The sequence below is a fragment of the Gasterosteus aculeatus genome, chromosome 9 (assembly GCF_964276395.1).
Source record: "Gasterosteus aculeatus chromosome 9, fGasAcu3.hap1.1, whole genome shotgun sequence".
Taxonomy (NCBI): domain Eukaryota; kingdom Metazoa; phylum Chordata; class Actinopteri; order Perciformes; family Gasterosteidae; genus Gasterosteus; species Gasterosteus aculeatus.
Genome location: NC_135696.1, coordinates 9,047,135 through 9,116,943, shown reverse-complemented (window position 1 = coordinate 9,116,943; position 69,809 = coordinate 9,047,135). Strand labels below are relative to the sequence as shown.

Sequence of the window (69,809 nt, the reverse complement as noted above, 5' to 3'; positions counted from 1 at the left end):
TCCTGTATTTGTGGCTGTAAAACAAAAGGAACTGTTTTCACTTACTAAAACAGGATTTCCCATTACTAATATATAAGGTTTCTAATCAGACTTAAGGTTTGCCTCATCCATGTGTTTTGGATTTCCTCTGCGTTATAGTGGATCACCGACATGAAGGGGGTCCGTGATTGGCGGGGGGGTGAAACAGCAGCTATGTGCAACACTGCAGAGCTCAGCAAAGTATCATCCCCCTTTCTAACTTTCTAGAAACCAAACCGCTCTTTATTCATATTTCCGTTTGGTTTTGACAAGTGCTCAGTGTAAATACACTTTATTAGACCCTTGTATGGTGTTCGGGTTTGTGGGACCCGTTTTTATTTTTTATTAAAACAAAGATATCACGGTTCATTATTTTTTCAAACTCAAAGCCTTGGCTCATTTTCTGCCAAGAACACATATCAGACCACATTTTTATCAAACCCACACTGTCCCATTCATATTACATATTGTACATGCTGGACCCGGGGCAAATAAAAGTGTGGAAATTATAGGTCCTGCTTAGCTTTAGTTTTACAAGTACACTGGGAGACCTGATGGAGGAAACCCTGATATAAATCAAGGGATGAGCCTTGTCCTGGACATGGCTCAGGGACTTAGAGGACACGCGGACAGGAGCTCCTAAAGAGGAAGCTGACCACGGGCAGGAACTACGAGGAAAAACAGGTCTACGCTTGCCAATAAAATTATAATGTCACTCATTAACTTGAGTTACAGTTTTTTCTGATTGCGAAACACAGTGGGCACAACTGGAGTCACATGTGCAAAACTCTAACTACAGTCTGCACAGCAGCAGTTCATGAGGACCAAACTCTAGTTCATTTTTCATTGCTTGAACACAGTTTTCAAAACTCTACACACTTATCCCATGACTTATCCACAACCTGCACAACACTGATTTACAGCACTTTGTTCAAATGCTAAAACAATGCTAAAAAACTGTGAACCACACATTCAAAACTAAATAGATTTCAAACTTGTGCCTTTCAATCACTGCTGATTTCAGGTGTCTCATTTTAGACTTATTAGTGAACACACACACACACACACACGTATATAATATATATATTATATATGTATATATGTATATGTGTATATATATATAAGTATATATATATAAAAGTATATATATATATATATTTCAATAAGGCATGTGAAAGAATGTCACTCTTTTCTCTGAAGAAAATCTTACTTTGTATGAATTCACTGAAATGGTTCAAAGTGTAAAGATGAACAGTTAGTATTTAGTGTATTGGTGTTTGATGCTGGTGTTTTTACTCTCAGTGTGTTCTGGGTGACAGTGTGTGTTCTCTCACTGAGGCTTGTGCACAGTGTTTGCTGCACTGAGCCTGTTTTGAGTCGTGTGTTGCTTGGAGCGAGTTTTGCAGGTGATGTGAACTGTTTAGCTCAGGTGACTGTTGGTAGTGCAGACTGGAGTTAGAGTTTTGCACATGTGACTCCAGTTGTGCCCACTGTCGTTTAGCAATCGGAAAAAACTGTAACCATATTTGCAGTTTACGTTGCTTCTAATTGGAATGAAGTAAACATCGGTTGAGTATTTTAACATAGGATTGTTTGATTGTGTTGAATTAAAATACCCCAAAATACAGCAGGTCCAACAGACCTACAACGCCGGCTGAGTAACAAAAAAATGAACACCACACAAGGGTTAAAGAGTGATTGAATTGTTGTCCCATTCTGTCACAGAGAATGGTAGTGCGTGCCAGCACTGAATCCCATTGCTTTGTATGAGTCAACCTGCAGAGCTCGTTCTCCAGTGTCACCCCATAGTTCAGTGATGTCCGATTGAAACGTACAATAAAAGTATGACTGTTCATTTCCTTTGCCTCATTACCTTGTCTTATACATTCCCTCCATCCTGCCCTCCCATCCACCTGCACATTCTAACGAGGTGATCGCAGCGCTCAAATACCCGACTGTGATCACATCGCATGCCTGCCCCATGCGTCCACTTTCCTCTCTTTGTTAGTCCTGAGCCGAGCACACACATGGAGGCCCGGGCTGCTTCCTGCAGGCGAACGCAGGGAGGTGTGTTTCTAATTATAAACCTGATGCAGGGTTCAGCGCACCCTCCGCAGGCCACCGCGGTCACCAGGATTTATGGTACCACGTCCAGGCTCCCACCCCTGAGACCCGCTAGGGATGCAAAGCTGTTCGCTTTCTTGGGCTGCAAATCAGAACAGTGTGGCCGGTACCTGCCAGTCTCTCTCCGACCCACAGCGCTGGATTCCGTAGGAGGTGAGAAAACAAGTCTGCTCCTTGCACTCTTGTTAGATAAATGTGTCACTTGAATGACTTTAGGCCTGTGGGCTGACCTTGACCCTAACCCAAATGTTAAATGTTATCTTTAGTGATTAATCTCACAAGCGATTACTTTTGGCTACTCGTGTCCCTGCACAAAAAAAGTTTCAATTTAATTCATTTGGTGTAGCTCAAAATCACAAATACCAGAGTAATCCCCGGGTGCAGAGAGCCCAGTATCACTCAGTAGCTTCATGACAAGCTGATCAGCTGTCGATGTATGCTATGCGAGTCAAGGTGTTTAAAAGGTGTGCTGTGCTGTTACAACCCAAACTGTCTGATAACACACAGCTTGATAAATAAAAAACACAAATGCCCATAATGAAAAGATGTCTTATTTTCAGCACATTCCTGTTTAATCAAATAAAAATCTCAATTTGAGAGGCTTGATACCATTCATGGGTCTGGGCGCTAAAAAATTAGCTTAGCTTAGCATAAGTCTAGAAGATACAGGTAACCAGCTCTCTCCATTCAAAAACACACCAATTAGCATCCACACATTACTAACATGCGTTGTGTCCTGTTATAAATGTAACAATATTGTATTTTTGTTTTTAAGAGTTACGCGTACCTGTAACTATGTTTATTGCACTTTATCATAGTTGATGCAGTAGGCCAAGCAAATCACCTACAATCAATGTGAGTTTCACCTCAATTATAAACCGAGCTGGTTTTGATCGGAGAGAATGGGCCTCCGCCTCCAAAGCTGTTTCCATTCCTCCAAATCCTGTGCCAATGACACCTCATTAAGGAAAACGTTGCTAATTGTGTATTGTTTTGATGTTGTATGATTATTGTTTTATGTTAAGCAGTGATTTTGGATAATTGGTCAAGGTCAAACACGAGTAAAAGTTCAAAGAACAAGAAGGAAATCAGCCCCACACTGTTTCTACTATTATCAAATAATGGTCTAGCAAATCTAAAATGAACCACGGCATAAAGAGTCAAACTGTATTATTTTAGCCTTCTGCTTATTGAAAAGAAGAGGAAATCCTTCACAGACAGGAAGGTTTCCCTTTTGTGTAATAATGATCCAAAATATTGTGCCAAAGGCAATCTGGAATGTGGTAAACAATGTTAGGGAACAAACTGCCTGCGTGATAGATGTGCGATTACCAAGATGTAGCATGGCTGGACAATTGATCCTTTCAGTGGCGTGTAAACCCCAGGGAGTAATAGCCATAGTTAAGCACTACAGGGGAGTGATGCAAACACGGCGGTATGCAGGTTGCACTGTGATAATTCCCTCTTTGGGAAAACACCAGTAGTCCGGCATACTTAAAGAGTGTCACACATCATTTCTAAAAACACTGCATGTGCTTTCCTATTTATTGTTGATGACTAATCGGTCAGAGAAAAGCGGACAAAACCTTCATAAACACAGGAAATTGTATTGAATATGAAAGCAGAATCAATCCAGCGGGGATGGAGTCGAGGTCAATGCAATATTGTTGATCATAGGAAGCTCGTCTCTGTTATTAACAATGACAAAAACAAACAGAGGTGGGTCTGTAGTTGCACGTTTTGCAGCAGGACAGCAACAACTAAGTGGGGTTTTCCTTCAGTGGGGCAGGACTCTCCAGGGCCCTTCAAGACATGAAAGAAGTCCGTTGGGCTGCCAGAATCCCTTTCAATGCACAGAGATCTTTGTAGAGGAAAAAACTCCATTCCCGGACCTTTGTTCCTTTGTTCGTGTTCTCAAGTAATCTTCTGGAAGCCCACAGGTGGACTGGGTGTTTTTTTGTTATGTTTTTTATCTGGAGTGTGACGGCAACCGCACAACAACATCCAGTTCAATCTGTCGCACATTTCAGACTGACGTTTAGATTTTAAACAGCTGTTATCTAAACAGCGAGAATACAAACCATTCGTGTTTATTTATTTGTATTCGAGCCATTGCGAAGAATGTTGGGATATAACTGAATAGTTAACCATCATGAGGTTTAACGTTTCCGATGGATGATGGTGGTGCTCGCTGTGCATAATCACGTTTATATACATATTCATATGTCAGGCTAGAGAAGAAATACAGAACATAGTCACCATTTCATGAAGTGACACTCGGCCCAGCTGATAGATACAATGCAACAATGAATATGTGTAGGTAACACAAGCAGAAAACATTTAAACATCTTGTTCTAGGGCCTGTGGCCCATGATCGCATGGACCACGATGCATTTGGATTGAATTTTACCAAATTTGTCCAAATGCATCGTGGTCCATGCGATCATTCCACAACAGATAGTACTTAAGAGAGGGACAATAAGAGTGGCTGGGTTTGCTACACAGGAGCCTTTTGCTGCATGCTGCTGCCACATTGTGGTCGGGGTCGAAACATGAAGATCGGCCGAGTGTGCTGCTCATTTCAAACAGATGTTGGAATGAGGCGCCCCAGAAAATCCTTTAACGCTAGTTTGGTGTACAGCATCATTTCAGACTGCAGCGTCTGTGGGAACGAAGCTGTGCATCAAACGCGGATTTAAAAGCTGTTTAGGATACTTTAACAGCTGGGTCCAGCTAGTATACATAACCAAGTGTGTTTCAAGAACTTTGTGTTGAGGGAACTGCCGGTTGACTGAACGGTATCTAAGTAGGTCTCTTAAATGACCCTTCTGGAAATGTTTCATCCTTTACGTGTCTTTCAAGAGTCGGCTGCTAACAAGTGACTAAATCAGACAACCAAAGCCTGTTTACAGCCTTAAGCTTTTAAAGCTTTTGATTTCTGACAATCGGCTTTTTGTTTCAAAATGAAATCGTGTTTTATATTTGTGAAGATTATCTTAAGTGTCATGGATTAAGTGTCATGGATGTGTGTTTTTGCAAAACATCAAAATCCTAAACTAGACAGCAGAACATATGGGATTTGCAATTAGCTCCTTAAAAAATAAGTTACTTTCCACACACAAACACAGTTTCTAGTGGGTTTCTTTTACTTTTGTCACAGTTTTTTTCCTTCATGCGTTAAGTCCCTGGTTGAAAACCAAATGAATCTGTACTCTTACGGTAGTGGTCACTCAGTAGTCCTACAAATATCTATATTTACAATCCAGCCACGAGCTTTATTCATAAATTAGCTAATTATTCACTGTGGACTCATAAGACAAAAGACCGCTAACTTATTTCAATGTTTATACTAGCGACAGTCTTACAAGAGAACACATCCTCCTCATCATAACAAGTTACACCGTATTATTATGACAATTCATTGTTGACTATTCGTACATTTTGAGCAAACTATCATTTGTAAGTTCCAAACACCTTCTCAAAAGCCTGTTTGTCCACCACACGTCCAAAACGAGTGGAGAAATACAGCGTCTGTGGACTGCTGAATCTCTTGAGTTTCACTATTGTCTCGTTGACAGAGTCGCCCGTATCCCCGATGGTCATAACATCTGACACGGGGAGGTAGAGGTCATGGCGCCTGCCCCAAAAGGTGAGGTGGGACACTTTGAGCGTGGTCTGAGGAGGGTCTAGGTACATCATCCCCACAACCCTCCTGAAGAAGTGACTGGCAGTGAAGAGCATGACACCAGCAAGCAACGCTATACCAGTTGTGTAGCTGACAAGAGCGAACGGGACGGCTCCCTGGAAGTAGAAGAGGTACACGGGGGGCAAGATGACCACGGTGATTGCAGTTTGCAGCAGTTTCAGCCTGGACACGGCTCTGAGGAGCCGAATGTGCGGCAGGGTGTAAATCAAGGAGTATCTGTTTGCGGAAGCGTCCGAGCACCTGACCAGGGCTGTGATTTTAGGTAGGTGGGGTCCCGGGAAGCTGTGCTGAGAGGGTGTGCGGCCTGGTGAATGAGGCTGCACCCCATAAGTTGTCCGACCTGTAAGTAGACATGGTCCTCTGGAGCAGGATGTCTGAAGGAGGATATTTGAAGTAAATCTGCACAGCAGCACTGACCTGATCTGTAGAAAAATAGCAGATGCGTTTGATACTCAAGAGAAAATGATATTTGCACATTGGCTGATCAGAAAAGGTATTAGAAAAAAATGTAATAAAGCATTTAATATAACTTCTAAAGCCAAAATGCAATACATCACTGGTTTCAGCGTTACATATATGAACATCTGAGGTGCAGCTGAATTACCCGGGACACTAAACCGAGAGCTACTGTTGGTCAGAAAAAACAATGCCATTGTTTTTCAAACTATACTCCGGTATATTCTACAATACAAACTATTAAGCAAGATAATATTCAGGAGATTAATTGATAGTGAAAATAAGCGTAATTTCACAATGACATGCAATCCATCAACACAAACATATCTCACAAGCTAAAACTCAAGAGGTCCCAATTAAATGTAAACATTGGTAACTGGGCTATTTGATTGCATAACGTTGTGCATTTTTTTGTGACTTTGAGTGACTTCTTTTAATTTCCGGTTCAGTCCTCAAGGAGACATGCAGCCAGTAAGACTAAAGACATCAACACACTAACATAAGCGACCGAGCACATGCACCCGTTTGGTTTGCATTAGCTTCATTATGAGAAGTAACGTAACACGGAGAAGCGAGGTTGGGAAACATTTAAGGTAATGAATAAACAAGTTAGAGATAGATCATCCTAATCAGGCTGGAATACAGTAGCGAACGGAAAGCCGGGTGGTTAATTAACTATGCGGCTCAATTCAACCTTCATATTATTTTACATATCTCTTGCAAAACAGTGAAAGCAATACACGATTATATGGGAGAAAGGGGCTCACCATGATCGATGACAGGCTTAATGGAAGAAGAAACGAAAAAAGTCGAAGTCAGAGACATGCGAGCTGTTCGGCTAACGTTAGCTAACACGACTGAAACCCTCTGACCCGGATGTACTCAGCAGCCGGTTGGTGCTTTATTCGCCCTCTTAAGAGCCAGTTGTAAACTACCCTTAGAATAAAATGCATTTCATGTGTAAGAATCCCAACATGTAACATCTTGCTTTAAAAGTATTCAGCTCGCGGAAGAGACGCATAGCTTGCGGCAGAGTTGTCACATCCGCCGTAACGTGAAAACGGAGTTCCTGTTTCTCGTATATCGTTACTGAATGACCACTGGCAGGGTTTCTCTCTGCTCGGAGGCGTCTCATCGATCTGCCCGAGTAACCATTGTTTTACCTGCTGTCCACGCTGAGCGTGCCCTTATATCACAGAAAATATACCTAGCAGGACGGGTAGCTGACGTTAGCTAGCTGAACTAGCTGTCGCTTGCAAACGTCCAGAATAAAAGACATTTTTCCCGCACCTCTGCATCTGGGTCCTCTGTTCACCTCCTAACACATTCATCCTCCCACCATTTCAACCATTTACTTTGTTTCTCAATGTTCTCCAAGTCTTTGCCTTTTATCACCCTCTGAGTTTTTACACCCTTCTCTTTTCCCTCTAAGCATGTTCAGTTTTATTCTACTGAAAGAACCATTTGCAGGGAACCCAAAATCTTTTGACCACTCGGGCAAAAACTCTAGAGATTAATCTCCATATTTCCTTCTCATCAGATCCACAATGGGTCAAGGGTCACAATTATGCGTTTTCAGAGTGTTAGTCTGAATACAATCGTAATACGCACATTGCTCCCTGTCTTCCTCAGTAAAAAGTTAGATGCTGATGAACCAGAAATACTGTATAATTACTCTTATAATTTTATACACATTTTTCAAATAACCGGATAAAAAGACAAGTTGTCATCATTAGAAGCCCAATCAAATAACCGAAATTTGGATTTTCTAAGAGAGAAAAAATAATTTTAAAAAAAGGACTAAATACCCGTCTTTGTAATCTGTTATCACCCGTTATAATTCAGAAAACCCCGTTTGAAAATCAGAATATCAACTTACCCGATTCGTGTGAAAATCTTCCTCATCGGATCATGTTGAAACCAATCAGGTCTCTTTTGGTCGCCGGTCCCCTCTCTCTGAGTGTGATGAGGTATAGGGCAGAATCACGTTTTGGTGGATCCTGAAGGGGTCCCTTCCCGGACGTCCTCGGAGTCCCGACGGAGCTTCAAACGATCCCACTTCTGATAACAAATTGTGGTGGAAGATTTTGCACAGACAATCGTTAAGTAAGAAAGGCTCTGAGTCAAGTATGTCTTTTCTCCGTTTATTTCCTTGCAAGGGAAAAAGGGTCACAACAGCTACGTGGTCAGTAGACTGTCAAGAACCTCCTTTTTGCCCCCAACACATCGAGGCAGTTCTTATACCTAAGTTTAGATATCGGTGGCGTCAACAGAAACCTTTGACCATCTTGTTGAGTCTCTACAGCCAGGGTACTGGGAACATCTTGTCCATGTGAGACACGTCAGTTCTTTGACCGTGTCCTTGCGCTCCTAACATGCTAAAACAAAGGTGGTCATAGACATAACAAACACTTTGTTCCATCTCTACAGCTATGATTTGGAACCATCTAATCGAAGTGGGAGACATCAGTGCTTATGTCAGGGCCTTTGTGATCTAAGCACTTGCAACTAATAAACTGGTTATACAAATGAAGCATTTAAAAGGGTCACATATTATTTTCCTATTACAATATACATATATATATATATATGCCTCAGAGATCTTATATATACATACATACATATATATGTACATATATATATATATGTACATATATATATATATATATATGTATATGTATATATACATACATATATATGTATACATATATATGTATATACATATATATGTATATATGCACATACACATATGCATATATGCATATACATATATATCTGTATATATATATATATATATATATATATATATATGTATCTCGGCCCCGAGACTCCTTCCCCCAACCCCTCCAGTCCCGGCCCAGAGACTCCTTCCCCCGATCCCGCCTCCAGTCCCCGCTCCCCGACTCAGGCTCCCTCCCTCCCATCCCGTGGTCCTCTCCCACCCTCCCGTTGGTGATTTGAGGGCTGTATGGGATAATCATTAATATTTTAACATGGTTTTTCAACGTTTTTCAAATCCTCTTAAACTCTTCAACTTTCAGACTTTTCAGCTTCGCGAAACTTTCAGCTACAGACCCCATTTCAACTTTCAAATGTTGACACAAGTCTCAACTATTTTATGAAGCTTTCTGTAATTTCAGCTATTTTTTAAAATTCTTTTCAGCTTTAGCTTTTTGCATTCCAACGCATCTTCAGCAGGAAAATGCATTTTCACACAATTTAACATTTGCACACTACCATAAAATCAAATATACATTAAAAAAGTGCACAATAACTAAATCCAACATGCTTAAAAACACACACACACACATTAACATTCTTCAGTTCCGACAAACATGTGCAACTTCCTTTTTCTTCTTTCCCAATAACGGTGTCATGGCACTTTACTGCATTGACTATCAAAGGGGCGCTCACACAGTTTATTGTTGCATTTGACTCTTAACAAGTCGTTGTCATGGGGACACTGGTCAGCTCGGGGCCCCAAGCAATTGCTTGGTTTGCCTGTCCTGTCGCGACGGGCCTGATACCACCACCCCGGTCTGCCACTCTTTTGGCACTGTCCCAAACTTCCACGCAATGTTGAAGAGGCGGGTCATCCAAGACAACCCCCCAACACCCATTGCTTTCAGCATCTCCGGACGGATCTCATCAATCCCCGGGAATTTGCCACTGCAGAGTTGTTTGACTACCTCAGTGACCTCCACCAGGCAAATTGACGATGATCCCTCCTCTGCCTTCAGCTCTGCCTCTACCAAAGAGGGCGTAGTAGTTGGATTCAGGACTTCCTCAAAGTGTTCCTTCCACCGGCCGATAACCTCCTCAATTGCGGTCAACAGTAAACAGTTACTGTTAACAGCTTGGATGGTTCCCCGTTTCCCCATCCTGAAGTGCCACTGGGTTAAACTCCAATGTAGCAGCACTCAGCCGGGGACTTGTGAGTATCCCCACACTGGCCTCTCACCTCACACTATGGGCCACTCCAGAGTAGAATAGAGTTCGTCCCCTATCCAGGAGTGTGGTTCCAGAGCCGAGGCTGTGCGACGAGGTAAGCCCCACCAGATCCAACTGATAATGCTCCACCTCCCGCACATGGGAACGTATGTATATAGGCACTACAGGCAGTTATTCAGGCTCCACCTACACTAAGACACTGTGCATTTCTTACCTTATCTCTCTTCTTCAGTTGTTGTCAATCAGAGGAAGAAGCAGTACCAGGCTCTCACACTCTCTCCTGGTTTATTAAGGTAAGCAGCATTATATTCATCCTCAAAATGAATTATACACACATACGAGTCAAAAGAAATATTACTCGATAGCTGAACCTGAAGGCTTCTTGTTTGTCTCATTTTGTTCATTGTTATCTTGGAAACATTTTTTGTTATCTCCACATTACCACATTATTACACTCACTATTTCTTGTTTGGGCTTTCCGTCACAAGAAAACAAAGAAACTACTAGAAAGCTCAAGAAAGAAAAAGCAGACTTTCAAATATTAACTTTAAAACATTCCTATTGTGGAAGATTGTCAGATTCACAAACAGATGTTATTGGATATATTAAATAACACAGCATTAGCCGTTTACTAATAAATAGCATGTTACTGTAGTGAGATTTTAGTGTCCTATGGAATAAAAAGGTACATGAGTGGCATCCAGTCACCTTCTATAACGTGGTCTATTTTAAAGGAAAGGTGCAATGTCACCAAACCAGCTTTACCAGCACATTCCTGAGATTACAGAGAGAGAGAGAGAAAGAGAAAGAGAGAGAGAGAGAGAGGGAGAGTTTCTTCACTTCCCTGAAATGGTCCTGAACTTTAATTAGCAAGTGATGATGCTTTCCGAAAGCATTTTGTTCTTTCTCTTTTCTTTCTTGTTCTTTTCTCCTAGCTGGGAGTAAAAGTGGGCAGGCTGTGTTGGATCGATTTATTCTTTATTTATAAATGTTAACAAAAAGCTGAAAAACAAAGGAAATGTTAGATAAAGCACATGTTTAATGCATTCTGTCTCAGAAATTTCAGATAATACATTTTTAGATTACAAGGATCATTTTGGTTCCCATTTTTAAAATATTTTTTCCTGCTTGCAGGCTTTTTCTCAGGCTCCTTCAGCAGATATCATGGCGATGGCTCAGGGACCTTTTCTTGTAGGAACAGCACCACCGTTCGCTCCAGTCCCCAACCCGGGAGTCACTCAACCGCAGCAGCCCAGTGTAAATATCGCCGTCTCATCGCAACAAACCGTTCAACAACCCCTTCAACAACAAGTTCAACAACCTGCTTACATCCAACAGCAACCTCAATTCGTGCAGCCAGGTGAGTATTTCCAAAATGTAACTTTGCGAATGCCGAATATATAATACAAAGTGAGAAAGCTTTGCAGGTTCAAAAAGATCATTCCTCAATATTTGCGCTGCATTATTAGCTGCAATTTATTTCTTTTACTTTCTCAATAATTCCAAACAATGACTAACATAAATGTGTTGAGGAATACTGAATACTATGATACAGCAAATGAAACATTTTTACTGTACAAATTTAGAGATTCTCCAAATTAAAAGTCCCATATTTGCATATTCTCAATATATATAGTCTCTCAACCTCAACCGACCACCCAACCCGATGTAAATATCGCTGTCTCATCGCAACAAACCACTCAACAAGTTCAACCACCTGCTTACCAGTACATCCAACAGCAACCTCAAGTTGTGCAGCCCGGTGAGTATTTGAAATCTATAGGACGAAGGAGAGAGGGCTAGCGCAAATTGTGGCACCGGCAACTTGCTGAGGCACTTCCTGTTGCAGGTTGCGGTGCCGCGGCGAATCGTGGCAGCTGCCTCGAGTTTACGGCAACTGCCTCGCCTGTTGCCTCGGCTGAGTGAGGTACCTCGAGCGGTACCACGAATTCAGGGGCCGGTTCATCGGTTGAGAGAGGTACCTCCAGCGGTACCTCGAGTTAAGGGAGTCTTGCCACGACCTAACGGAGGCATGCAACGACAAAAGGGAGCGGTGGATCGGCTGATAGAGGTACCGGGAGTTTAAGGGAGAGATGCCACGGCTGTTAAGGGAGAGGTGCCACGGCTGTTAAGGGAGCTGCGCCTCGGCTGGTAGACGTACTGGGAATTCAAAGGAGAGATGTCACGGCTGTTAAGGGAGCGGGAGTTTAAGGGAGAGGTGCCACGGCTGTTAACGTAGCGGGAGTTTAAGGGAGAGGTGCCACGGCTGTTAAGGGAGCAGGAGTTTAAGGGAGAGGTGCCACGGCTGTTAACGTAGCGGGAGTTTAAGGGAGAGGTGCCACGGCTGTTAACGTAGCGGGAGTTTAAGGGAGAGGTGCCACGGCTGTTAACGTAGCGGGAGTTTAAGGGAGAGGTGCCACGGCTGTTAAGGGAGCAGGAGTTTAAGGGAGAGGTGCCACGGCTGTTAAGGGAGCAGGAGTTTAAGGGAGAGGTGCCACGGCTGTTAAGGGAGCGGGAGTTTAAGGGAGAGGTGCCACGGCTGTTAACGTAGCGGGAGTTTAAGGGAGAGGTGCCACGGCTGTTAAGGGAGCGGGAGTTTAATTTTAGTATTCCTATGTATGCAACATGTGACAGTATAATACAGTTTAAGTACGACTGTTATCTGCGGGTTGAGTTGCCGTGGCGAGTCGTGGCAGCGGCCACAACTTCACGACAGCTGCCTTGACTTTGCGGCAATGATGCCTCGACTGTTGCAGTTTTCTTTTCATATTTTGACAAAATGTGACAATACTATCCTGCACTATCCTGTACTATCCTGTACTCTGTGCTTAAGAGTACGAGTTTTGTTGGTTGTAATTGGTTTAGTCATAAAACGCCGATAAGTGATGCAATAGCTTCCCGTTTAAGTTCAGCTAAGCTAATATGGGCTAAGACCACTCGTAGCCTTGGTTACGATAACCACTTTCCGGCAGCGCCCCAAATTAATGCAAATTGTAAATATTGATGCATTGTAACGTTGAAACTAACTGAAAAGCACTGAAAAGTGGTGAAAGCTATTTGGATATATATGTATGGTATGTATATATATATATATATTATATATAGGTGTGTGTGTATATATGTATGATACAGTAATAAAGGATATTGATTTGTATATTATATCTGTTCATCATCGTATATATTAATTTTATGTGTCTGTGTTTATATGTATGTATGTTTATATATTTTATCTCACCTTTTTAATAAAAAATTTTCTGTTCATCTCAACAGGACTCTTGTTTGGGGAGGCAGTAAGAACAATGTGACCGCATGAGGCCTAAACAGCATCATTCCAGCTATTGTAAACATGACGTGATCAATCAGTTTGCCACAGTTCCTGTCTTGCAGGTCCTCTGGCGAGCGCAACTGCCACGACTTGCCGCGGCAGTCACCATGACATGCTGCAGCAGCTGCCACGGCTTGCAAAGCAGTTATCTCGACATGCAGCTATACCAGGGGTGGGCAAACTATGAGTATTATGAATTAGAAATTATAGTAACGACCGCTGTAACACTTCTCTGTTCCCGACTTGAGTTTCCTAAAGCACGATGGATGCCAAAGACCAGCATAGATGTTTCTTGAATGGATGAACACCTCAGATCTGTCCTGAGAATTGCCAGAACAAAGCTGACACCAAACTATCTGCACTGGCAAAAAAGGGGGACCAACAACACTGTACCCACTGAAATGCAATGTAATGTAAAAATGTATGTTCACTTTACTTTTTAAGTTAAGTTTTAGATTTTACTTATAATTTATATTGGTTGACAATATAACTCTCTATCCATCTGACACCGGCCGGCCCGTCTGTCAAATTTTAAAAGTCAATGTGGCCCCTGAGCCAAAAGGTTTGCCCACCCCTGAGCTATACAATAAGAAAATAATGTCTTTGAGGGTCAGTTTGTCGCTGTAATTTTTTGCTGTCTATATTTGTAATAGTATGGCTACTTTTAAGTCATATGTGTTTGTGGGTTTTTAAATGTTTTTTGTTTATTTATTTGTTATTTTATTTTATTATATTTAATATATATATATATATATATCACACACACTTTTTGAAGACAAGAGTTATTGACCCATTTAGCCACAAGAGGGACCCATTTAGCCACGAGAGGGAGTATACCTTTAGGTGAGCATCACCTGTTTACCAGGAGTAAACAAATGCAGCTCACATTCACTAGGCTTTTGAGCACTTTTTTGAGCACTAACCTGTTACTCTTTGCATTTGTATTCATCGCAACAAATATTTGCAAAATAACAAGAGACCCAGTAGTGCTGCCTCTTTATTACAACAATGCTACAATACAATACAGATTCTGCAGGGGTAATACACCATCTAGATTATTTTCCAAGGTGATAAAAGAAAAATTTGACCAGTTGTGGTTAATACTTTTTTTCATTAATTCTAAATGGAGTGTAATATCTTAGTCATTTCTTGATAATTGGATGCTATTACTTTTAAAACATTATCACACTATGAAACCACATTTAGGCCATGCTTTTAAGTTTAAGTTGAACCTTGATCAGAAGAACACTCAACATGCAACACCATGTACAGGATAACTGCAGCGTGCAATGGGGCAAGGTTTAAGGCCTTGAAGCTAAGAGGAGTATGATCAGTTTGGTTAAAACAGTAGCTTTATTGCGTGTTATAAGAAAGTCTAATCCATAATATCCCAATGCAAGATAACTTGTTACAAACTGATGGGTTGTCTGACAATATGTTATTCTTTTTAATTGGCGTCTAAATCATTACTACCAATAGACTTGTAATGTTGCTCAGTGTCTTCCTCCAACGCTTCCTCAAGGACACTTGAGGACTGCAGAAAATAATTATGAAATTACCAACCCTCTAAGAAGCACACTGTTGTGCCAAAGTCTGTAGTTGACTTTTGGAAAGACATCATAAAATACCCATCTCCACATTATGAATACATTTTATAGTCTCTGAAATGCAATTGTATTTATATAATTTATTTTAATACATGTCCCTGGGCTACGTTTGACAAACAAAAAGTAAAGAATTTTTATTTAAGTGGTTGCCAGATTGGTATTTTCCTGGAATTATTGAAATAAGAAGGGTATATATTTTGGTTGATTATCTTATCCATTAAAGTCTGTCCAATCAAGTTCATTAAACGTGTGTGTGTGAACCATTCAGTTAGAATTTAATTAAAGTTAGGTGATTTTCAAGTTCACACTTTAAATACGGAAAGTCATATTTACATTAGTATGTAGATTTGATTGGCTCAAATTAGACAATATTTTCACTTTTTGGTTGAGTAGAAATGATGTTCTTTAAGCACTTAATAATAATAAAGAGGTGTAAAAATGAGATTTAAATTTGATTCTATTGAAGTGATACAAAGTTGACTTTGGAGACGCAAGATCAAGTCAATGATACAGAGCCTACTAAAAGATTATTTTTGTCAAAATCACAAGCTGTGAAATTGCTGTAATTGTTCCAAGTTTTAAGAAACGATCGTTTCTAACGTAATCGTGATTGCGGGTCCCTAGGGGTGATTTGAGGCTGCAATATTTAAATCAACTTCCATACCTGGCAACCCGGCAAGGCGTCAACAGGGTCGTAAGAAATCACGGCCGACTGTAGCCCGACAGACAATGCAAGGTAATCGCTAAGTCAAACGATAATAATGTATATGTTAACTTTGTTTATAAAAGCCTTTTTTAGAGTCAACAACTCCTCGTTTGTTTATGTCAGGCTCTCTTAACAATAATGGCCGCTACCCTCCCCTAACGGATCAATCCGTCGTACTTTTGACAATAAGAAAAAAAAATTCATATGAAAAACACATTTATCTTATATGTTCAACAAGTAGTTACTTCAATATGGTTATGTTGAAACTGTGACAAGTTGTATTATATGAAGCTTAGGCGAAAATTCAGTCAGGAAGACTGGACAGGCTGTGCCGTTCCCTGGTGGCCTCCTCTCTCCCAGGGGGCGCAAGGCCAGCTGATTAGGGGCGGGGTCGGGTAGTATCAGACGTGGGTGTCGTTACCGTAAACCAATCGCATTGGGGCAGGCAAACGTTAAAAACTGTTCTCCTCTCTTGTGCTGTCAGTTGTCATTTCAGCACGCTCCAAAGGTGACCCGCCACCACCCCTGACACCTCCAATCTACAGCAGAACCTGGCATAGCAGGAGAGTTATGCAACTTGGGCTCTACCACCACCACCAGTGTCTGGACTCCCAAGGGGGGGATATGCCTCGTCTCGGCTCGAATTCCCGGCCCCGGGTCTATCCTGCGGCAGGATGGAGTCCAAGCCCCAAACAACTTGCAATATCATATTATACCTGTTATAATAAAGCATTGTTCAAATTTCAACAAGTCTCTCCGGATTGAAATTCATTTGTCAACCTTTCTATTTGACCGTCCCCTTCACTGTATCCAGTGACTCTTGAGTTGATGACTTTGCATCTAAAACGATTGAAAAATGTAAGGTGAGAAAAAAGAGATGCCTAAGCATAATTTGTGAAAGCAGACAACATGAAAGAACAAAAGTAAAACAAAATATATATCATGTGAAAATAGGCAGGCAGATATTTCAATAAAGGCTATCCAATTGAAGCCCCAGATATTACAACGTGGGGGAGGGGTGTTGATGAAGCAACCTACAGCGTTTGTTTTTTTTACAGGTTCACATCAGGCCTTTTCTGACGTTGCATCATTTTTTGATTGTGCTGCTTCTGAGTGTGTGTTCTGCCAACAAAAGAACCTCGCAAATAAGAACCACCTTCAGAAAACACATCTCAAGGATGCATTTTTTTTGGGGACAATGATCAAGGTATGTTATACAGTTATAATAGAATTTATTTAATTTAGAGATTGTAATGCATTTTAGCAATTCATGTTATTTGTCTTTCAGAGAAATTTGTGGTGGCCTGCTTCCGCAAAGATGGGAAACAAGCATCCAGAAGCCATTACCATTGTCCATTTTGTAAATGTATCATTTTTACACGTTCAGGGACCTTCATGAGGCATTTAAAAGGCAGACATGGTAAGTGTATTGATGTGGCACTTAGATACATTTTAAATTTTAATTAATCCGTAATGTGATCCCCTCGCATGTGTGTCCGTGTGTTTGGGATAGGTGGGGCGATTGTTTTTACTGTTTAGGTAAAAATACGTACCGGATAAGTAGTAGGCACAAACATATCACAATTAAAGTTATATAACAAAAATCATCTGGCAATTGAAACAATCATTTTTTTCTCTATGCTATACAATATACACACAAATCCTTTTTGCACCGACACCCATTCATTTATTGTCAGTGAGCCACAGAGACCCCACATACATGCGTTAAATAGTAGTGGTTATTAATTAGGATGGTAGTGATTTGCACTGGTATGGGTCACCCTATAATACTCTCTTTAGGGTGCATGACCATTATAATTATCTAATGCCAGTGTTGTATTTTAACAATTTCTATCTCCTGTAGGTATTGAATCAGCCAAAAAGCAAGGTAATATGTTTTTTTTATTACTTTATACCTACATTCATTTATGATCAACAATCTTATAATAGTTCTTTAGTTAGTCTTCCAGGAGAATATGTACTGTGGTGTCTTTCAGATGTGTATGACATATTAATAATATAAAAATAAACAGTTTGCCATAATATTGCTGTTGAGGTAAATAACCTCACAGTGGTTTTGGTTCTGCATATCTCGTGCTTTGGGACATCAAACAATCTAATAAATTATTGCCGTCCTATAAACGCACTGTCGGCTGCATGTCTTGGCAGGTGGCACAAACAGACTAAGCATCATATTTTGGCAGCATGTACTGCTAGGATATGCTATCCCTATTTGTTATTACACATTAGAGCCAAAACTACATACTGACGAAGTTTGTGAAAACATAGTTGTATAGAAAACCTTCACATTTAAAGGCATTAGTCAAGGATTATGTTTATATTGACAGCTGTGATAATATATCTTGTTTTTGTTTTTGCAGAGAAGCCAACACAGATGATTCCATAAATGATACAAATCCCAACAGTTCTGCTTGTCCACATTGCACGGCTGTGCTAAGTGCCCCCAAAAACTTAAAAAGGCATATAAGAGATGTACATAATCTTGATACATCTCCCATGATGTGTATTGACATAAGAAACGGAATCTACGTCACTGCAAAGTACGACCATAGTCCGTTTTTTTCCAATTCATGTGATCAAATCCACACAGCCACCACAACTCGATTGTGAGGGGGAGAAGTGCCGCACGTTCATGAAAATTGCCTGGTCATCAGGCAGTCCTGGAAAGGAATGTGTTCACTTGGAAAGGACAAAGACTGCTAGGCCGTATGTCAAACCAGCAGTCCTGCAAACTACTTCACTGCAGGACATGGTTAGCAAAGGCCTAATGTCATCTGAGTGGGGGGGGAATGTGAACAACACAACATTGCTGCCACCAATGACGGAGTCAATAGTGTTTTTCCTATCTTCTTTGAAGATGAGAGATACTCGAAACGGTGGTATTTCTTTTCGGTGTTCACAAATGAAACGGACAACTGGTGTCACTTTGGGAGGACAAGGGTGACGTTTGATTCAGTGGGAGGACAGTGGAACTGTCAGTGTCGGGGAAGTGGTCGATCGCACCGCTGCATCCATCGTATGATGGGAATGTGGTGGATTTTCCGGCAGTCCCCAGGCACACTGGCATCCTCGGACATCCAAATGAAGGACATTGCTGACTTGGAAACTCACATGGTGGAAAGCAGCATCACATTTGAGCCACACAACCTCAACACGCAAAACATCTGTGTAATGACTGAGTACCTGGCAACAAAAAAGCGGATCCCATGTCTGCAAGACTTGCCAGTTAAGCTGAGGACTCAGGAGGAACAGCCACCAGAATGTTTTGTGCCTTCGGAAAGTACCTGCCCCTACTGTCCGGGCCCCACACCTCCAGCACTGAATCCTTTAAAGATTATCACCACTCAGGCAATGGTGTACGGGATAAGCTATGTCCATAAAGGTAAATCAACAATTATTTCTTACATGGATGTTCCCCTGATGAGATCACATTATATCTGGCCTCAACAGCCAGACTGCTAAAGAAGGCTTTGTGTATGCATGATTCAACTTTTAATTTTCTTTATAGGTGTTTCAGTTGCGGAAAAACATTGCCCGACGTGTGCTAACGTTGTGAGATTCCAGGATTATTCTTCCGGATTTCACAACTTTAACAACCGTGTGATCTTAACACTGCCATTGTGTGAGCTTCTCCTGTCGGGTTTGTCGGTAAGACATCTGTTAATGTTTTTTTGCACTTTAGTCAAAGACAACAGTGTCTTTCATGAAAAGGTTAAGCATATTAAAGCATGTACAAAATTATGTAAAAATGGATATTTGTTTATCATGTTTTTCAATAACAGAACAAGACAACCAGTGGACGGATGCTTGACACTCTGTCATTTTTCAATGACAACCGGTACCACCATCAAATAGTGAGGAGAGCATTCCATCACTTCCTTTCACTGTCAGACTTCAAGTTTGACTTCTTCTGTTACCAGTGTGGATACCACCCAGCCGTCATTGTAGCAGATGCAAATTGGAAACTGGCCTTCGATGTCCCTCGTAAGAATATTTTAGCTTTCTGTTATATCTCCCTACTAAAATTAAAATTATAATGAAGATTTCAACAGATGCAAATATGTGCCTGTATTAAGGGTGTTAGATTTACAAGGGCTCTATAATAAATGACTTGCTTGTACATCCGGTTTTGTATAATGGTCAATCTTGTTTAATTTAAACAAAGTTAGAGGTTATGTTTTTCTATGAGAGTTCTATGTTCAGCACGGTTTTGTAATTATGTAAACAAATTCATTTGCAGTTGGGACATTTAAAAGGCCTGATCCAGACACCATAGCGGACAAGGACCTACAGGTGGACATTGTCAAGGTGTGGTCGGATCTGGACCGGTCACAAATTGCTGAGGGCCTCATATCAGGTTTGGACCAAATTGTTAAAGTGATATATATTATAATTATGTAATTATGTATATGCTCCACTAACTAAACCTTTGAACAAATGAATGTTCAATATGATATGTTTTACAAATAGGGTCTTCGGTGGCGAATCCATATTGCTTATCTGTTGGCCACTCCACTTTGGCACCTTGGATGGGAGAGCACACCAGAGTTGGAAACGTTCTCCCTAAAACAGAAGTTAAAAAGGCAATGAAAAGGAAAACTGGGGATTTCAAACATCCTCCCAAAAAAATAAATGAGGACATAATACTCAAACTGATTGAGTCAAAGAAGGTACACACATTGACAATCTTACTATTTTGATGTATGCAAGTTATTTAATCTCCATACGATAGATATTTCTACTATTGATAAAAGATGTGACATAATTATATTTGTGTTTGAAAGTACTGAAATGGGCCTCTGGAATTTTTCAGCCACAGAAAAAGGATCTCCAGGAAGCTTGTGACACCCTGGGTGTCTCCTCAGAGGGGTCAATAGCCGACATGCTGAACAGGCTACAGGAATTATTAAACTTCAAAGATGTTTACCCAAAGCTGTTTGTGAAACTGCAGAAAGCTGGTGGTGTGATATTATTTGTGAAAATTCTTCTTCTTTTTACATTCTATAAACTTTAGTTATATGATTGCCATTTAAAATCTTGTTTTTTATTCTGAAGGTGGAGTACTTCACTTCAGCTGTCCGCATGGCGTTGTGTATTACGTCAACATTCTCTTCTGGACAGAGTCCGCTAGAGATCACACGGACGGGCTGCTGAGTTTTAAACACTTCCCTACCTGTTACATTTCGGACGTTGCAGGACAGGTTGCTCGTCACACAAACAACCGCACAAAACAGCAATATTTCCAGCCATTTGACGGAAGACTCTGTGGCACAACATCAAACAACAGGAAACTGGCGGCTGATAAACAATTAAAGGTTGACCTGCAGTGGGTGAAGAACCTGCGATCAACATTACCACTGCAGGAAATGCCAGATAGTGTTAGGATGGCAGCAAGGCATCCTATCACAAAGACATCAGACAGGTACTCCCTGTACGACAGATTCCACCAGAAAAACCAAAGAAGGCCAGAAGAGAAGTTGAGAAGCCTCAACATCTGCCCTAGTTTACGGAGAGAGGTGAACTCATCTGTTGCAGAGCAGTTCAATCGTGAACTTTCTTTGGTAAAATATTCATTGTGCCAAATGAACGAGCCACACTTCAAACAAACCTTAAGGGTGCTCATCGACCTGCATAATGAAAGAATAAACACAACCTTCAAAGCACAAATGGAAACATGTGCAACACACAGTTGTACATTGGACTTCATGGGATGCTGGGACTGCAGTCTGCCGGTAAGTTTGATTAGTATATACTATGCTATAGTAATTCTTCTAAATAATACTTGATAAAATATACAGCTTAACCTATATTTTTAATTGTTGAGGATCATAATTATCAATCTTTGTTTTTCTTTGTTATTTTGTTCGAAGCAAAGGAAAATCCACTTCTTCCTTCGGTGGGCCAAAACATTGAACATAAACGAATGAAGTCGTCATTTGTTGCACGATCCTATGCAATCACTGTAAAGGACCAGGTAATCTGTAAATATTTGTGTTATTTCTTGTTTGTCCAAAATGAAGCGATAAATTAAACACTCATTTTGTTATCATATGTGTGTGTTAAGGAAAAACTCAAAGAACTATTCACAGGATGCCGTGCCGAAACGGCAACTATAGTTGAAATATCGAGGCGATAAGCAGTGTCTTTAAAAGACATTCGGAGTGTTTGCCCACCAGAACTGTTGGGGCAAACTTCAATGCTCATGCCGTGGCTGACTGATGATGTAAGTGTACCATAATGACAACCATAATGTCAGTTATAATGTCAGTTAGCAGAATTTAAAGACAGAAAGGTTTTTATCAGAAACTCAGAAATGTACTTAATCTTCCTATTGAATTCCAGGCAGTCAACTATCGAGTAGCACAGCTGGCTCAAGAAAACCAGGTAACCGTTTAAAATTTCATCCATTTATTATTATTTTATATTGATGCTTTTATATGTTCACACACACATTAATTACATGTTCTGTGTTGTAGTGTGGTGCTTTGGGTACCTTTGATTTCATTTTGTGGCACCGACAATGGAACAACAGTGGAGCAGTCAGTGACCGTGTTGTTAAATGCATTCCTGTAGGTACTTTTAATAATGCTTTATGCATAATGAAACAAATTGTACACATAAACAAAACACATCTGCCCTGATCATGGATGTTGTAATACATTATATTATTGTTGTGCTATAGGTTGCAGACAAAGAATTTCTGCCGAGAATTGTGGGCCATGCCACTCCAGAGACAGGGAACCATTTCATACTTTGGGTGAGCTATCATTGATTTAAAGGTTTTTATATATATTTTGTCTTATACAACTTGAAAGGTAGACATGTTGGTTTTAAATTTTTGGTGACTGTGGGTCTGTTCATCTACATTGTCAGTCAACAAAACTTCACTGCCAGAAACGTAGTTTTGGTATTTTATTCTAACTTAAGCTTTAAACCAAAATCACACAGTCCAGTGTCCTTTAATTTAAAATCGCTTTCAAAGTAAACCCAATTATCTCGCACCCTTACCCTGGAAAAAGTAAGTCATGCATCCATCATAACTATTTTAAAACTCATTTACTGTAACTCCCTCCTTTCAAAATGTTTACCCCACACCCCCACCTGCTGATCACTTCTTATAACAATATTTTGCAGACTGGCTTTGGATGTTGATGATGTTTTGATTATTATTTAAGAAAATAATGTCATTTTTTAGAATGTAGTTTTGACTGAATTACTTCCTCGTAGGTGTTTGACTTCAAAGCCAAACAGATTCGAGTGTATGATTCATTGAGGATCTTCCCCAGAATCACTGACACCGACATGGATCTCCTCAGGTAAAGGGAGAGACACATAACGTGTATGTATTTATCAATTCTCGGCATGGCAATATAACAATATGATGACTAAAAAATGATTGTTACTTGTTTCTTTTGTAGAAATGCCTTCAGATGTTCGGGCAGCCTTCAAGATTGGACTGTTACATGTCCTACACAGTGGAAGCAGAACGACTGTGTTAATTGTGGAGTGTTTGTCTGTTCTGTGAGTTGCTTGTTGTCTGAGCTGCTTGTCCAACTGTTCAGTGCATGTGTGTTTTGTGGGAATGATCTAAGCAAATTGTTTCCATAGGCCGCAGAAAATGAAGTGGGAAATCTAGAGGTCACTGGGGAGGCTCTCACTTTGAACCAATGCAGGACCCTTCGATTGCACCACGCAGCCCACATGATAAAACATGTCGATGCTGAGGTAAGACTAACTCATTTTAAGTCTCTTAAAATGTATAATGTTAAGAGAAATACTGTGACTACAACAAAGGTCATGATTACACAGGACTTCCCACCAACGGCAGAAGAAAGGATGAAGAAGAAAGTCTGTGAAACAAGACTTCAGGAAGCTGAAGCAAAAAATACAGACTCCAGCAGCCATTGCCTGGCCTGGAAAAAAAAGGCATGTTTGTTCCAGCGAGAAACTGGGACAACTAGGTATGTGCAATATTGGTGACAACTCAAACATACTTAATTTATTTCACACACAGAAAAGTTGAAAAGTTCGGTTTTATGTAAGTAACTTATCTTTTAAGGGAAAATGCTCTACATGTGGGAACATTTGCTATTGACGAACCTGATAGTATTTTAAAATGATTGTGGAATAAGTTGTCCCACTTCTGTTTTTTCGTAGGCTTTTCCACAGCCACATCAAGCAAAACAAATGGGTTCAGTGCTCATCTTGCAAAAAATGGCTGCATTTTGAGTGCGCCGGGGTGGAAGGTTACTGCGCATCAAAGGATTTCTTTTGTGGATACAACATTGTCACAGATGTGTAAGAATAATCTCATGGCTCCTTACATATATGATATAAACATTGTGATATTGGAGTATGTTGTGAAAGTACCACATGAAAAGATTGTGGTCAAATTCAGCCTATGCTTTTCTCTTAAACAGAGACAACATCTTGGAGTCTGTTAAAGCAGAAGAAATACTGAAGGATGAAGAGATAAAGGTAGAGACATACATTGTACATTTTCTCAAGTGAGCTGTAAAACGTTTTTTCATATAAAATGGTAGTTAACAATCATACACACTGTTCAGACTGGTTAAAAACTAAATTTAAAAAACATTCATCTTATGTTGCAGGACTTGGAGAGAAAACTGCAGAGTGGGCATCTTCTCTCAAACAGTTCTATTTTTGGGATGGTATATGAAATGCTTTTTGACGTTTTTCCTATTTACTTGTTTCCACAGACAGAACAGATTGTCCAGCGTCTGGACAGCATACTGTCGGTAACTGGAACTGTAGCTGAGAAGCAGCTATTTATTACAGAGGTCATTTTGCCAGAGGTGAGATATAGAGGAAATTAACCAAATCAGCCACTACTGCAACTATTATGTTTACAGCGGAAAATAATCACATTTATTTGTGACTTAAGTAGTTGAGAGATCAAGTATCAATGGACAATTGAAAACACCATTCAGAGAATATAACCCAAACTTACAACTGCAGGATGACTGAGCATCAATGTCTAGCTGTAAGAAGCCTAACTTAACTGGGTACATAGGTAATGGAAAGCATCCATTTCAGTGAAATAAACATGTATGATAAGATTCTGAATATTTTTATTGTTTTTGTAGGTCTTGATTGAGTGGTTGCAAAGGACCAGCAACATGTGTCGATACCAGGCAGAATCTCTGCTGCTGGAGAACACATCAAAAAAAAGGTAGACACAACTTTCATTTTAATTGTGGGCGAGCATGAATATGTGCAACATCCCTAAATTGACTGTGACAATGCTGGCTAACAGCGTTTTGCACGTCAAGTTGACATCATTGTAATCACAGAATGTGGTAGCAGTTCATTCAAAGACCTAATTTTTTTCTCAGTGCTGAAGACACGTCAGGGAGTGACCGAGAAAGCAGTGGTAAGAAGTGTTCAAATTGTTGCAGTACATAACCAAGACATAATTACAGAGATGATTTTGAGCACATTTATTTCTGCATTAAAAAACAAAGCAGAGATTATTTTATTTCACCCACTAGTAATATTATATATTTTTGTCAAGATTACTAGGCTTAAAACAAAACTGTTTTACGGACTTATCTGCTCAAACGCAACACTTGATGGCAGATATCATTCAGCGCATTCACAAAACATCAGAACTTGATTTATGCATTGCATTCATGCACAGTAAAAACAATGGACGTGAAAAAACACCATATAAATGAATCTAGTGATTCTTTAATAAAATACTTTTTAAGAAATACACGTTTGTCTCCCTAGTAAACAATGAAAAACTGTTTATAGCATGATATTGTCATAAACCGGGTACCTTCCTCTTTTTCCTTTCCACCCCTTTCTTGTCATTTACACACACTCGCACCCCCCCTTCACTTAATTACACCTGCTCATTCATTCCAAGCTGCTTCTCATTCTTTCATCTCATCGTCCTCTCTTCCTGCTTCCTCTAATTAGACACTATTTCTAGCCTCCCTCTTCCCCTTGTTCTCCGCCAGAGCATTACCTGTGCACCCGACGTACCTGAGCTCGTTGTCCCGTATCGCCTGCCTTGTTGTGTCCTGACGGTTCTTGCTGAACTATTATTGTCCCGTTGCTAACCTCTGCTTTACACAGCTTCCTGTTTGACGTGAGCTGACTGCTGTCTGGTGCGTCTCCCTCGGCCTGGACCTCGTTCTCTGCTCACTGGGCTTCACCATTGCCGGCCAAACGTCCGTATTCTTCTGTTTGTGTTTGTGTTCATTAAAACACTTTACGTTCCCTTGCATTTGGGTGGTCGCTTCTTCACAAGCACAACAGATATAGTCAAAAGGAAATAAATGTCATTTAAAGAATGTCATTTTTCTTTTTACGGAACATCCATCATGAAGGTACTGTCTGTTGCCTGATCATGAAACAATATAGAATAAGGTTAATACTTTAATCCAGCAGCTTTTGTGCAATCACTGGATATCTAAAAACAGTCATGCACACAATCTAGCTCAGGCAAATTCTTTTGTCAACAATTGTAGTCAACATTAATTTAAATGAAAATACTGGTAACTCCTATTATATACCGACATTCAATTTTAGACACGTCTTGATGGCACCCACCCAGTGTTATTGTTTGTTCATATAAATCACATACCCATTGATTAGTTCCCAAAGTAGAGATTGTAACCAGGGCGGCAAGTGATCTTAGTCCATATTCGCTTAGCTGCACTAAAATGGGAAGCCGTTGTATCACTTACTGGCTTTTTATTACTAAAACAATAGATAGATAGATACTTTATTGATCCCTCAAGAGGGAAATGTTGGTATCACAGCACCATGTACAGGGAAGAAAATAGAATATAAAGATAAACATAATGTCACATTATATACAATATAATAAGATAGAAATATTCAATTATTAAATTAAATTAAATAAACTCAAACAAAAGAATAACCTTCCAAAAGTCACAATAATAATAATTTGTAGAAGAGGAAAGAGCAGCAACATCACAGCAGTACAGGGTTATTATTGTCATTATTTAGCATGGGATGATTTATTGTGTTATTGCACTGGGCAGGAATAATAATACTAGTTAATAATAGTTAATAGGTAATAATAACTACCAACACTACTTTTAAAGGCAGTATTGTATTATCACATATTGGCAAATTATAAAACAAACATATAACATATTTGGGAAATAAAACGGCAACTGTCGTGGCGCAAATTCGCGGTAGCTGTCGTGAAGCCGCGTCAATTGCCTCGAAGTTGTGGCAAGTGTCTCGACTTCGTGGCAACTGCCTCGTGAAATCGCGGCAAGTGCCTCGAAGTCGTGGCAAGTGTCTCGACTTCGTGGCAAGTGCCTCGAATTCGTGGAACTGCCTCGTGAAATCGTGGCAAGTGCCTCGAAGTCGTGGCAACTACCTCGTGAAATCGTGGCAAGTGCCGCAGTGTCGAGGCAGTTGCCACGATTCACCGCGGCACCGCAACCTGCAACAGGAAGTGCCTCGGCGGGTTGCCAGTGCCACGAATTGCGCTAGCTCCTACTGGGACGAAGTGAGAGAGCTTGAGTTTTTGTGACAGGTTGGGAAGTAGGTGTGGATTGCCGTTAAATAGTGGTGGATGTCTCTCTCACAGTGAACCAGGTGGTGGTGGTGCAGCCAAATCTCACCAACACTTGACTAGACAAAAGATGTGTCCCAACTGCCGAAACACTGGTATGACTCAGCTCAGGTACATCAATGGAATGCTCACCTGGCTGATCTGTGGCGTGGTGGGAATTTTCGGGTAAGTAAAGTAGCCTTACACACACACACACACACACACACAAACACACTTTGTAAAGAACCATAATGACCAAATGACAGTTTATGCAACGGAGTCTCTCAAGTGCGTTGAATTTGTGCTTATACTTAATTCAACTTTTCTCTGTGGGTTTTTAGCTATTTAAAAACTCACATGACAATTTAGAACCTCTTATACCAGATTTCAGTTTACTTTAATTTTAAGATGGAGGAAATGTTGTTATAAGTATTATTTTAACATTATTCTTGATTCAGGTTCTTGCCTTGCATGTGCATTCCCTTCTGTGTGAATTCATGCAAGGATGTGGAGCATTCCTGGCCCAGCTGTGGCCACGTCCTGTACGTTCATAGACGCACTTGAAACAACTCTGCTGAAGCAACAACAAATAAAAATCTGTTTTGTGTTGTTTTGTTCTTTTTTTGTCTGGGAAAATATGTACTGGACATGAATACTGAAGAGAACAGACAAAAAACACCTGAATCTGCTACAGTTCTTTAAAAAAAAAAGAAAAAAATCTTGCTTTGTTCTAATTATACACAGCTCTTTCACATCTTTCTGTTTTCCCGTAAGTCTTCACTTATTGTATATGTGTGTTCTTTGTTTTACACTCGACTTTTCAGTAATAAGGGTTTAACTCCCATTTTATCTGCTGGAGTTCTACTCAGAAGAACCTGATCAAGGGCTCTTCCTATAAAGCACATACAGCTTTGCCTTCTGGCTCAGCTCCCTTTTCGTCACACCGGTGCGGTAAAGCGAGTGGAATACCGCCCCTGCTGCTCCGATTCTCCGTCTAAACTCACACTCCATCTTCCCCTCACTTGTAAACAAGACCCAGACGTACTTGAACTTCTTCACTTGGGGTAAGGACACATTCCCTACCCGGATGAAGCAATCTATCGGTTTCCTGCTGAGAACCATTTCCTCAGATCTAGAGGGGCTAATCATCATCCCAACCGCTTCACACTCGGCTGCAAACCGGTCTAGTGAGAGTTGGAGGTTGTGGTGGATCTACAAGGCGCAGGGAACTTGCGTAAACGCGTAAACGCCACTTAGAGGTGCGTAAACGCTATTTATAGGTGCGTAAACGCTATTTCCAAAATTCTAGAGGTGCGTAAACGGCGTTTACGTGCGTTTACCCTCCACTACAGCCCTGCGTGTAGTTGAGGAACACCCAATCCTTCGACTTGAAGTCCGGCTCCGTGGCGTTGGCTGTAGAACACATGACAAGAGGAGGTGTTAATATTCTGCCACCTGAAGGGCAGTGCATCGTGTGAATGAAAAGGCTGCACCCTCACCCTGCTCTTGATTGCGATGGAGATGGCTGCAGGACGCTCCCTGTGGGGACGAGATGCAGAAATCACAAGCATTAACCTCGTGCTTTTGAGTTGAGCTAAATAATGGCATTTTCCTTGAATTACATTACATGTCATTTAGCTGACGCTTTTATCCAAAGCGACTTACAGTAAGTGCATTCGACCATAACGATACAAACTCAGAAGAACAAGAAACAAGAAAGTGCAATTTCCTCTAATAAGCCAATTTACAATTTGCTATAGATAAGTGACGTTACAAGTACAATTTAAGTGCTACAATTTGTTAGTCTTTTAGTCGAGGTAGAGTCTGAAGAGCTTGTGTGTCTTTAGTCTGAAGATGTGAAGGCTCTCTGTGGTCCTGGTGTCTTCAGAAATTGCTTTGACTAAATTGTCGGCTGATCTTCAAATCATGTTTTCAAGCATCGTTATTTTTCTTTCTTTGCTCATTGATGGACTGTTTGTTGTGTGCAGAGATACATCGCTATCAACAGTACTGAGCACAAATTCTAGGCCTGCTGTCTTTTTGTGGTTGGAAATAAAATGTCAAATTTGGCTCGACAGAAACAAGACCAACAAGCAGCAGATTCTGTTTCTATACATTTATTCCTTGATTTGTAAACAGTAGCCATATGTTGTTGTTATTTTGCAGCCTTTCAGAGGCTACATATTGAAAACGTTATGTTGTATGTGATGCTGTGGAAACAATATATCCTACCCTGTTGTCCTCCTGTGTGCCGCACTCCGGACTGAAGACGTGGAAAGAATGGCTCCCTTGGGTGCTGTTGGAAAACTGGAAGAGGCTGGAGAAGGTGGGCCTGTTGTCGGACGTCGGCGAAGATGGCGTCCTGAAAGTTGACGCCGTGGGGGGGGGTGTTGTAGTTCTCATCCATCCTGCAGAAGAGATTGTCCAGAAGAAACTGTGAGGAGGGAGCTGAAGTGGCTGAGGGAATTATTGGTGTTTTGGCTGACATTGTAGCAAATGAAGTATGTTTTTGCAAATGGCATAGGCCGATGCATTTATATTTAAATGAGCCTTTTTGCTTTGCAGGTAAAATGTTACTTTGCAAAACAACTCGCACCGCGATCAAAGATGTAGAAGATAAAAATCTCAAGTCTCCCCTGCTGGAAATACTCTTGGCATACCAAATATTTATATTTAACCATTGCTTATAGAACTGATCAGTGCTCCAAAACAAACGGACAAATGAAAATAACTTTTAGTTGCTATTCAGCGTAATGGACTTGATTGTGACCACAATTAAACGTCTATAAACTGTTAAAATAATGTTTAGAGTCCAAAAGAGTGTTGGTACTTGAATTAGGTTCTGCACTTACACACCTAAGGAAGAAGAAGTAGGAGTAGTTCTCCATCACGGTGTGGGACTGGCAGGACAGGAACCCCAGTCCGGTCAGGTTGAGCCTCGATGCAGAAGGCACCTCCAGCACGCTGCCCCAGGCCTGATCGCACAGCAACTCCACCTCCGCTGTGTACAGCAGCCCTTCCTCCGCGCCCTCGTACCCGAACCCGAACCCGAAGATGCGAAGTTCCTCGTTGAAACGAGTTGAATCTGCGTGTAGTCAACCACTGTTGCTGACGCACTCCCATTGGCCACAAATGATTTATTTATATTCATAAAATACCTTTTCTTCAAATGTTACGCTTGCATCACAGACGATTTTTTTTCTATCATATTAGCGTTCTGTTGCGTCTGCTTTTACTTTGAAAATCTAACGTGCGTACTTCCGATTTAACTGCTGCGCTTCATATTTTGTTTTATGACGTTAGGTAAAGAATGCATGAATTGATTTAACACAGACCTCATACAGCTACTTAACAATTCAACGTCACGTTTGATTGCTATGTTTTGGTCTAGTTTTGTTTTTTAATTAGGCCGCTGGCGGTGATGCTAACGTTAGCTGACGTCCTCCAGTCCATTGGAACACACACAAAGTAAATCGTCAGCGACGAATAGCGATGTCCAGATTGCACCTTCGTTCACAGCTGAGAAAAAGTCCGATCCATCTAACTTCTTTAGTTGTGACGCATTTTGTAATGACGATAATCGCTCTGACAGTATATCAGCTGTCAGTCGGTGACGCAGTCGTCGCCTAGCAACCGTTGCACGTCATCGCATTTATCCTTTGATGTGTAACATCTGGTCATAACTTGAAGCTAGAAATATAGGTAAGAGGAGGTCGAGAAGTGCTTTAGTAAATAGTTTGACAACGTCACCAGTTGTCGACCACCAGAGCAGCAATCCTCTAGAGACTCCTGCAGGACCTGCACAGGACAACCTAGTGCATATGCAAAGAAACAGGAATCGAGTAGAACCATCACAGACAGGGAAGATGGAGGACTCAGAATACAGCGTGAAGCCATTTATTGAGTCCACCACTTTCAGAGACAGGCTGGTGCCTGACCTGAATGGAACAGATGATGAGTCTCCAGAAACCTCACACACAGTTGACAACCACAAGAATGTCCCATCAGGCGGCCAGACTGATACCGGAAGCATTCAATCTCCGGAAGCAGTAATTGTCCCCGAGCTGCTAAGATTGGATGATGACGAAGCACAATTTGGAAAACAGAAGCGCATGCCTCCAATGTTAAAGGGAATTCCAAGAAGCCAATCCCTGGTCATTACACGGAAGCTGACCAACATGCTCTTCCAACGGATGATGCGCAGTTTACCGTCCCCCCATAGCGCATCCTCATCAAGTGCTACCATGTACCATGAAATATGGTACAGCGTGTGGAACTTCACAGGGCTTTTGCGGTGGTGGCAGAAAACTCAGGTCGCCCCACTGGCTCAGACGATGAGAAGTGCTATGGTAAACAGTTTGACACCGTCACCGGTTGTCGACCACCAAAGCAGCATTCCTCTAGAGACGCCCGCAGGACCTGCACAGGACAACCTAGTGAGTGAAAGAGTAAAGGCGGAGATAATCATGGAGAAGCTCTTTACAAAGTTATTAGAGAACTGCGATTGGTGCATCAGTGGAAGTGAAATCCTGGTCCTCGTACAGGGCCTTGTTGAAAAAACTGTGAAAAGAGTCAACCTGCACTTTGATTTCACAGAAAATAACGTCAATGACCTCAACAAGACTATTCTCAAGAAGCTGTCGAAGATGATTGGCAATGAAGAAATGGTGCTGTTCTCCTTGAAATCAGGGGACGTCGCAGTAGAAGACTGCATCATCTCTGCTATCAAAGAGTACAGGACGCCAACAGAGAGAAGAAGAAGCTGCATTCGCCGGTTAGTCAGCTGCATGCGCGCAAACTAAGGTAAGCGCTTGTATATATATATATATATATATATATATATATATATACATATATGTATATATATATATATATATATATATGTATATATATGTATATATATGTATATATGTATATATATGTATATATATGTATATATGTATATATATATGTATATATATATGTATATATATATATGTGTGTGTGTGTGTGTGTGTGTGTGTGTGTACATATATATATGTATATATGTATATATATATATATATGTGTGTGTCACGGTGTGGTTCACTTCCTGTCTTATTTTGTAGTTTTCTGCCACTCGTGTCCCTGGGTAACTTCACTTCCTGCCTTGTCTCGTCATCCCCTGTGTTCCTCTAATAGTTTCCACCTGTGTCCAATCACCTGCACCTCCCTTGTGTATTTAAGCAGTGTGTCTCCTGTGTCACTTGTCGCGTCATTGTCTTTCGTCTCACATGTTGCCTGCTGGTTTTCCTCCCGGTTCCTGCGTTTTGACTATTAAAGTCTTTTGTTTCCCGCAAGTCTGCGTCTGAGTCCTGCCTTCCACCCCGCAACCCTGACAGAATGACGCGACCAAAGAAGGGCTCAGCAGACCCACTGCCAGACTACGGTCCGGACTACCTGGACGTAAGGAGTCCCTTCTGGCAGCGGAAAACAAACTGTGTTTTTGGTCCCAGGAGCTATCAGCTCGCCTGCCTCGAGCTCAGGGACCTCCTTAACCCTAGGAGGAGCAAGCGGAAGCAGCGATCTCCCGTTCCCGCTGGGCCGCCGCAGCGATCTCCCGTTCCCGCTGGGCCGCCGCAGCGATCTCCCGTTCCCGCTGGGCCGCCGCAGCGATCTCCCGTTCCCGCTGGGCCGCCGCAGCGATCTCCCGTTCCCGCTGGGCCGCCCCGACTCTCACCCATGCCCCCGACCCGACCAGTTCCGGCCCCACGCTCCATGCCCCCGACCCGACCAGTTCCGGCCCCACGCTCCATGCCCCCGACCCGACCAGTACCGGCCCCACGCTCCATGCCCCCGACCCGACCAGTACCGGCCCCACGCTCCATGCCCCCGACCCGACCAGTACCGGCTCCACGCTCCATGCCCCCGACCCGACCAGTACCGGCCCCACGCTCCATGCCCCCGACCCGACCAGTACCGGCCCCACGCTCCATGCCCCCGACCCGACCAGTACCGGCCCCACGCTCCATGCCCCCGACCCGACCAGTACCGGCCCCACGCTCCATGCCCCCGACGCCCCCAGTCCCCGCTCCGAGACTCAGGCTCCCTCCCTCCCATCCCATGGTCCTCTCCCACCCTCCCGTTGGTGATTTGAGGGCCGTCTGGGATCCGGCCCTTGAGGGGGGGGCTACGGGGTGGGTTATGGGGGGGGCTGAGCCGCCGCAGACTACGGAGTTGTTCCATGTCCCCGAGCTGGAGCAGACTGGGGAGTTGTTCCGTGTCCCCGAGCTGGAGCAGACTGGGGAGTTGTTCCGTGTCCCCGAGCTGGAGCAGACTGGGGAGTTGTTCCGTGTCCCCGAGCTGGAGCAGACTGGGGAGTTGTTCCGTGTCCCCGAGCTGGAGCAGACTGCGGAGGTGTTCCGTGTCCCCGAGCTGGAGCAGACTGCGGAGGTGTTCCGTGTCCCCGAGCTGGAGCAGACTGCGGAGGTGTTCCGTGTCCCCGAGCTGGAGCAGACTGCGGAGGTGTTCCGTGTCCCCGAGCTGGAGCAGACTGCGGAGGTGTTCCGTGTCCCCGAGCTGGAGCAGACTGCGGAGGTGTTCCGTGTCCCCGAGCTGGAGCAGACTGCGGAGGTGTTCCGTGTCCCCGAGCTGGACCTCACTACGGAGGTTTCCCGTGTCCCCGAGCTGGACCTCACTACGGAGGTTTCCCGTGTCCCCGAGCTGGACCTCACTACGGAGGTTTCCCGTGTCCCCGAGCTGGACCTCACTACGGAGGTTTCCCGTGTCCCCGAGCTGGACCTCACTACGGAGGTTTCCCGTGTCCCCGAGCTGGACCTCACTACGGAGGTTTCCCGTGTCCCCGAGCTGGACCTCACTACGGAGGTTTCCCGTGTCCCCGAGCTGGACCTCACTACGGAGGTTTCCCGTGTCCCCGAGCTGGACCTCACTACGGAGGTTTCCCGTGTCCCCGAGCTGGACCTCACTACGGAGGTTTCCCGTGTCCCCGAGCTGGACCTCACTACGGAGGTTTCCCGTGTCCCCGAGCTGCCGACGACGACTACTAACCCGGACGTTTCCCGTGTCTCCGAGTCTGCCATTCTAGAGACGTTCCGTGCCCTGCAGTCGCCGCTCCGGAGCCGGATTGGTGACCGCCCGCCGGGCCGACCCCCCGAGGCTCCCCGCTCGTCTGGCCGCCCGCCGGGCCGACCCCCCGAGGCTCCCCGCTCGTCTGGCCGCCCGCCAGGCCGCCCGCCAGAGTTTCCAGGGTGGTCCGACCAACGTCTCTGGTTTCCCTCCCCACCCACCCCTTGTTCGCTCTAGTGTTGGCCGTCTGGAATTCGGCCCTTAAGGGGGGGGTACTGTCACGGTGTGGTTCACTTCCTGTCTTATTTTGTAGTTTTCTGCCACTCGTGTCCCTGGGTAACTTCACTTCCTGCCTTGTCTCGTCATCCCCTGTGTTCCTCTAATAGTTTCCACCTGTGTCCAATCACCTGCACCTCCCTTGTGTATTTAAGCAGTGTGTCTCCTGTGTCACTTGTCGCGTCATTGTCTTTCGTCTCACATGTTGCCTGCTGGTTTTCCTCCCGGTTCCTGCGTTTTGACTATTAAAGTCTTTTGTTTCCCGCAAGTCTGCGTCTGAGTCCTGCCTTCCACCCCGCAACACTGACTGACTGACTGACTGTGTGTGTGTGTGTGTGTGTGTGTGTGTGTGTGTGTGTGTATATAACTACACTAACTATAGCAACTAATAAACTGGTTATACAAATGAAGCATTTAAAAGGGTCACATATCATTTTCCTATTACATTCCACTCTTTTGATTACATAATAATCACAAACTATGCAATCAATTTAGAATGCCTACTCAAAAAATGTACCATCTGATATTTACCTCATCAATTATCACAAAACATGAACTTCTGAACATCGCTCACAAAACCTTTCCTGCCACAGAACAAAAACTCCCTAAAAAACCCCTCCGAAATGGGAAAATAGGAAGAAATCTGTTAGGAGAAGATAAAGACTGGAAACCTTCTCACAGGATTTGAGCGTTACACCCCAGATGTCATGTTTACAGTATTGAAATAAAAAAGAAATGAAAACATGTTTAAATCACAATACCGGAACTTGACTCCCTTTCACACAATACAGATATAGAATATTGTGGAAAGGTCATTATATCAATCCTATTTACGTTACATACTAATAAATGCAGGGATAAAAGCTGTTTTTGTGAGAATGTTATTTCTCATTGTTTTAGCAAGCTACTGTGAAACAAAAAACATTTAGAACACCAGGAATGCACACAGACAGTGTGTCACCATGTCACTATGCGTATGTGTCGAGGTCGTAAGTGTTCAGCTCGTCAAGGGAGTCCGAGTCACTGTTGGGGTTATCGTCAGAGTCACGTCTAGGGAACAAGTTTGGTGGTGAGTCATCAGGTGACCCCAGGCTGTACATAGCTATTTGTTTCGCCAAGAGTTGGGCAATCGTTTGACAGATCAATGGGATACCGCAAATTACGAATGCGAAGAGAACACAGAGGATAGTAGCTGCTTGTATTAGTGTTCCTTTCCATGAATACCACAACCGTGTGAGCCAATCTGGGGAGGGAGATTTGTCTCTTGTCATAGATTCCTGAAGTTTTGTCATGTTTTGTATCGCCTGATAGATAATGCCTGGCCCGTTTGTTACATGTTGTTTTCTCATCTGAACACGTGTGCAATGATCTGCATCACAGTGGCTGTAGATTTCTGATGCCGTCTCTACAGCCAATTGTTGCTGTGGCCCTGCAGGTGCTGTGTGTGAGGAGTGTGAGGTGCAAGACCAACGGTGTGAATGACGGCGACCCCAGCGCTCCGCGTACTGAGAAAAGCACAGCTCACGACTGCGTGGTTCTCTCCCCTCGAAACCAGGCCTACCGCGACCCCCAGAGCAGCCAGGTACTGCGTCTATATGTGTGTGTGTGTGTCTGTGGGAAAGCAAGCGGCAAAAGAAGAAAACAGAGGGATGTTGTAATAAAAAAATGTTTATGTTGAGTGTAGCGCTGACGGATTAAGATCCTTAGCCAATCCCACAGAGAACATCCTTTAATCATGCAAACACACCAGCATGATTAGATATTTTTCAAATGTAATCCAGGCTGGATGTAGTTAATTTATATTTCTGATCTAATTGCGTAACCCAATCCATCAACCACTGCACGAACACACACAGACACACAGAGAGCCACTCTTTGCATGCCCAATGAGTGTGATGCGTTAGGTTTGACATGAAGAGTGCAACAACTCAATGAATCAACCGGCCAGTGTGGGCAGCTAATTGAAGGGTGTAGAATGAACGGCGCTCTGGAATCTGAAGGCGGTAGTGAAAGATTATTTGATTACAGGAGTTTATGTGCGTGGGTCAGAAAGAGATCAAGGGTAAAGGAAGAAGCTCGAATTCAAGTTGCTGTTGTCTCTGGAGACTCGTACGGGAGCAGTGAGTCCGAGGATACTCTGCTAAAGCTCCTTTGTGTGCTTCAACGTGGTCAAAACTGCAAACATCTCCATAAATCACAGTGTTTAATGGTGTGTTAGTGATGTACGGATCGCTGTTTTTTGAGTGTAACTTCCTGTTACGCCTCTTTGTTCTATTGTGACAAAAACACTAAGAAAGAAACGGCAAAGCGACACTGAGAAACACACGCACACACAAACTGCACCAAACGGACCGGCAGACCCCCACAGAGTAAGATTCACATTTATGGTCACAATCATGCATGTTATGTCTCAGCTGGTCTCTGTTTATTCTCCCAACCAACCAAGGCTTCTTTCACATTCACCACCAGGTCCGGACTTCACGGCGGGATTTATCCAGCTGCTGCTCAAGGCAGATGTCCATCAATTACAAATCTCCCTGTAGAATTGGAGCGCAAAAGACTTTATCTTATTTCAATTACCAATCATGAACAATCGGCCTTATTTATCTTGTCTCTTCTGATTGAAATATCTTAGTGGAATTAACTTTAATCTCCCCATTACGTGTAAGACCTTTTTACTTTGGTTTATCTTCCTCCTCCCTGGCCCTCTTCTTCCTCTTTCTGAAGGTCTCTCCTCATCCTCCAGGCTCACCCATCTCGCACGCAGCAGCAGACCTGCACCGCCCCGCCCCTACAGGCCAACCTCCCGCCACTCGCCCAGGTGGACTGACCTCTGCCACGGTGGCCTCCACAGCAGCCCCCACCCTAATCTCCGTGGTTACTCTGGCATAACGCCACTTTTCTGAACACTCATTCCAAATGCATTGCAGCATTTATGATCAATTTTGGTGAAACAACCTCAAAATAGATATTTTGTCAATTCTTAATGTGTACTTCTAACTGCCCAAATCCCCCAGCTGTTGTGTGTCCATCTGAAGTGCCTTCTCAGCTGGAAAGAGGGACATTCAAACCCTGCTTCTCCCATCTTATGTTCATCTGTTGCACAAGATATTAGAAGGAATATACTTTTCAGGAACAAAACAGCTAGAGAATATTTTTGTCAGAAGTTTAAAACATGCATTATTAGGAACTATTTTGCAAGCATACGTTGTGATTGCTGTTTACCAGTAACGGTAAATGTGACTGTGCCCCCGCTCAGTGTTCTCCTGTCAATGTTTAGCCGGCTTTGAACACAGAACCTCTGACCTCGGTTTATTTGAGGCTCCTTGTTTACCGTTTGATGGAATCGATGTAAAGTGGCTCAAATGCTCTGTATTATAATGAAAATGTGTCCACCTTCAAGCTTTTATTATGAAAGGTCAGGTGTTGTTTCTGCAATTTGCCTGATGAAGACACATTATTGCTGAATTTGATAGGAGGCAAGTGGGTTCAACCACACCCACGTCTTTCATACTCAACTCACCAAAGCTGAACTCCACGGCGATGTAAATTTTCTTTGAATAAAAATGAGTTAATTGGACAGTAACAGACTTTTAAAATATAAGGGCAACATAAGCGTATCTCTTTGCCACTGTACAAGCACACAAACACACTCACCTATCATTGTATGCAAGGATAATTCAAGTATTAACGCTTATTTACTTATTAACAACTTCTATTTTTTACATCAACACACAACTAGTGTGTTTATAATAGCAGTCATTATGTTATTGAGTACAGTTGTGGTCAAAAGTTTACATACACTTGTAAAGAACATAATGTCGTGGCTCTCTTGAGTTTCCCGTTATCAGATCAAGTCAGATTTTTCTCTGATAGAGTGATTGGAACAGATACTTCTTTGTCACAAAAAACATTCATGAAGTTTGGTTCTTTTATGACTTTATTATGGGTTAACAGAAAAAGTGATCAAATCTGCTGGGTCAAAAATATACATACAGCAACATGAATTAGCCATTTTGATGACTTAGAAAGTTGTAAAACTGTAAAAGCTGACTGAAATCAATTAGTGTTCACGTTAATGGAACTAGTTTATGAGTAAAATGAGTTCCCCTTCAGGGACTACCGCTGCGTGTAATCGCAGTGGGAACGCCCTCAGCGTGACGCGTCTGAAGCATGAATGAAATCAGTCAATGGAGAGAAAGAGCGTACGGCGAGTGACGTCATCGACCAGGAAGCTATAAATATCCCCAGAGCACACAACACGCCAGCTTTTTTTACTTCAGCAGCTCGGTATGTGTGTCTGAATCTGTCGATTGTGTTTGTCTGTTCTGTCAGGAGTTTATCACTATATATTTATATATATATAAAAAAAACAATATGAGCGAGCAGTATAAGAAGTGTGTTTCTCCCTATACTCGATATATCAAAAGCGGGTGGGGATTCACACGAGTTATGTGTGGCTTGTTTGGGTGTTCAACATGCCCAGTCGGCTCTTGAGGGAGTCGACTGTAAGCATTGCGAACGCTTTCCTCTTAGAACTTTGCGCTCGCGGCGATCGCTCTTTGAGGAGAGTGGTATGCTGCGAGCTCCCCAAGGCTCGGGTCCCGCTTCTGTTGAGGCAGAGCAGCGGCGCTTGTCTTGGGGTTCGCAGATGGATCTCACCGGCGATGTTGAGACGGGCCCCGCCCTATCTCAGCCTTCTCCGGCGGGATCCAGTGCCTTTCACCCGGTTTCGGAAGCACGCGCTGCGGCGGTTACTTCTGCCCAGGTGGAGGCACATGATGATGTTGAATTGAGATTATCCAGTTCTGAGGATCTGGATGTCGAAAGTTTTGCATCAGAGGAAACTAGTGTCTCACATTAAACTGCAAATGAAGAAGGTTTGATGGATGTGTTATCTCGCGCTGTTGAAAAGCTCAGTATCGAGTGGCCAGCTGATAGACAGGATTCTATAATTAGAAGCAAACTTGATGATAGATTTCTGTCTGCGCGACCTCAACCTTCTCGCCGGTGCTTACCGTACTTCCGAGAACCTTCATGATGAGGTTTCAAAGACCTGGGTTAGACCGGTTTCTAGCAGAATTTACACGAATCAATCTAATGCTTATGGAAACATTTTTTGGTGCAAAATCTGCTGGTTATGTGACAATGCTGAAGGCGGAGGAGACGCTCGCGAGCTATCTCTCTCCTGCTTCTTCGGTTTCACTTAAAGCACCGGCTCTTCCATCTAGAGAGACGGCCTTCTCGGGGCAGGACTGATCTGAGGACAGTCATTGTCGCCAGGAAGGCCGCGTCGAAAAAGTCCTGACGGGCTGAACGTCAGGACTCTGAGGGTGGTCCCCATCGGGAGAGACTTGAGTTCACCGCACAAGAACACGGTGCCCTGTCTTTCCCGATGCCCTCAGGGGTCTGTTCTACTAACCCTGCCTACACAGGGCGTAGAGAGACTCGGCGAGCGATTTCCCGAGGGACGCTCGCCCCCTCCGAGGAGGGTTGTGGAGTGTTCAGACCAGCTGTTTCCTGCCAGTATGTTACAGGGCGCTGTGTCTGTCACTCGGGATGCTCATCCAGAGGCCAGCCTCGAGAGGCTGGTTCCCTTAGTAGAGTTCCTGGTGGTTAATTCTAGCTCAATCGGAACATCAGGCGGTTCGGCATCGAGATGTCGTTCTTGCTCACATCAAGAGGTTGAGACTCAACGCCAAGAAGAGTGTTCTTTCTCCATTACAGAGAACCACTTTTCTCGGTGTAGTGTGGGATTCGACAACGATGCAGGCACAATTGTCACCTGCTCGTGTTGCTTCGATTCTCGCCGCAGTACATCAAGTCAAGCTAGGCCGGTCATCCACTGTAAAACAGTTCCAGAGACTGTTGGGTCTCATGGCGGCTGCGTCCAACGTGATACCTTTTGGCCTCCTGCACATGAGACCGTTACAGTGGTGGCTCAGAACCAGAGGATTCTCCCCAAGGGGGAAATCCGCTTCGCATGATCATGAGTTTGCGACGGTGTCATCGCGCCCTGGTTATGTGGAAAGATCCTTGGTTTCTGTCCCAAGGCCCTGCGTTGGGAGCTCCTTGTCGTCGCGTAATGCTAACGACAGATGCTTCTCTCACGGGTTGGGGGGCGATCATGAGCGGTCGCCCCGCTCAGGGTCTGTGGGAGGACCATCACCGTCTATGGCACATAAATTGTCTAGAGATGTTGGCAGTGTTTCAGGCCCTGAAACATTTCCTCCCGGACCTAAGAGGCCACCATGTTCTTGTCCGGACAGACAACACATCGGTGGTCTCCTATATCAACCACCAGGGGGGTCTGCGTTCTCGCCCGCTTTACAGGCTGGCACGTCAGATCCTTCTGTGGTCCCAGGGGAAAATTCTCTCTCTCAGAGCTATTTATCTCCCGGGGTATTTGAATCAGGAGGCAGACATCCTGTCGAGGCAGGGGCCGAGGCCCGGGGAGTGGAGTCTTCACCCCGAGGTGGTGGAGCTCCTATGGGGACATTTCGGTCGTGCCGAGGTAGACCTATTTGCGTCCCGAGAGACATCACACTGTCCACTGTGGTTCTCTCTCAGCCAGCCAGCCCCACTGGGGCTGGCTGGCTGAGAGAGCCACGCCTGTACGCTTTTCCCCCGATCGCTCTGCTCCCGGGAGTTCTGGAGAGGGTTCGCCGGGACGGGCTCAGTCTCCTGCTTATAGCCCCGTTCTGGCCGGCCCGAGTATGGTTTTCGGACCTAGTATCTCTCCTCGACGGCTCTCCCCTAGAGATACCGATCAGGAGAGATCTGCTCTCTCAGGCGAGTGGGTCGATCCTTCACCCCCGTCCAGAGCTATGGAGGCTGTGGGCTTGGCCCCTGAGGGGGCCCAGCTCATAGATTCTGGTCTCTCGGCTGAGGTCGTTGGGACCATCCTCCAATCCAGAGCTCCCTCCACGAGGAAGTTATATGCCGCGAGGTGGAAACTTTTCACCTCTTGGTGTGGAGAGCGCCAGCAGGACCCAGTCAACTGCCCGGTTGGTACAGTGCTGGATTTTCTGCAGGACCGTCTCTCCACAGGGTTATCCCACTCCACACTGAAGGTGTATGTGGCGGCCTTAGCTGCTTACCACGCCCCTTCAAGTGGAGGTTCCCTTGGGAGACACCCACTTATATCTCGCTACCTTCGTGGCACCCTGAGGCTGAGGCCTGCAGTTCGCACGAGGGTACCAGCTTGGGATCTGGCCATCGTATTAGAAGGTCTCTCCCTTGCTCCTTTCGAGCCCATCGAGGAAGTTTCGGAAAAGTTTCTTACTCTTAAGACTATCCTTCTTCTTGCTATTTCATCTCTAAAAAGGATTGGTGATATTCAAGCACTTTCGGTGGCTCCCTCGTGTCTGGAATTTGCCCCTGGTATGGTTAAGGCCTTTCTCTGTCCGAGACCAGGTTAGGTTCCTAAGGTGCCAACCAATTTGGTTAGACCTATAGCTCTGCAGGCTTTCTGTCCTCCGCCTTTTCTGACGTCAGACCAGAGGAAACTTAATTTGCTGTGCCCTGTTAGGGCTTTAGATGCGTATGTCCACAGAGCTTCTCTGTGGAGGAGATCGGAACAACTGTTTGTCTGTTTTGGGTCACCTAAGAAAGGGTGTCCTGCATCTAAGCAAACGATGAGCAAGTGGGTGGTCGAGGCCATCTCGCTTGCTTACGGTTCGGCCCATCAGCCTTCACCTTTGGCTGTAAGGGCTCATTCCACCAGGAGTATGGCGGCCTCTACAGCTCTTCTTTCAGGAGTTTCTCTTCAGGACGTTTGTGATGCGGCAGGCTGGTCCTCACCGCACACTTTCGTCAGATTTTATTCCCTTGACCTTAGCTCCACTCCAGGGGCTCAGGTTCTCTCGTCGGTTTGTGTCTCCTGATGACACACGACGGGGATTTGGTCGTATGGGGATGTGGGTATTGCGTTCCCACTGTGATTACACGCAGCGGTAGTCCCTGAAGGGGAACGTCCGGGTTACATATGTAACCCTAGTTCCCCGAAGGGACGGACGCTGCGTGTCCTGCCATACTCTCGGCATCCCCTTGGGTCGCTGCTTCAGTAACTTTTAAGCTGGCGTGTTGTGTGCTCTGGGGATATTTATAGCTTCCTGGTCGATGACGTCACTCGCCGTACGCTCTTTCTCTCCATTGACTGATTTCATTCATGCTTCAGACGCGTCACGCTGAGGGCGTTCCCACTGCGATTACACGCAGCGTCCGTCCCTTCGGGGAACTAGGGTTACATACCTAACCCGGACGTTTTGTGTTCAGACACGCAGGAGTGAGAATAAATAGATAAAACTTGAATGAGGGATGTTTTTCAGCATCATTTCTCTGTGGAATGAAACGGAAGATTAATCAGGGGGACACAGTGAAAGTGATGACAGAGAAACTTGCAAGAAAAAATGTAAATAGGATTTCCAATGTAAAAACAGAACATACTGTACATTTTACTAGATAATATATAGTTGTTCAGATGCGTCAGTGCTGTATGTGTGTTGGGTTTCTTTGGAATAAAATGGTGTGAACCTGGTAAGTGTTGTTTGTATGCTGTATACCTACACTGATATATATATAAGTTATAGTTTGACTTGTGTTGACTGTTCGTGAGTTTTCTTTCATTGATTTCATCAGTCCGGTGGGATCAAGGTGCACCCACACAGCTCCAACGAGTTGATGAGTTTTTGTGTGTTAAGTCCAAGTGAGATCTGCCCGCATGCTCCAAAAAATAAATAATATGAACAGGACAGACTTATCTCTGCTGATTTATCTCTGCAGCTGTTTCCAAAGATATAGATTTTACAATTTTCAGTGAGTTAAATACAGGAATATGCACAACATTGAAGACATTTAAAGTAACACACGTGTTGACAGTCTACAGCAGTCTTACTTATCCTTTCATGTTTGCATGTGCGTCGTGCTCTCTGGGAGACTTTGCTCAGTCGTCTCCTTCTCTTGCACCTGTTTCAAACACACTTTGATCACCTTTATTTACGCTATTTTCTTTTTTGTTTGGTTAGCAGGACAAGGTCCTTGTGTTGGTATCTCTTTTGATAAAGCATTGATAAAGCTATTACCGTTTATTAGCTTTAATTGTTCCTGCTCACAAAGACACTTGGTTTGCACAGTTAGTGGGTGGTATAATAAGGGTCTTTGAATAAAGTGTCTGAACCGTCCTGATACCGGCAACGACTTGTGTGTGCGTGTGTGTGTGCCTGCATGTGTGTGCATGTGTTTGCATGTTCAGGCGGTTGAAGACCACCTGGCAAGATTATGAGACTTTCGGACTGGACAGCGAGGTCCACCGGGGAGGGAAATGAGGAGCAGAGGTGTTGAAATGTGAAAGGCCACACTGTCGGCGGTCTGCATTCATTGCAGCTCCACAGCATCAGCTTCTCTCCTCTCCTCGTTTCTCACATCTTTGCTGCTCCTCTCAGCCCTCACGTCTGAATTTAGCGTCAAGGCTTTCTCTTTCCTTTTCTGCAAAACAACAGTTTTATGTAGAAGATATTTATGATAAATATCGTCTCACAGAGAGCACAAATTACATCAAAGGACAGAAGAAAAAGGTCCTTATAAGAGGGTGTGTTTTTTCACACTCTTTCCAACTCACACGTGGTGCAAAGATTTACACTTCTCTCCCTACGTTTCACTGTGTGCTAACACTATAATGACCATCAGATGAACATCTGTATGAGCATCTGTGAGTGTTCCGCTAGACCTAGAAGATTTTCCCTGCCCGGTCTCTAATTACGACAACTCACTGCAGCAACAATTACACCCTGATTAAACAAGTCTTCCCTCCGACTCAACGAGATCCTCGGCCCTGCAGCAGCAGATTCACAGTGCTGCTCTGTGCCATCCTACGAGTACGCTCACTCTGAACCAGCTGTAACTCTCAATGATGGACAAAAGCATGCAGGTTTCAGAGTCTCGAGGGACTGAGGGTCCGTTATGGGTCCGTTAGCAGCAGGGGAGAAAAGATGACGGATCGAGCAACGTTTGAACGTGAATGTCAATCACGGTAAAACAAAGCGTCGCCATAACAGATTGTCCATCAGCTTGAGTGGATGAAAGCAGGGATCCTGGGAAATTAAGTTATGACATTACATGTCCCATCAGTGAAAAGAGTCTCTGGAACACCAGCGCGATTTCAACCTGCTGCTTTGCTGACAAATGTGCACACGGCTACACAGCATAGAGACAGAAAGGGCAAAATAACACACACACACACACACACACAAAACATAGCCAAGAACAACAAGAACTGTCTTTCTATGAAAAAGACAAATAAATGATTTGGAAATGCCCTTCTGCACGTGAATGGACTATTGACTATTGGCTATTTCATGCGTTAGATATATTTTCATGGTGTAATTGTGTGTTTACGTGGTGAGACCGTATCTCCAAAACCATGAGCGGGTCCGTAATGATTTAGAAAGAAGATGTGCATTATCTGTGTCTTGTATTTTGTACTTTGTCAATTTGACACAGTGGTAAGTAGCCGGGGTTTTTGTAAAAAAAAAAAAAAGGCTTGTTAAAAAGCAAAGACACAGCTGGATCTTTTGAAGTTTGGCTAAATTGAGCCATGAAGAACCTCGACTGAGTCAAGATCTCACAGTGCAGATAGCATGTGTGGAAAACATCACCCCCATTGTCACAGGGGGACACCAGCAGAAAGGCAGGTTGTTGGTCTGAAGAAAAGGGCTTTCTTCATCCTCCAGACACATTTGAGAGGCAATGCTATTAAAGTTGCAGCTGCTGTGACTGCAGAAAGAAGAACCCCAAGACATTCAATTAGGGGAGAAAGACTACATGAGCATTGGGGATTGAAAGCCAGCCGCTTCAATTGTGCAGTTTTACCAAGCGGATGTTGTATGAGGTAAAACTGTCACCTCATACAACCCAATGTTGTTAAACGCCTCAGCCCACGACCCCATCGATTGTTAAAAAATACTTTGGGCAGCTATAGCACACATTAGAGGCCCCGGGAAGAAGAACATTCTGGAAATAACAAAAGTGCTTTTGGAATTGTAAAATTATTTTTGAGTATAAAAACAAAAACGATTGAAAAGGTAGAGAGAAAGTGACACAGAATAATAATGCTCAATTTTTGGCATTTGATGGACTAAAACCACCTTGCGGTTTACTGCACGGATCACTAGCATATTGTCTGGAAAAATATGTACTGTAGATGCACACTCAGTCGCCCAAAGTCCTGCAAAATGTGTTTTTGATTTTTTTCTGGTTGACGGCTTATTCCATGTGTACAGTATGTAACATTACATTAAATACTTATTAGATACAATCAAGATTTTGTGAATGAATGAATGCTACTGCAGATGTTCAAGTCAGGCAACTTAAGTTCAGTAAAGAGGTTTCAACTCATTAGATCTGCTGTAGTTCTCCTCAGAAGAACCAGATCAAGGACTCTTCCTATAAAGAGTCAGTCCCACTTTGTGTTATCGACCTTGTCCCACTGCGCCCTCTGCTGGAAATTATTTGTTTGATCATCGATGGAATTTTGTGTCAACCAATTATTTTAATAAGAGCGATCTATTTGAAACCCATTTTTTCAATGTTGTCATTGTATGGTATTGTATGTTGTCAATTTGAAATGATTTATGGTCAATCGCCCTGTTGACTTTATTCACCATAAGAAAACATACAACAAGGCCCGACGTTTTTCCTGACGTTAATCAGTTGGCCTGCGGGCCGACACAAACACAGCGCTGATACTTAAGATGTCCCCAACCGGGCTTCCAATTTTGATCGCGTTCATTCTTTCATTAAAAGCGTCACAGTTATTCAGGCTCCACCTACTTTATAACACTGTCCAATTTTTTATGCTGTCTTTTTCATTTGTTGTCAATCAGAGGAAGAAGCAGTACCAGGCCCTCACACTCTCTCCTGGTTTATTAAGGTAAGCAGCATTATATTCATCCTCAAAATGAAACATATACACATCGGATCAGAGTCAGAAAAAATATTACACGATAGCTGAACCTGAACACTTCTTGTTTGTCTAATTGTGTTCATTGTTATCTTAGAAACACATTTTTGTTGTTGTCTCACTCACTATTTGTTATTTGGGCTTTTCAGTCACAAGAAAACAACTACTAGAAAGCTTGCGAGAGAAAAGAAAGCAGACTTGAGTATTAACTTTAAAACATTCTTATTGTGAGAGATTGTCAAATTCACAAACAGATGTTATTGGATATATTAAATAACACAGCATTAGCCGTTTACTAATAAATAGCATGTTACTGTAGTGAGATTTTAGTGTCCGATGGAATAAAAAGGTACATGAGTGGCATCCAGTCACCTTCTATAACGTGGTCTATTTTAAAGGAAAGGTGCAATGTCACCAAACCAGCTTTACCAGCACATTCCTGAGATTACAGAGAGAGATTTTTTTTGATTTTTAGAAAATCTTTATTTTACATTAAAAAAACAATTCACAGTCATCAGTCACTTTGGCAGTGGCCCGTCTTCCCGCTCAGGATCCGCCGGTCAGACGCCTCACTCAGCCCCATTTCCTCCATCCCTGGTGATCTTGAGGTTGATCTTCCGTAGTCGGAAGACCTCCCGCTGGGTGTAGTCTGCTGCACCCTTTTTCGTGCAGCAGTGTCGAACGGAGCGCGCAAACTTCTCCGGAGTCGGAGAAGTAGTCCTCCAGCTCCACTCCTCTCTGGTTCTTGGTGGCCAGCAGGAAAGATTTCATCCGCCCCACCCCGTGCCTGCTGGTGACCGTCCCCCCTGAGGAGACACTGTTTTCAGAGGCCCACCCTGAAGAGGACTCTGACTCCCCACCTCCCACTTTTCCTCTGCGCCCCCCCCCCCCCGTCTTTTGGCCCGAGAGCCTCCCCTGCTGGCCCTCGTCTTCCTCTTCAGGCGGGGGGCCTTAAAGTTCACCCCCCCTCTTCCATATATTTCTCGCCGTCCGAGGTTCCACCTCGAAAAGCTCCCCCGCTACCAAGTGCCCCCATCCCCTCTTTCACTCTGTCACACACACCTGCCCGCTGAGCTACATTCAACCCCCCATCCACTCCGACATTCATCCCCTCTGACCCCTCATCCACCTGACCGACACTCTCCTCCTCATCCACCTGACCGACCGGCTGGCTCTCTCTTGTCGGCACACTCAACCCCTCAGCGACCGGTTGGGCCTCACCCATCGCCACACCCACCCCCTCACCCGTCTCTACAGTCACCCCCTCACCCACCTGACCGACCGGCTCGGCCTCACCCCCTCCCACACTCGCCCCCACATCCAGCAGAGCGGACGAGGGGTTCCTCTCCGGGCAAACCCTCGCCAGGTGTCCCTCTCCACAGCAACGGAAACGCCTCCCATCGTCCGATGTGGCGAACATGGCGTAGTCAAACCCCTCGATCCTCACCTTAATCACCAGGTCGAGGGCCTGGGGTTTGGTGGGGACCATGTGGAGTTGCCTCCTATGCGACACCACATGCCTCATTAAAGGCGACTTGCAACCCGAGGACAGCTTTTTAAGCGGGGACACCACCTTCCCGTGTTTGGCCAGCTCCTCCAGCAGCACTCCGTCAGGGACGAACGGCGGAACGTTCGCCACCGTCACCCTGACGGCCGGCACCGCGAGCGGAAAGACGGGCACGTGCGCCTCGCGGACCACCACGCCGCTCGCCACCACCTCGCGCGCCTTCCCTGAAATGCTCCTGAACTCTAATTAGCAAGTGATGATGCTTTCCGAAAGCATTTTGTTCTTTCTCTTTTTGTTTTTGTTCTTTTCTCCTAGGTGGGAGTAAAAGTGGGCAGGCTGTGTCGGCTGGATTTATTCTTTATTTATAAATGTTAACAAAAAGCTGAAAAACAAAAGAAATGTTAGATAAAGCACATTTTTAATGCATTCTGTCTCTGTCAGTAATTTCAGATAATACATTTATAGATTACAAGGATCATTTTGGTTCCCATTTTTAAAATATTTTTTCCTTCTTGCAGGCTTTCTCTCAGGCTCCTTCAGCAGATATCATGGCGATGGCTCAGGGACCTTTTCTTGTAGGAACAGCACCACCGTTCGCTCCAGTCCCCAACCCAGGAGTCACTCAACCGCAGCAGCCCAGTGTAAATATCGCCGTCTCATCGCAACAAACCGTTCAACAACCCCTTAAACAACAAGTTCAACAACCTGCTTACATCCAACAGCAACCTCAATTCGTGCAGCCAGGTGAGTATTTCCAAAATGTAACTTTGCGAATGCCGAATATATAATACAAAGTGAGAAAGCTTTGCAGGTTCAAAAAGATCATTCCTCAATATTTGCGCTGCATTATTAGCTGCAATTTATTTCTTTTACTTTCTCAATTATTCCAAACAATGACTAACATACATGTGTTGAGGAATACTGAATACTATGATACAGCAAATGAAACATTTTTACTGTACAAATTTAAAGATTCTCCAAAAAGTCCCATATTTGCATGTTCTCAATATATGTAGTCTCTCAACCTCAACCGACCACCCAACCCAGTGTAAATATCGCTGTCTCATCGCAACAAACCACTCAACAAGTTCAACCACCTGCTTACCAGTACATCCAACAGCAACCTCAAGTTGTGCAGCCCGGTGAGTATTTCAAATCTATAGGACGAAGTGAGAGAGCTTGAGTTTGGTGACGGGTTGGGAAGTAGGTGTGGATTGCCGTTAAATAGTGGTGGATGTCTGTCTCACAGTGAACCAGGTGGTGGTGGTGCAGCCAAATCTCACCGACACTTCTAGACAAAAGATGTGTCCCAACTGCCGAAACACTGGTATGACTCAGCTCAGGTACATCAATGGAATGCTCACCTGGCTGATCTGTGGCGTGGTGGGAATCTTCGGGTAAGTAAAGTAGCCTTACACACACACACACACACACACACACACACACACACTTTGTAAAGAACCATAATGACCAAATGACAGTTTATGCAACTGAGTCTCTCAAGTATGTTGAATTTGTGCTTATACTTAATTCAACTTTTCTCTGTGGGTTTTTAGCTATTTAAAAACTCACATGACAATTTAGAACCTCTTATACCAGATTTCAGTTTACTTTAATTTTAAGCTGGAGGAAATGTTGTTATAAGTATTATTTTAACATTATTCTTGATTCAGGTTTTTGCCTTGCATGTGCATTCCCTCCTGTGTGAATTCATGCAAGGATGTGGAGCATTCCTGCCCCAGCTGTGGCCACGTCCTGTACGTTCATAGACGCACTTGAAACAACTCTGCTGAAGCAACAACAAATAAAAATCTGTTTTGTGTTGTTTTGTTCTTTTTTTGTCTGGAAAAATATGTACTGGACATGAATACTGTAGAGAACAGACAAAAAACACCTAAATGTGCTACAGTTCTTAAAAAAAAAAAAAAAATCTCGCTTTGTTGTAATTATACACAGCTCTTTCACATCTTTCTGTTTTCCCGTAAGTCTTCACTTATTGTATATGTGTGTTCTTTGTTTTACACTCGACTTTTCAGTAATAAGGGTTTAACTCTCATTTTATCTGCTGGAGTTCTACTCAGAAGAACCTGATCAAGGGCTCTTCCTATAAAGCACATACAGCTTTGCCTTCTGGCTCAGCTCCCTTTTGGTCACACCGGTGCGGTAAAGCAAGTGGAATACCGCCCCTGCTGCTCCGATTCTCCGTCTAAATTCACACTCCATCTTCCCCTCACTTGTGAACAAGACCCAGACGTACTTGAACTTCTTCACTTGGGGTAAGGACACATTCCCTACCCAGATGAAGCAATCTATCGGTTTCCTCCTGAGAACCATTTCCTCAGATCTAGAGGGGCTAATCATCATCCCAACCGCTTCACACTCGGCTGCGAACCGGTCTGGTGAGAGTTTCGAGGTTGTGATGGATCTACAAGGCGCAGGGAACTTTGAGGTGCGTAAACGCTATTTCCAAAATTCTAGAGGTGCGTAAACGGCGTTTACGTGCGTTTACCCTCCACTACAGCCCTGCGTGTAGTTGAGGAACACCCATCTATATATATATATATATATATATATATATACATATATATATAACTACACTAACTATAGCAACTAATAAACTGGTTATACAAATGAAGCATTTAAAAGGGTCACATATCATTTTCCTATTACATTCCACTCTTTTGATTACATAATAATCACAAACTATGCAATCAATTTAGAATGCCTACTCAAAAAATGTACCATCTGATATTTACCTCATCAATTATCACAAAACATGAACTTCTGAACATCGCTCACAAAACTTTTCCTGCCACAGAACAAAAACTCCCTAAAAAACCCCTCCGAAATGGGAAAATAGGAAGAAATCTGTTAGGAGAAGATAAAGACTGGAAACCTTCTCACAGGATTTGAGCGTTACACCCCAGATGTCATGTTTACAGTATTGAAATAAAAAAGAAATGAAAACATGTTTAAATCACAATACCGGAACTTGATTCCCTTTCACACAATACAGATATAGAATATTGTGGAAAGGTCATTATATCAATCCTATTTACGTTACATACAAATAAATGCAGGGATAAAAGCTGTTTTTGTGAGAATGTTATTTCTCATTGTTTTAGCAAGCTACTGTGAAACAAAAAACATTTAGAACACCAGGAATGCACACAGACAGTGTGTCACTATGTCACTATGCGTATGTGTCGAGGTCGTAAGTGTTCAGCTCGTCAAGGGAGTCCGAGTCACTGTTGGGGTTATCGTCAGAGTCACGTCTAGGGAACAAGTTTGGTGGTGAGTCATCAGGTGACCCAAGGCTGTACATAGCTATTTGTTTCTTCAAGAGTTGGGCAATCGTTTGACAGATCAATGGGATACCGCAAATTACGAATGCGAAGAGAACACAGAGGATAGTAGCTGCTTGTATTAGTGTTCCTTTCCATGAATACCACAACCGTGTGAGCCAATCTGGGGGGGGAGATTTGTCTCTTGTCATAGATTCCTGAAGTTTTGTCATGTTTTGTATCGCCTGATGGATAATGCCTTCGCCTTTGTCATTTTAAGGGATAAACGTACAGCAATATTCTCCTATGATAGCACAAACACCTCCTTGGGTAGCGGTCAATTGGTCTAGTACCATGCGGTTCTGCATAATCATTAAACGCATGGCGGTCATTTCCTCGCGAATTTTCTTAAGGCCAGCTAGAGTCATGTTTACAAAGCTTTTGAAACGGCAATCAACGGTTTCTAGTCGTAGCGTGTTTTTTCCCACTCCTGTCCATGGTAACAGTCCCCACAAAACTTTAACTGACGTACTGGCGTGTTTGAACTCGTCAGGCACATCGCTGCCCCAGATTGAGTTGTGTGGTGCAAAATTGACTTCCGGGTTAAGGCCAGTGTCCAATGCGGCCATTCGTTTTGGTCGTTTGCTTGTCCCTGTTGTAGCTGTGAGAATAAAAGTATGATCAGTAACGCGAAAAGGAGTACATATTCCACTCCACTGAGGGGTAAGAGACACGCGGAGGGTGGTGCGACACAGCCACCATCCCTCGGTCCCTGGATAAGTACCGTTCTTCCCAAGGAGGAAAGTGAAATGGAAAACAGAACAATTAACATTGGGCGGGCAATCTCGTGGATTTCCTGGAGTGAAAGTCCAGCCAGAACACGGCCATTTTTGGAGATGAATGGGCACTTTTGCGGCCCTTTCTGCAGTGCCCTTAGCTTGGCAAAAGCTCCTGTTGTGGTTTTTGGCGCAGTCGTTTCGGAAAGGTGGGAAATGGTCTTTATTGCAATTAAAATTATTAAACACATGGTTTCCTGCAATGAGGATCGTGTCACACCTTGCAGGGTCTGTTTTCCCCACTGGATGTGTCCCATCACGAGCATAGCAGAGAGGAAACCGTGTTGGGCTTTCCTGAGCCTGGAGGGCGAATGTAGACGTTTGGTTAGCCGTGTATCGTTTGATATTGTGATATTGTGCACAGTCCAAATCATCTATCGTTTCCCATGGGGATAACTCATAAATAAACAAAGAATCTTTGTCGCTATCGTTGGATATATACAGGACTATGGGGGGCACATAGCACCCACTAACCGAGAGCCCGCAGAAACATCCTTCAGACTTCCCCAGGGGGGCTACGGCTAGCCGTGGTTGATTAGTGCTGATGGGTAGCGGAGAACATACGTAACAGTCGGAAGCATTTTCTTTTGTCGCTACGTGTTGAGCATAGCGCCACCACATATTTGCAGAATATTTGTTCAATGGGTTTATGACATTTTCGAACCGGTTGTCTAGGCGGGTCAGTGCTCGCTTGGTGCGGTTGCGAATGGTCGAGTTTTAGTGAGTTGAGTTGTTGCGTCGGTCAAGTAAGTCGTCTAAATGTTTCTGGTGGATGACAAAATATGGAATCAACACAAATAGAGTGACACCTGCAAATAAACACATGGTTACACGAGTCCCCTCCAGTCGTCTGAGGGGGTTCCATGAACGCTGTCGTTCCATGATAAGAGAGAACCACTCTTTAGGCAGCGGACTACGGAATCACAAAAAGATGCTGAGATATAATGAAACTGAAGCAAGCAATAATATGAATAAAACTGTCGTGGCACAAACGACTACTGTGTCTATGTGGAGGGGTCCTGGCCGTGTTCTTCTTCTTGTGTTGGTCCGCAGGTACACGTTGGGATGTGGAGTCTGCCAACCTTCTTTCTTGTGAGGCATCCGCGTTGTAGACAGTCAACACAGATCACAATGCACTGTGTGTCTGTCGGTCAACTGCCCGTCCGTGGTCACTGGATCGGTGGTGTCGGTTGATTGACACTTGTTGTGGAGGTAGGGTCGCCTGAGCCCACTGCTGGTACTGGATCTGGAACCTTCTTGCAATGGGATGCGTGGACCCAAGTTGCCCCTTCAGCTACCTTGACTGCTGTTTGGGTGACCAGGAGAATCTGGAATGGACCCTGCCACCGTTTAGCTTTCCAACTTTTCCTCCTGAAGTCCTTCACCACCACAAAGTCACCTGGTTGCAGACGGTGTAGTGGACCCGTTGCTTCTCTTGGAAGTGCAGCTACAACCTGTTTTCTTACATCAGACAAAGTGGAAGACAGTCGAATGCAATAGGTTAACATGTCATTCTCGCACATTGTGGTGGAAGGGAGTGGTGTTCCTGGAGCTTCCACAGCTATATGGGGAGGAACTGCGAAAAGGATTTCAAATGGGCTTAGGTTGCTGCGTGTTCGTTTTCTCATCCGCATGTACATCAGAACCAATGGCAGTGCTTTTGTCCACGATAGACCTGTGTCTGTGCAACATTTGGCCAGTTTTGTTTTCAATGTTCCATTCTCTCTCTCTACCGCTCCTCCACTAACTGGATGATATGCGCAGTGTGTTTTTAAGTCAATACCCAGGTATGCACTTAATTCTGTGATTGCTTGGTTGACAAAATGTGAACCATTGTCGCTAGAAATGTTGCTTGGGATTCCCCAGCGGGGAATGATCTCTGAAATCACGGCTTTAGCCACTGTGGAGGCTGTCTGCTTACTGGAGAGAAACACCTCAACCCATTTGAACCACATGTCTACCATTACAAGACAGTTTTTCCGATGGGGAGAGTTCCACAAAATCTATCATTACATGTTCAAACGGTCTTGCAGGCGGTGGATGTGCTGCATGATGTGACACCTGTACTGAACAACCTACATTGTGAGTTGCACATGTGATGCATGCTTGGCAGAACCTTTGTGCGTAAGCTGCAAAGCCTTTTGTGAACCATGTTGCCTCAATGATACTTAACATTCCCCCTTTTGACACATGGTCTAACCCATGAGTCAATTTCGCATAGTGAGGGAAGAAATGTTTAAGTAAGCATGGATTACCATTCGGACCATACCAGTAGCCGTCTATGAATTTGGAGCCTGAGGAGGACCAAAAACGTCTCTCATCTGAAGTAGAGAGGGACTGCATGGCTGCAAGAGAGGAGGGAAGAGAACACATGGCAGGAACTGGGCGTGATGGTTTGGGAAGAGGACGTCTAGCAGCCGCTTTTGCAGCTAAGTCTGCTCGCTCATTCCCCTTTGCGATGTCGCCTGTGCCGGATGTACATTACAACATGCCTTTTCCCCTTGTGGTCAGTTCTCTCTATGTCCATGGATTGCGCATGCGCAGCAAGTTTCTTTACATCCGCGAGTCGCGAGTCTTCCATTCCAGCAACAGAACGCTGCACATTCATTTTTATGTCGGGCAATAGTCAATCAACATACTGCAAAAGAGCTGTTCCTGGAGACAAAGTGAGGCTCTCCAAACTTTCCCATAGTGCCTCGTTGTAGATCGTACGTGATTCTGTGTAGCCCTGACACAAGCGTGTGAAAGTGTAAGGCTTGCCATTGAAATTAAACGCAAACCAAAACTGACTGTCAATGTCCACAGGGACACTGAAAAAAGCATTTGAGAGATCAACCACGGAAAACCATCGAGCATCAGGTGGAACCTGTGCCATAATGGTGTAAGGGTTGGGAACATTTGGGGCTCGTGCGTGGACGGCTGCATTAACTGCATTTAGGTCCTGCACGAAGGGCCACTCAGTTGGTTTGCCTGCATCTCTGATCTTTTTAACTGGAAAAATAGTGTTCTTACCGGCGAGTCAGGACATGGAACAATGACTCCGGCCTTTAAGAGGGATGACCGATGTTATACCGTCAATGGCCTCTTGGCGCAGTGGGTATTGATGTTTGTGGGGACGGAAGTCTGATCGAGGAGTGATGACCACAGGTTGACATTTTTTGCTGAGTCCCACGTCATATTTATGCGCTGCCCACAAGGTGTCTGGAAAAGAACTGAGGGCAGGAGAAATAGAGGAGACATAAGTCAAAAATGTATCAGTGTGTGTGTCAGAAAATGTTTTTTTTTCATCCATGACATAAACAGATCTGAGAGCAGGTGTGCAAAATGCGAATGGCTGTTTAAAGAAGCCTGTCTATGGAGAGCGCATCACAAGTGGATCTGGTGTAGCCTCCCAATCTGCCAATGCCTCGCACGCTGCGACAAAAGGTCCCAAATCTCTCCATTGGTCTGTTGCTGCTTTAGACAAGGAGATGTGTGGGAAAGAAAAGTCCACATTAAAGAGGTGCTGCTGAGAGGGGGTGAGAGAAACGGAAACAGCACATTTAAGTGTGGACCAAAACAATGTCATACATGCAATTTGATCATTCAGATCCTGTAGAAATAATGCATCATATTGCTTATCTGGCCCATGTGACACATGAGCTGTGCAGTGGAGATATGAAGCATCCATGCACTCTGCCTCAGGCTGGACGCGTGATGCTGCCAGGTGGGACAGTTCTGCTTGTGAGTCAACCGGAAGCCACCACTGGTACACAAACATTGGATCACTCATAACTGTCTTTGCCATCTGGTCAATGGCTCTGCATCTCACCACTTTCAACCCTGTAGGAGTGGAGATGAGGCTAATTCCGAAAGAACACATGAGGTCTCTGCCCATTAGATTAATGGGACAGCAAGAGGACAGCAAAAAGGAATGTTTTACTGTGATGTCTGGTTCAGGGTCAGTTGAGTCAGTGTGTGTACTGGTCATAGGTGCCGTAAATCTCTCTACAATAGTCATCCCTGAAGCTCCTTGTGAGAAAACCTGTTTTCCACTAAGTTTTTGACCTGGAAAATACTTTTGTTGTGTTACAAAATGTGTAGCCCCCGAATCAACCAAAAACGATAAAAGTTTCCCTTGAATTTTCACCATAGTGGTGGGCATATTTTCAAATGATTTTCCTGAAAACTTTGTGTATGTGTGTTTAAGTGAAAGCTTTTGTTGTGTTCTCAATTGCTCTGTGATGTCCATGAGAGCTTGTTGTTGCTCCGGTGTGTGTGTGTGTGTGTGTGTGTGTGTGTGAGTGTGAGTGTGCGTGCAGGGAGTTAGTGCAGAAAGCGTTTCTTCATTGCAGGCTGCGGTGTGTGTGTGTTTTACTTCCCTTATCATGTGAGGCCTCAGCATGGTTGCCGTCTCCCCCTCACATGCAGCCTTCTCCCCCTCCGCCTCACGTCAATCGGAATGTGCGTTGCCACCCCTTCCTCCTCCGGCCAGTCCACGCCCCCATCCTCTACGAGGTGCATTTTGTGGACATTCTCTGTGCCAATGTCCTTGTTCGCCACAGCGGAAACACGTATCATAGTCATTGGGTGGAGACAGCGGTGATCCCTCCTGGTTCCAGGAGGAGTGTCCCCTCGTCATGCCCCGACCACGCCCCCTGAATCCGCCCCGTTGGTTGGGATCCCGTGGGCGGTCGTTTCTGGCAAGTTGAGTGACAGCTTGGAGCATAGTCAGTTGGGCGAGTTCAATCTGACGTGACTGCCTTTTCCCCTCGTGGTCAGTTCTCTCTATGTCCATGGATTGCGCATGCGCAGCATGTTTCTTTACATCCGCGAGTCGCGAGTCTTCTATTCCAGCAACAGAACGCTGCACATTCATTTTTATGTCGGGCAATAGTCCATTCATGAAAGCATTCTTCAGGTGTGATTCCCATGTCCCCAGAGCGTCTCCTAACACGGCAGGTTGTGGAATGCCACTGTTAAGATGAAACACTGTGAGAAGTCTTTGGTAGTAATCATGGACGGACTCAGCCGTTGCCTGCTTGGTATTGTTGATGGGAGTCATATCCACTTGGCGGGAGATCAGCCATTGCAGCTCTAATGTCCGTATCAGTCCATGGCCGGAAAACAAGTATGGGACCTGAGTGTCCTGGTACTTGAATCATTGGGGTTTGGAGCACAGATTTTGCATCTGGGGGAACTCCCTCAGGGGCGAAAGAGGGGGAAAAACATCTGATGTAGATGGTTGCTCTGCAATCAGTTTGTTGATGGCAGAAGTGTCCCCTCCGGTTGCTCCTGGAGAGCGAGATTGAGTGAGGAGAGCAGCCTGTCTCTTTTCCTCCTCTTCGCCGAGGAGTCGTTCCTGTGCTGCTTTCACTGCCGCTTCCTTTTCCTCCCTCTGCCGGGTGTAGTGAACTTTTTGAGCTTGTGACCATGCAGACGAAGGTTGCTGGTTCGCAGATGAAGCAGGGTACGGTGGTGGGCATGTGTTGAGGAGAGGGCCGCCAGCCCCTGTGAGACTCGGATACAAGGGAGAAGAAGCACATCGGCCATTTTGTTCAATAACATTTGGAACTGGTTTTTCAACCAATGTGGTTTTTGCGCATGTCAATTCTTTAGCCATTTGTTTCCTTTCTCTACATTCACATTCATCCTCCCACCATTTCAACCATTTACTTTGTTTCTCAATGTTCTCCAAGTCTTTGCCTTTTATCACCCTCTGAGTTTTTATACCCTTCTCTTTTCCCTCTAAGCATGTTCAGTTTTATTCTACTGAAAGAACCATTTGCAGGGAACCCAAAATCTTTTGACCACTCGGGCAAAAACTCTAGAGATTGATCTCCATATTTCCTTCTCATCAGATCCACAATGGGTCAAGGGTCACAATTATGCGTTTTCAGAGTGTTAGTCTGAATACAATCGTAATACGCACATTGCTCCCTGTCTTCCTCAGTAAAAAGTTGGATGCTGATGAACCAGAAATACTGTATAATTACTCTTATAATTTTATACACATTTTTCAAATAACCGGATAAAAAGACAAGTTATCATCATTAGAAGCCCAATCAAATAGCCGAAATTTGGATTTTCTAAGAAGAGAGAGAAAAAATAATTTTAAAAGAAATCCCAAAGTACTAAATACCCGTCTTTGTAATCTGTTATCACCCGTTATAATTCAGGAAGCCCCGTTTGAAAATCAGAATATTAACTTCTCACCCGATTTGTGTGAAAATCTTCCTCATCGGATCATGTTGAAACCAATCAGGTCTCTTTTGGTCGCCGGTCCCCTCTCTCTGAGTGTGATGAGGTATAGGGCAGAATCACGTTTTGGTGGATCCTGAAGGGGTCCCTTCCCGGACGTCCTCGGAGTCCCGACGGAGCTTCAAACGATCCCACTTCTGACAACAAATTGTGGTGGAAGATTGTGCACAGACAATCGTTAAGTAAGAAACAAAGGCTCTGAGTCAAGTATGTCTTTTCTCCGTTTATTTCCTTGCAAGGGAAAAAGGGTCACAACAGCCACTGCATGAAAAGTGAGATTTTCGTCCCCGTAAACGCCCGGAAATCTCCCTAATTTCCGACAATTTGCAACCCGCGCACGTCGCGTTTGTCTGTGCCACAAATTGTCGGAAACGAACCATGACGTAGGTGGAGAGCTGGCGGAGGCGAGAATGGCCCGAATTAACATATAAATGCAGCGAAGCCGCGGGTGGCCAAGCCGAGTGGGCTTGAATATCCTTACTCCTCATTGGATGAAACCACAACTTACTAACAAATGAAATCACTCGTGATTGGCAGCAAAACCACACGTGGGCAGACCAGACTTGAGTTTCCTTGTTCATGATTGGATGAAACCACAACTTTCAATCACTCGTGATTGGTTGGCAGATCTGTCGCTATTGGTTACCCGCCTCATTTTATTTATATATATTTATATATTCATATTATGCTGTATATTCATTTCATGGTTATCCTATGCAGGCTACTACACTATTATTAGGATACCAACCAGGACATCAATGAATTTATAGAGAAAATGAACATTTGCCACATGTTTATGCAAAGAAAAAGCTTTATTAACAACACACAAACAACAACTACATACAAAGTGAGGATCTGCCCACACTTGGGTAACGGCGGTTTAAAAACTACAGCTCAGTAAACTGTCCGTTTGCCTCCTCGGGGTCGTTGACCGTCACTGGCGCCGTGTTTTCCGAGGCAGGTCTGTTGTGCAGGCGGCTCGTGTGCGTGTGGCGACCGTACGATCCACCCCGAGACCCCGCCAACAACGCCGTCCCCTCCGTCCGACGTGAGCTCCACGGTGGCGGATTTCCAGCGTTCCACCTCGTCATCAGCCAGCACACTTTGTCTCGATTCCAGCAGCTGTAAAAACAACAATAAATCAGTACTGTGCGATGCGTACAGACACAACACATCGATCAATGCACCTGAAACAAGTCAGCAAATAAACTCCGACCCGCTTTCTTCTCGCTCGACTCCGCGCTGAACTCCGCAATGAGTGTTCCGGCTGAACCTGCAGCTCCTGCGTCCCGTCTCACAATACGTCTCACAGGCGTCTGGAAAACAATTAAATGAGTGTGATATGAATACAAAAAAAATCAAGTCACAGTAACATTTAACAAGGAAGGAGAAACAGTGTCACTTACACACAATGACGTCGTCTAAATCTGGACTTTTCCCGGAGCAAATACGAGGTCACCGCCTCATTATGAGGCGAGGTTAGTCTGTGAAAACAAAATGTACAGTTATGATCGGTATCCATCCTATAGTATCTATACGTATATATTCCCTTATAGCGCAGAATGAAAGCATATTCTGTAAATCTGACCCTTGGTCCGGTTCGTAGCGCCTGTAGTTCGTCTCGGAGTTGTGAAGACGGCGCACTGCTTCCTGTAAACGACACGGCAAAGAAAACACACTTTAATAAAGCTCTTTCTGCTCACTTGTAAGGCTACTAGGCCACTCTTAGCTACTCTTAGCTTGAGGCTACGCTACTCTTAGCTTAGCTTGCAGTCATCGAACGTATTCTTACCGCTATCGTGGGATCGTGCGCCCGTCTCCTCTTCTTTGAGTCGGTTCCTCTCCTCCATGGACAGAAACCCGCAGAGTCCCGAACGCTCCAGTGGAGCGAACCGCTCGTTGATATCGGCAGTTTGTTGTTGGAGTTGACGAGACGATCCACTGAGATCATTCAGCAGCTTCTTCTCGTCTGTCTGCGGACTGGCCGAAAGTTGGTGACAGAGGAGTTGAAGGCGAGTTGAACGCGAGACGTCGTCCAGCCATTATTCACGAAGCAGCACAAACCAAACAAAGGAACTGGAGATACAGTTCTTCTGAATATAGTAACACACGTGTCTGTTTGTATGCTCGTCTTGCAAGTACTGCTGTATCAGTCATGCCTATGACCTCACACGTGATTGGACGAGGAGTCTAAGGGTCCTCCAATCACATACGAGGTTATTGTTATACGGAAGGACCAGTATTTTAGGAAGACAAATGGTTGGGACTTTGAAACAGCTGATATGCTTTATGTAAAGCAGTGTTTTGGTGTCAGCAGAACGACTTTCCCTAGAAAACTGTACAGTGGTGCCTCTTTCTCCATTCCACCGGACAATCTTGAGTCTGACAGACATGCAATGTTGACAATGTATCATCACATGTACCCTTGTGTCACTGAGGTTGAATGTTTTGCCATGCCATGTAAACGGGTAACATATATGAATGTAACTTACTCAATCGATAGATGCAGAGCATAAAGGTCAGCATGTGTTCATGCTAAGTGGTGTGGAAACACAACAGTTTTGAGGAACCCGTCCTTGACCCTCTAGCAGAACTACGACCAGCCATTATAAAGCAGTTTATAGTTGTTAATGTTGTGTCAAAGGGTACGGCATTTAAACATGTTCTTGCACAAGTTTCCTGGCTTCATCTCCACCCGGACAGACATTTTTATGGAAAGTCAATAGAAGTTTGTGGCTTGCAGGGAACAGATACGTCATACAGCATCATTTCTGCCAGTTGAGCGCATTGCTAGAAGATGTGTGGTTAATACATCCTCTGTGCATTTAAGTAAGACCAAAGAAAAGGTCACTGTAGTCCTGCCACTATGCACTGTAGTTGAGCTCTAGGAGACTGATCTCTGCAGACCCCTCATGCTGATTCATATGTTGTTTGCATGGAATGCTCATTTTACCTTGATTAAAACTCATTTTTTAAAGAAGTTATTTTGTGTATCTTTTTTACATAGCATTTGCCATTGCTAATGGCGTACACAGTAATCTTGTCATGGGGTGGTAGCCAGAAAGAGGGTTGGACTCAAAAGCGGGATTCAGAGAAAAAAGATTTTATTTTGCCAGCAGAGGGACTTGGTTCGGGATCCGTGGCCGGAGAAGATGCTGGAGAGGCTGAGAGGCACAGGGGTCCAGGCGGCAGGAGCGGTACGGTAGATAGAATCCACGCTTGAGGGAGAGGTAAAGAACCGGCTGGCTGGAGGAGTTCCCCCAAGCCGGGGAGGGCAAGAGGGGAAGCCGTCAGGTTCCGGGAAGCAGGCTGGGATGGGACCAAAACATAAAAAAAGGGTCAATGCAAAAAACTCTTTCCTTAGAGAATCGATCTCGGGTGAGAGCTGGCCGAGTTACCACTGGGAAGGCAAAACGATCTGGCGAAGACTGGTGCTCCTGCTGTTCCTTAAGAGGGGTTCCTGACGATGGTAAATGCAGGACAGCTGTGACAGCAGGCAGCCACCAGACTCCGCCCAGGTAACCACGGAAACCTGCTCTCCCAGCCTGAAACAACACCTCCAAAGCCAGTCAGATCATGACACTACCCCCCCCTCAACGGCTGCCCCCAGGCAAGCCGGAAGACTCACCCTGCCGGGATCGGAGGAAGTCAGAGATGAGAGACGGATCCAGGATCCAGGACCGAGGGGCCCAGGAACGTGCTTCCGGGCCATATCCCTCCCAGTCGACGAGGTATTGGTGGCCCCTTCCACGACGACGGACATCGAGAATCCGACGCACAGTGTAAGCCGGAGAGTTGTCGATCAGCCGGGGGGGAGGAGGGGGTTGAGCCGGAGGGCACAAAGGACTGGTGGAGACAGGCTTGATCTGGGAGACGTGGAAGGTGGGATGGATACGGAGGGAAGGGGGCAAGTTGAGTCTCACAGCAGTAGGACTAATCACAGCCTGGATCTCAAACGGGCCGATGAAGCGGGGTGAGAGTTTCCTGGTGGAAGCCTTTAATGGAACGTCCTTTGTATTAAGCAAAACCTTCTGGCCGGGGGTGTACTCGGGTGCCGGTGATCTATGACGATCAGCTTGGCGGCGATTTCGGTCAGCGGTCCGAAGAAGGGCTTCACGGGTGGTGATCCAGGTTTGTTGTGCTCTTTGCAGATGGTGCTGAATGGAAGGTTCGTCCAAAACTTTCTCTAACTCGGGGAACAAAGGGGGTTGGTAACCAAGGGAGCACTCAAAAGGGGAAAGACCAGTAGCTGCAGAGGTGAGGGAATTGTGTGCGTATTCCACCCAGGGTAACTGCTGGCTCCATGTAGAGGGGTCCTGAGTGGTGACGCACCTGAGAGCTGCCTCTAGCTCCTGGTTAAGGCGTTCAGTCTGTCCATTGGTCTGTGGGTGGTACCCAGAGCTTAGGGAAACCTTGGCCCCGAGGGAAGAGCAGAACGCCTTCCAGACGCTCGAAATGAACTGGGGTCCACGGTCAGAGACAACTTCGGTGGGAATGCCATGCAGTCTGAAGACGTGATTAACCAGGAGGTCCGCAGTCTCCAACGCAGACGGGAGTTTCTTTAAAGGGACAAAGTGGGCTGCTTTAGAGAAACGATCAATAATTGACAGGATAGTTGTGTTTCCTTGGGATGGTGGAAGTCCCGTAACAAAATCCAGAGCGATGTGGGACCAGGGTCTCATGGGAGTGACCAATGGTTGGAGTAAGCCGGCGGGGGGGCGGTTGCTGCTCTTGCTTCGTGCACAAATTGAGCAGGCAGAAACTTATTCCCGAACATCGCTGTCCATGGACGGCCACCAGAAATACCTCTTAAGGAAGGTGAGGGTGCGCTGGACGCCAGGGTGGCAGGTGAACTTGGCCGTATGGGCCCAGTGGAGAGCCGACGACCTTGCAGTAGACGGAACATATCGCCGATTAGGAGGCCCAGTGCCAGGGTCAGGGTCGTTGTTCAGACCTCGTTGGATCTGGTCCTCTACGGCCCAGGTCACACCTAACACACAGGTACTAGGCAGGATATTGTCGGGGGTGTCCGGAGAGCTAGTGGAGTACAGACGAGAGAGGGCGTCCGGCTTTACGTTGCGGGTGCCTGGTCGATAAGTAATTGCGAAGTTGAACCGCCCGAAGAATAACGCCCAGCGTGCCTGCCTGGAGTTTAACCTCTTGGCATCTCTGAGAAAGATCAAGTTCTTATGATTGGTCCAGACCACGAACGGATGTTTAGCACCCTCCAGCCAGTGTCTCCATTCTTCCAGAGCTAATTTTACCGCCAGTAGCTCTCTGTTGCCCACATCATAGTTCTGCTCAGCCGGTGACAGTTTACGTGAAAAATAGGCGCATGGATGCATCTTCCCTTCGGTCTCTGATCTCTGGGATAAGACGGCCCCGACTCCGGAATCAGAGGCGTCTACCTCCACCACAAACTGTCGCTCGGAATCTGGCTGGATGAGAATAGGGGCTGAAGTGAAGCGGTTCTTGAGGGTCACAAACGCGGCATCAGCCTCGGGAGACCACCGGAATGGCAGTTTCGTAGAGGTTAGACGAGTGAGAGGGGTAGCAACCTGACTATAGTTGCGAATGAACCGACGGTAAAAGTTTGCGAACCCTAAGAACCGTTGTAGGTCCTTACGGGAGGATGGAACAGGCCACTCAGCCACTGCTTTAATTTTGTGAGGATCCGTCCTCACCTGCCCACCCTCAAAAATATAACCCAGAAATGACACGGAAGGGGTATGAAATTCACACTTCTCACTCTTTACATAAAGGCGATTCTCCAGCAATCTCTGTAGTACAGCTCGAACGTGGTGCTTGTGATCCTCCAGAGAACGAGAAAAAATGAGAATGTCGTCCAGATAAACAAAAACGAACTTATGGAGGAAGTCTCTCAAGACATCATTAACCAAGGCTTGGAATACAGCCGGGGCATTGGTCAAACCAAAGGGCATCACCAAATATTCAAAGTGACCTAACGGGGTGTTGAAAGCGGTCTTCCATTCGTCACCCTGACGTATGCGCACCAGATGGTAAGCGTTGCGGAGGTCTAGTTTGGAAAAGATGGTGGATCCCTGTATGGGCTCGAAAGCAGAGGAGATGAGCGGTAGGGGGTATTTGTTCTTGACAGTGATCTCGTTAAGGCCACGGTAGTCAATACAGGGACGGAGTGTCTTATCCTTTTTGGCAACAAAAAAGAAACCAGCTCCAACTGGTGACGAGGAGGGGCGTATAATACCGGCGGTCACTGACTCTTGAATGTATGTCTCCATCGCCATCCTCTCAGGACGGGATAGATTGAACAGGCGACTGGAAGGTAACGGAGCGTCAGGACGGAGATCGATAGCGCAATCATAAGGTCTGTGTGGAGGAAGAGAGAGAGCCTTGTCTTTACTAAACACAGAACTTAAATCATGATAATCCACAGGTATGTTGGATAGGTCGACCGGAGATTCTGGTGGATTGTTGGCCTGGTTGGTGGCGGGTGAAGCGGAGCGAAGACATGAGGACAAGCAATGTAGGCTCCAACTCTCAATTCTTTGGCTAGCCCAGTGAATGTGTGGATTATGAATTGCGAGCCAAGGAAAACCCAAGATAACGGGATGATTTGTTACTGGGAACAAATAGAACTCTAAGCTCTCGCGATGATTTCCAGAAACAATTAACGTTAAAGGTTTAGTCTTGTGAGTGATGGTAGCCAAAGACACCCCATCCAGGGCAGAAACGGAGATCGGAGTGGGTAACTGAACGAGTGGCAGGGCCAGTAGAGTGGCTAAACCAGGATCTAGCAGATTCTTCTCAGAACCAGAATCAATCAAAGCATGGGAAGCGTGGGAAGTTCTTTCAAACTCTAGGGTGACCGGAAGGGTGAGACGAGGAAGGTCAGTTCCACCCACCAGTATCCTCGCATCTACTGGTGGGCGTAATCGTTTGGTCGAACTGAACAGGAAGAAATGAAATGACGAGGGGAACCACAGTAAAGGCATTCTTTATTACGCATGCGCCTCGATCTTTCCTCGAGCGTTAAGCGGGTTCGACCTAATTGCATGGGCTCTGTAACTTCGGTGTTTGTGGTAGAACGATTGTCGCCCGGATGAGAGACCTGCGGAAGTGGTGGAAGATAAGCCCCTGCGCGAGCACGGCCCTCGTGAGGCCTAGGAAAATTTGAGTTCGGCGAAGGATAACCGTGCAATGGTTTATGGGAGTTTGAGTCCCTCTCCTTCCTACGTTCTCGGATGCGGTTGTCGACCCTGACAGCTAATGAAGCTAATTCTTCGAAAGAGGCTGGTTCGTCACGGAACGCTAGTTGGTCCTTAATTTGATCATTGAGCGAATTCAACAGGATACCTCTTAGGGCATCTGTACCCCAACCTGTCTCAGCAGCGAGAATACGAAACTCGATGAGAAAGTCTGCGACGGATTGAGTTCCCTGCCGCAAGTTTAATAAGCGCTTTGAGGCGTTATTATGGCCAAGGGGATGATTAAAAGTGGTACGAAATTTCTCAACAAAGTCAGCGAAAGGATAACCCTCAAGGGTGTTGGTCCTGGAGAAGGCCAAGGCCCAAGCTAAGGCTTTGTCCTTCAGAAGGCCAATCACAAAAGAAATCTTTGCTGAATCCGAGGGGAAGGAGCGAGGAGCCTGAGTCATGGCAAGAGTACACTGAAGGAGAAAACCCTCACACCCCCCAACGTCACCAGCATAGGAGTCCGGAGTAGGGAAGGTGACGTTCCGGAACTGAGGCTCGGCCAGAGGTGTGGGGGGCACCGGGACTTGAGGTGGCATAGGTGGGTTTCCGTCAGCGGGTGACGCTGTGGAGAGAGTAGACAGACGATCATTCATTTTCACAATCATCTCGAGAACTTGGTCCAAACGTTGGTTACAGTGTCCCTGTTGGTCATTTAGTGATCGGAGAGCCTTCTCATGCTCTCCCAAGAGCAGTCCCTGGTGTGATAAGGCTGAATGAAATGAATCCGCTGAGTCCATGTTTGGCCAGATCGTAATGTCATGGGGTGGTAGCCAGAAAGAGGGTTGGACTCAAAAGCGGGATTCAGAGAAAAAAGATTTTATTTTGCCAGCAGAGGGACTTGGTTCGGGATCCGTGGCCGGAGAAGATGCTGGAGAGGCTGAGAGGCACAGGGGTCCAGGCGGCAGGAGCGGTACGGTAGATAGAATCCACGCTTGAGGGAGAGGTAAAGATCCGGCTGGCTGGAGGAGTTCCCCCAAGCCGGGGAGGGCAAGAGGGGAAGCCGTCAGGTTCCGGGAAGCAGGCTGGGATGGGACCAAAACATAAAAAAAGGGTCAATGCAAAAAACTCTTTCCTTAGAGAATCGATCTCGGGTGAGAGCTGGCCGAGTTACCACTGGGAAGGCAAAACGATCTGGCGAAGACTGGTGCTCCTGCTGTTCCTTAAGAGGGGTTCCTGACGATGGTAAATGCAGGACAGCTGTGACAGCAGGCAGCCACCAGACTCCGCCCAGGTAACCACGGAAACCTGCTCTCCCAGCCTGAAACAACACCTCCAAAGCCAGTCAGATCATGACAAATCTAGCATATTTGAATTAAATGAATCAATTCAAGCTAAAATGTAAGAGTCTATAATTAGGCTACTGAGCCTGATCTATTTGTACCAGAGATTTTCTTACCTTTTAAAAAAATGTCACCTGGGCTAAAACTCCCTCTGCGACCCTGATTTGCATTTGTATAGCTCACAGCATTTTCATTTACATGTCAAAGCCTCCCCTAGAATTAGGAGGAGGGGGGTGATGGGGGGACAACTGCCAAGGGAGGGCCACGTCAATTTCTGACAATTTACGGCAGTTTTCGGCGTTGCCCGCAAATTGCCGCAAACCTGAAATTCCACGACAATTTACAGTGCCGCATACTGCTGAAAATCCCACTTTTCATGCTGACCACGTAGCTAGCTACGTGGTCAGTAGACTGTCAAGAACCTCCTTTTTGCCCCCAACACATCGAGGCAGTTCTTATACCTAAGTTTAGATATCGGTGGCGTCAACAGAAACCTTTGACCATCTTGTTGAGTCTCTACAGCCAGGGTACTGGGAACATCTTGTCCATGTGAGACACGTCAGTTCTTTGACCGTGTCCTTGCTCTCCCAACATGCTAAAACAAAGGTGGTCATAGACATAACAAACACTTTGTTCCATCTCTACAGCTATGATTTGGAACCATCTAATCGAAGTGGGAGACATCAGTGCTTATGTCAGGGCCTTTGTGATCTAAGCACTTGCAACTAATAAACTGGTTATACAAATGAAGCATTTAAAAGGGTCACATATTATTTTCCTATTACAATATATATATATATATGCCTCATATATATATATATGTACATATATATATGTATGTATGTATATATATGCATATATATATATATATATATATATATATATATATATATATACATATATATATATATGCCTCATATATATATATGTACATATATGTATGTATGTATGTATATATATATGCATATATATATACATATATATGTATATATATATATATGTATCTCGGCCCCGAGACTCCTTCCCCCAACCCCTCCAGTCCCGGCCCAGAGACTCCTTCCCCCGATCCCGCCTCCAGTCCCCGCTCCCCGACTCAGGCTCCCTCCCTCCCATCCCGTGGTCCACTCCCACCCTCCCGTTGGTGATTTGAGGGCCGTATGGGATAATCATTAATATTTTAACATGGTTTTCCAACGTTTTTCAAATCCTCTTAAACTCTTCAACTTTCAGCTACAGACCCCATTTCAACTTTCAAATGTTGACACAAGTCTCAACTATTTTATGAAGCTTTCTGTAATTTCAGCTATTTTTTAAAATTCATTTCAGCTTTCAGCTTTTTGCATTCCAACGCATCTTCAGCAGGAAAATGCATTTTCACGCAATTTAACATTTGCACACTACCATAAAATCAAATATACATAAAAAAAGTGCACAATAACTAAATCCAACATGCTTAAAAACACACACTCACATTAACATTTTTCAGTTCTCACAAACACGTGCAACTTCCTTTTTCTTCTTTCCCAATAACGGTGTCATTGCACTTTACTGCATTGACTATCAAAGGGGCGCTCACACAGTTTATTGTTGCATTTGACTCTTAACAAGTCGTTGTCATGGGGACACTGGTCAGCTCGGGGCCCCAAGCAATTGCTTGGTTTGCCTGTCCTGTCGCGACGGGCCTGATACCACCACCCCGGTCTGCCACACTTTTGGCACTGTCCCAAACTTCCACGCAATGTTGAAGAGGCGGGTAGACAACCCCCCAACACCCATTGCTTTCAGCATCTCCGGACGGATCTCATCAATCCCCGGGAATTTGCCACTGCAGAGTTGTTTGACTACCTCAGTGACCTCCACCAGGCAAATTGATGATGATCCCTCCTCTGCCTTCAGCTCTGCCTCTACCAAAGAGGGCGTAGTAGTTGGATTCAGGACTTCCTCAAAGTGTTCCTTCCACCGGCCGATAACCTCCTCAGTTGCGGTCAACAGTAAACAGTTACTGTTAACAGCTTGGATGGTTCCCCATTTCCCCATCCTGAAGTGCCACTGGGGTAAACTCCAATGTAGCAGCACTCAGCCGGGGACAGCAAACACCAATTCATTCTTTTTCACTGAGCACACAACATTATTAAAACACCAACATTGTTTAAAAGTGTCAACCTCTCCAATGTGTCTATAAAAACGAAACTCTAGCCAGAGCCTGGCCCTGACGTTCACCAGCCCCTGTCTGTCCTTCACTCTGGCCTTCCTGCTTAAATAAATGGCCATTTTGGCTTCCCCTGAAAGATAGTTGAGGAGCTGCCATTTTTCTTTTTCTGCTTTTTTGTAGGCAGCTCCCATGATAAAAATCTTTTCAGTAAAAACCACATTAAAAAGACTAAAAACCAATGTTAAAAGAGAGAAGAAACTCGCAAGTCTCTTGCACTCTGTAAAAACATGATAAATAGTCTCTCGGAGGTCACAGAAGGGGCATTTGCTCAGAACAGTGGGATTAATAACAGAGATAAAAGCGTTGGAGGCGACAGCACCATGTAAAATTCTCCACTGGAGGTCGGCAGTCCGTTACTTGAGGGGAGGTTTGTATAAAATCCTCCACTGTGGGCCCGGTCCATTTTGTCCCAGTCTGTTGGACCACACAGTGGGGAGCCTGTCGCACAGTCCCGACCGG

General features: G+C 44.6%; 5 protein-coding genes and 4 long non-coding RNA genes across 11 annotated transcripts; 6 read left to right on the top strand and 3 right to left on the bottom strand.

Moving 5' to 3' along the window:
* Window positions 1-3,729: 3,729 nt before the first annotated feature.
* On the bottom strand, window positions 3,730-7,561 carry LOC120825140 (transmembrane protein 186). The gene is made up of 2 exons (XM_040186577.2): window positions 7,072-7,561; window positions 3,730-6,270 (listed from the first exon to the last, which is right to left on the bottom strand). Exons 1-2 carry the CDS (start codon window positions 7,072-7,074, stop codon window positions 5,596-5,598), a joined length of 678 nt encoding a protein of 225 aa, XP_040042511.2. The 5' UTR covers window positions 7,075-7,561; the 3' UTR covers window positions 3,730-5,595.
* A 2,831-nt stretch (window positions 7,562-10,392) lies between these two features.
* LOC120825398 (uncharacterized) lies at window positions 10,393-28,086 on the top strand. 3 transcript variants are annotated; one of them, XR_013450702.1, is made up of 5 exons: window positions 10,393-10,548; window positions 11,390-11,615; window positions 11,892-12,017; window positions 27,514-27,663; window positions 27,936-28,086. It is a non-coding gene; the product is annotated as an uncharacterized LOC120825398 (long non-coding RNA). The 3 variants fall into 3 exon arrangements; XR_013450703.1 differs by lacking the exons at window positions 27,514-27,663; window positions 27,936-28,086 and adding exons at window positions 12,105-12,326; window positions 13,526-16,699; XR_013450704.1 differs by lacking the exons at window positions 27,514-27,663; window positions 27,936-28,086 and adding an exon at window positions 13,526-16,701.
* LOC120811801 (uncharacterized) lies at window positions 16,768-17,781 on the top strand. Its single transcript, XR_013450710.1, has 3 exons — window positions 16,768-17,100; window positions 17,182-17,313; window positions 17,758-17,781. It is a non-coding gene; the product is annotated as an uncharacterized LOC120811801 (long non-coding RNA).
* Window positions 19,222-22,062, top strand: LOC144383347 (uncharacterized). The gene is made up of 8 exons (XM_078080453.1): window positions 19,222-19,296; window positions 19,423-19,562; window positions 19,697-19,898; window positions 20,155-20,271; window positions 20,385-20,584; window positions 20,728-20,875; window positions 20,970-21,646; window positions 21,785-22,062. The coding sequence occupies exons 1-8, from the start codon at window positions 19,266-19,268 to the stop codon at window positions 21,839-21,841; spliced, it is 1,572 nt and encodes a 523-aa protein (XP_077936579.1). The 5' UTR covers window positions 19,222-19,265; the 3' UTR covers window positions 21,842-22,062.
* Window positions 22,643-26,090, top strand: LOC144383348 (uncharacterized). Its single transcript, XM_078080454.1, has 12 exons — window positions 22,643-22,671; window positions 23,142-23,230; window positions 23,333-23,435; window positions 23,523-23,639; window positions 23,724-23,875; window positions 24,072-24,212; window positions 24,335-24,392; window positions 24,527-24,548; window positions 24,635-24,730; window positions 25,022-25,107; window positions 25,271-25,308; window positions 26,019-26,090. The coding sequence occupies exons 2-9, from the start codon at window positions 23,217-23,219 to the stop codon at window positions 24,691-24,693; spliced, it is 666 nt and encodes a 221-aa protein (XP_077936580.1). The 5' UTR covers window positions 22,643-22,671; window positions 23,142-23,216; the 3' UTR covers window positions 24,694-24,730; window positions 25,022-25,107; window positions 25,271-25,308; window positions 26,019-26,090.
* LOC144383349 (uncharacterized) lies at window positions 27,842-31,174 on the bottom strand. The gene is made up of 4 exons (XM_078080455.1): window positions 30,334-31,174; window positions 29,710-29,885; window positions 28,977-29,016; window positions 27,842-28,890 (listed from the first exon to the last, which is right to left on the bottom strand). The coding sequence occupies exons 1-4, from the start codon at window positions 30,363-30,365 to the stop codon at window positions 28,824-28,826; spliced, it is 315 nt and encodes a 104-aa protein (XP_077936581.1). The 5' UTR covers window positions 30,366-31,174; the 3' UTR covers window positions 27,842-28,823.
* A 124-nt stretch (window positions 31,175-31,298) lies between these two features.
* Window positions 31,299-38,383, top strand: LOC144383351 (uncharacterized). Its single transcript, XR_013450709.1, has 3 exons — window positions 31,299-32,280; window positions 36,233-36,379; window positions 37,525-38,383. It is a non-coding gene; the product is annotated as an uncharacterized LOC144383351 (long non-coding RNA).
* Window positions 38,384-39,055: 672 nt separating this feature from the next.
* LOC120824833 (uncharacterized) lies at window positions 39,056-50,087 on the top strand. The gene is made up of 6 exons (XM_078080456.1): window positions 39,056-39,087; window positions 46,680-46,726; window positions 48,782-49,007; window positions 49,280-49,405; window positions 49,513-49,660; window positions 49,937-50,087. The coding sequence occupies exons 3-6, from the start codon at window positions 48,812-48,814 to the stop codon at window positions 50,040-50,042; spliced, it is 576 nt and encodes a 191-aa protein (XP_077936582.1). The 5' UTR covers window positions 39,056-39,087; window positions 46,680-46,726; window positions 48,782-48,811; the 3' UTR covers window positions 50,043-50,087.
* Window positions 50,088-59,416: 9,329 nt separating this feature from the next.
* On the bottom strand, window positions 59,417-61,647 carry LOC144383350 (uncharacterized). Its single transcript, XR_013450705.1, has 5 exons — window positions 60,416-61,647; window positions 60,212-60,273; window positions 60,030-60,107; window positions 59,840-59,939; window positions 59,417-59,745 (listed from the first exon to the last, which is right to left on the bottom strand). It is a non-coding gene; the product is annotated as an uncharacterized LOC144383350 (long non-coding RNA).
* Window positions 61,648-69,809: the final 8,162 nt, after the last annotated feature.

Bases quoted from the DNA above. Each gene is read 5' to 3' on its own strand.
- LOC144383348 (XM_078080454.1), top strand. The intron at 23,436-23,522 runs GTGAGTTGCTTG...TTGTTTCCATAG, and splicing joins GTGGAGTGTTTGTCTGTTCT to GCCGCAGAAAATGAAGTGGG. The intron at 23,876-24,071 runs GTATGTGCAATA...GTTTTTTCGTAG, and splicing joins CGAGAAACTGGGACAACTAG to GCTTTTCCACAGCCACATCA.
- LOC144383347 (XM_078080453.1), top strand. From the start codon at position 19,266: ATGGTGTACGGGATAAGCTATGTCCATAAAG. The intron at 19,297-19,422 runs GTAAATCAACAA...TTTTCTTTATAG, and splicing joins GATAAGCTATGTCCATAAAG to GTGTTTCAGTTGCGGAAAAA. The intron at 19,899-20,154 runs GTAAGAATATTT...ATTCATTTGCAG, and splicing joins ACTGGCCTTCGATGTCCCTC to TTGGGACATTTAAAAGGCCT.
- LOC144383349 (XM_078080455.1), bottom strand. From the start codon at position 30,365: ATGGAGAACTACTCCTACTTCTTCTTCCTTAG. The intron at 29,886-30,333 runs GTGTGTAAGTGC...TCTCTTCTGCAG, and splicing joins TCCTACTTCTTCTTCCTTAG to GATGGATGAGAACTACAACA. The intron at 29,017-29,709 runs GTAGGATATATT...TCGTCCCCACAG, and splicing joins GCACACAGGAGGACAACAGG to GGAGCGTCCTGCAGCCATCT.
- LOC120824833 (XM_078080456.1), top strand. From the start codon at position 48,812: ATGGCGATGGCTCAGGGACCTTTTCTTGTAGGAACAGCACCACCGTTC. The intron at 49,406-49,512 runs GTGAGTATTTCA...TCTGTCTCACAG, and splicing joins ACCTCAAGTTGTGCAGCCCG to TGAACCAGGTGGTGGTGGTG. The intron at 49,661-49,936 runs GTAAGTAAAGTA...TTCTTGATTCAG, and splicing joins GGCGTGGTGGGAATCTTCGG to GTTTTTGCCTTGCATGTGCA.